Here is a 66,611-nt window from a genome sequence, read left to right as displayed (position 1 = left end):
TTGCGAAACTCTATATTCCGCGTTATAGTCAACCGAGAATTGGTATTCCGCAAAATGGTATTCGGCTAAATGGTTTGCAATGATGGCGAATATCTAAATGCTATCCGCTTTATTTTATCAGGCTAAGCAATGGGGGAAGTTTGTCGGGTCAGATAGTTTGTTATATACTACAAAGTTTTAAATAAACATGTGTTTTGTTCTACCAGCTCAATAGGGGCAAGATGGGTTAGACTGAAAAAGACTTGTGTGGCACTCTATGTTTGTCCATATATCTATATTTTTGAGTTTATTTATTGTTGTTATTAAATAAGTTTTTAGTTGGCACTGCATATATTTTATCCACAAAACAGTTAATGCGGCAAAAGGGTAGTTTTCCGACATTTCACTTTTTGTCTGATATAACTTTTATTTTGTTTCGTTTTATTTATTTTGGTTATTTTTGGATTTATATTATTAGTGATTTATCTAAATAAATGATAAGCTGCTTAAAATTGAATTCGTAGAAAAACGCATCGGGTACTTTCCTTAGGTGACCCGTCTTGCTCCACCTGACCCTATATTCTATTATAGCTGTTATCGCTGCCTGGACGACTGTGGGCCAGTCTCCCATAGCTACAGATATTCTTGTTCTGAGACCGTACACTCCAGCACCCATTTTGACTTCCATTTTTGACCTGTCGGTATAGAACTTGATTGAACCACTGTGGAAGCTAGGTCCCTCCCCAACTCATACCGAACGTGAGGGTTCGTTTAATGTGTATGGGATGTCATAGTTGGTTCTAGCTTCCATCCAATCACTATTCATTTCCGCAGCTGGACCGACAAACAGGTAGAAGATTCAGGATACTCAAGTGACCGGTTTTATCTCCGTCGAGTATTGTCTTCAATCGTTTAAGTGTTAGGACACTTTTCTTAGCCTCTAACTGAACATGTTGTTTCAGGGGTAGTAAGTGGAGGATAGCTTCTAGAACCTTTGAAAGTGTGCTTTTCATTGCTCCAGTTACGGCCATGCATGATAATCGTTGAAGTTTGTTCAAATTTTCAATAGCTGTGGCTTTTATTAGTTTTTGGCCACCATACCTACGAGGCATAAGCTATCTTAGGTCTCACAACGGCGGTATAGACCCACATCACCATTTTTGGTTTGAGGACCCATTTTTTTCCTACCAGTCTAGAACATACCCATAAGGCAGTCTGCCTTGCTAATTATTAAATCTAAGTGTGCGTGCCAAGATAGTTTAGCGTATAGGATTACTCCTGAGACGAGACTCTACATTTAATTTCTTCCTTAAGGTGTAGAGATTGTAATTTCAGTTTCTTCTTCCTAGTGAAACAACACAAACAATTGTTGTTATAGAGGGATTGATGCCCAGGCCTTCTTTACTACACCAAGGCCCTCTGCATTCTATCCGATATCACGTCGTCGAATTTTCAAAGAACCATGATGACCAAATCATCAGCAAAACCCACAAATTCGAAACCTTTTGCCTCTTAGCTTCTCACAAGATCAGGTCCAAGACTTCCTGCCTCATAGCATTCATGAATGTAGGTTCATTGTTTTTATTAGCAATGTCGATATTGTTTGACGAGAGAAATTCTAAAAGGCACTCATCTCGATTGTTGATGTCGGTGCCAGCGAGGTGGTGTGGCTGTCAAATCACATACATTGTCCATGTCCCACTCATTGGTTTTAATACCTTTGGTGCTGGGACCTACTTAAAGGTTGATTCGTTTTAAAACAACTGAAATTAATTAGAAAGCAGTTAAACGTAGCCTTTTAGTTATAATTTAACTATTATTAGCTGTTATTTTCGATACGCTGGCTGGTTCCAAATTGTCGCCATTCATGGATGTTTAGTCCGCAAAATTTTGACAATTTCACACCCCTGGTCGGTGCTTCCCCACAAAATGCGATAGCGTTGGCATCGCAGCCGATAATACAGTCTTTGTTGACTTCTATGCAGAATTTGACGAACGCCGCAACCTCTTGAGTTGCAACCTTAGGAACGTCTCCAGGAAAATGGGGCGATGCTACGATAATATCGGATTTCCCTTGGCGATTGATACCTCAACTCTGATCGCCACTATGTCTCGTTTGATGAACTCTGTAATGGGCAAACAATTAATGTTTGCGTTGGCCAAGACAGCAGCTCTCGGAGGATCATATTTGTCATCATAGCAGAACTTACATGTTCTTGTTTGAATACCTTGTATTCTTCCTTTGTAGACCCAGGGCTCTTGAATCAGGGGTGGTATTGCGATTTTCGTTTCGAGTGATTTTAGTTCGTTTCGCCCATTCATTTAACGTCGTCGAAACGAACCAAAATCACTCGAAACGAGAATCGCAATGTCACCCCAGGGCCAGGTCCACACCGTGTTCGATAAACCTCCTGAAAATTACGCCCGAAACAGCTTTCGCAAGTGGAAGGTTTATCTGCACTGTATTTTTGTGATTTTTCCGCTCACTGGCATTTAGGAGAGACGGAATTACCGGAGGTTTGGCCTCATGGAGGCCGTAGTTTTCTTACTACCAGTAGCCGAACACACTTTGGATCGAGGGGGAGCTGGCTTCGTGTGGTCTCGCCTTTCTCACGTATATTACCGGAGTTTCCTAGAGACCACTTTTTTGGTTCCGCTCGAGGTTTCCACTCCTAGCGCCGAGGTTGCGACCCCGTTGACGGCCGAGCGTATCATACTCCACCCGTTTTCGAGGGTCGAAGCATCTAGCTTTAAGCGCACGTGTACTGCTATTAGGTAATTGTCCGAGTCGGTATCCGTACCCCGTAGGGAGTGTACGTTGGTGATATTCGAGAAAAACCGGCCCTCGATGTGAATATGGTCGATTTGGTTCGAAGTTCATTGGTCAGGTGATCTCCAGGTGGCTTTTTGGATATCTTTGTGGGAAAAGAAAGTGCTTCTGATCACCATCGCTGGTGATCATGCATCGCTGGCCGTTGTCGTTCGTATCGGTGTGCAGGCTATGGGACCCGATCACCGGTCTATACATTGCTTCCCTGCCGACCTGGGCGTTCATATCGCCGATGACGATCTTGATGTCCTGTCGTGTGCAGCTGTCGTACGTTGCCTGCAGCTGCACATAGAACGCTTCCTTCTCGTCGTCGGGTCTACCTTCGTATGGACAATGCTCGTTTATGATGGTGTAGTTGAAGAAACGGCCTTTTATCCTCAACACACACATCCTCTCGTTGATCGCTTTCCAGTCCATTACGTGATCCTGCATTTTTCCCAATACTACGAAGCCCGTTCCCAGCTCGTCGATCGCTCCACCGCTCTGGAAAAATTTGGCTTTACCGCCACGGATCCTCCACACCTTCTCGCCTTTGCGACAGATCTCTTGCAGTGCCGCGATAAAAATGTGAGCCAAAATATTTCGGGGGATGGGCCAAGGCCGCCAGGCCCCCCTGGCTACGTGGCTGCTCCCACCATTATTATTACGGCAGATAAAATAAAGCTAATAGTATTTAAATATTCACCGTGATTATATAACATTTCGCCGAATTTTCACGGAAAACCAATTCTCAGTTGACCATAATGCGGAATATAGTGTTAGCGGAATACCATTTCGCGAAAACCCTTTTAGCGAAAAGTACTATTTCGCGGGTGCGATCCTCACTTACCCGCCGTCGCTCGTTCGGACCCAACTGAAGGAAAGTAATAGAGGGCAGTAAACCTAGGAAAACAAATAAACCTAGACAGAGGTGTTTTCTCTGTGGACTGCCCCCCCTCGTAGTGGTCAGCGCTTCCGCCGGCAGTACTCGCGACCTGCGGCCGTCTCGCCCTGAATCATCTAGTGTATATAAGCAGTTTTTAGTGATCTTGATATTGACTAATGTTTATGGAAGAATTTTTCTCGAGTTCAATTAGTTTTTGAGTTTTGCAAAAATATCCGCTTTATTTGTGTGAGTACAACCCCTTCCAGAGAAGGGAAAACCCCACCTCATCCAAAATTTGGTTCAATTTGCTTGATTGGTTCTCGAGATATGTAAAATTTGGGTTTTATTTGTATGGGAGCCACCCTGTGTAGTATAGTAAAATATTTATAAACTCTATTATCCGTTGATCTAGTAAACATAGATTCTTGGATATGCTATTTAATATACATACTGGGAAGTACAAACTTTACAACTGGGCGGCACAGACGTATTTTCATTAGCAGCACTAGCTAGTACAATTAAAACCTTCCCTGGCCCTAAAAACCGCATACAAATTTTCACTCCGATCGGTTTAGTAGTTTCCTAGTCTATAAGGCACATGCAGAACAGACAAAATTCATTTTTCTGTATACCCAACAAACATTTTTGTTTAATAGTATACCTTATTAAAACCATTGTATAGCTAATACCGAGTAGCAAACGCCTGATAAGTTGTTATATAACAAAAATATTTGTTGGGTACAATATTTTCTTTTTCTTTATATTTTCCGCAACATATTTTTAAGAAAATTTGCATCTGTTACTTGCTTCCGAAATATCGAACATAACCGGATTGCAGCTCTTTACAAAAACTAGGAATGAGCCAACACCATCCAGCAATCACAACATTTAGCCTCTATTGTGCGAACGGTATTGTTGCCGGGTCCAAGATCCACGTCATAGATCTTCTTAATTCGTCGTAAATACAATACAATGATCACGGTTTGCTCACCAACAGATGTTTTATATCGGAATCCACAGGCCAGTGAAACTTTTTATTTTATTAGGCCAGTGAAAAAAAAAGAATCAATCCAAAGTTTTAACTCCATACCGTACGGACTACAGGAAGCACCATTTGTGCTTTAGGTAAAGAAATAGAAAAATCATCTTTTATTATCTTCAAATACACCATAATAACTCTTTTTAGGACCAGCAATGAACTCGATTAGGACTGTTTCAAACGGTTGAGGCTAATATGTTGTTTTCCAGGTACAGTGTTTTACTGGATATTTCAGCAAAAAAAAACAGAAGTAAATACGTTTCGACAGAGGAAAGCGGCAATATAGTAGACCGACAGGAATCAAAAGTTAGTACATATTTTTCCTGACCGGTAGAGTGGCAGGTGCGGAACAAGCGTAGCATCCAGATGATCAGACAAACCAGTTCGAACATCCTGCCACACGTACAAACAAAAAGCAGGTTCTGGAACTGCCAACGATGGCTGATTCGTGTCGGGAATTGAGGATTACACTTTCGGTACCTTCAGTCGAATCATTCAAAATGACATCCTATGTAACACCAGCTAGACCAGTGATGGCCAAACTGCGGCTCTTGAATTTGGCCTTTGCGGCCCGCGAACTGGTTTGATAGATGGCGGACGGACACTATAGGTTGAATTTATTAATGTCAGAAGTCATTTAGGGCCGCGGATCTATTGGGGAGATCTGATTTAGCCCGCAATATGCTTGTACCGTGGCCACCACTGAGCTAGACCATCGTCAAACTATTTCCGTCAGCAGACACTGGAGCACAATAGACTTCTAAAACCGATCAGAGTCACAATTAGCAACTCCGAGACTTTGAAATATTTCAATCGTAAAATCTACTTCTACCAGCAGTTATGACGTCCTACTTGATCGGAAGATTTCGGCCGGCCTTTAAACTACCCCGAAACTACGGCATATCCAACGAACGAACGAAGTGAGTATTTAATTTTTGTCGTATTTCAATGTTTATTCAATTTTGTTCATTTCAGTCGTCTGTTATTCAAGTTGCTGACACACTACGAACGGACATAACGAAAACATCGCTCACAGTCGATGGTATTTATTATGTGGTTAATCCAGGATTTGTTGAGCAAAAAGTCTTCATTTCAAAAACTAGAATGGAACGTAAAACGCTTCCGATGCTGGTTCCAAAAATTTAGCGTACCGATTTGACCACAATGATATTTCAGCTGGGAATTAACGATTTCCTGCAGTTTGATTTTATGGATGCTCCGCTAGTTGAATTACTGTTGCCTGCTTCAGACCTATTGCACTCTTTATCTGCATTAGACAACGAAAGACAGCCGGCATGATTAGATTGCCGTATGACAGACTTTCCCTTAGAACCGAACATATATAAAATGCTAATTATGTCGGTTGTACCAACCTGTTCTGATGAAATTGATCAGAAACCAATTGTTAAATCACTTGACGGAGATCACCTTTGCTTGCCGTTTATAACAGTTGAAATAACAATATTTTCAATGCATGGTGCACGGTGGAGAATCTTATCCTGTAGTTAATTGGCATCATGGATAGGCTTAAGTTAGACGTGTTGTCTGCAGTCAAGAATACGACATATGTCCAGAAAACTATTTCCAGGATTATCGATTTTCCCATCCGTACAGGATTCTGCTGCATAATGCCCCCGGGAGATGTTTCCAATTTATTCGAAGTCCCAATAACCGATGATCGTCATTGGATGTGCCATCATGATAAGGATTTTTAGAGTAGTAGCTACACGGGCTCGACAACTTTGAGGTAAATATTGGTATGTGTTAGTTTAGCACACGTCTAAAACCGCTTCTCATCCCAAATAGGATAACGTGAAGTCTATGCCACATTCGATTAATGTTCAGGCAGTTCAAACTAATAGGTAGCCAGTGGTTTCACTTCAATATATTCCAGCTAAATATGCCAGATCTGACCGGCTCTGCTGCAGGCTGAACATCGCAAATTGTGGTTTTAGCCGCGGATGAATCTATACTCGGAATGCAGGTAACCACAGTCAGCAAACCTACACTGCAGAGCCACACCAAAAACGTACGTAAAATTCCTGTTAAAATTATAGTAATCTACGATATATATGTATAGACATAACCGATTGTTTGTTATTTGGATTGTGAAATAATGAGAAATCCGTCTAATTTATTTATATATTACCGTTCACATTATGCTTACTTCGAAAGAATCATATGAATCTTTTGCAATAATTGAATGTGGTGCATCTGCAAGTATACTTGAAAGTTTCTCTGCAAGTATACCTGCAGGTCCACCACATTCATTTATTGCAAAAGATTCGTTTGATTCATTCGGAGTAAGTATAACGTGAATGATCATAAAAACTATAAAATTTATAGTTGAGATGACTACGTTCATGGTTATTTCAACAATAGTTAATAACGTCATTTTTACCACGAAATTGTCACGACAACCAACTCGTCCCGTTCATTGCGTGTTTAAGATGACTATTTTCTTGTCAGCAATATCATACAAAACCTGGTCATGATAACAAAACCATTGTCATGATGACAATTGTATAGTTTTAAATTATAGTTGTCCCAACCATACATGGTCATTTTTACCATAAAATTGTCACTGCAACCAGCTAGTTCCGTTTATTTTTTTGTCCAAGATGACTATTTTCTTGTCAGTAAAACTATACAAAAAGTGGTTAAGATAACTAAAGCATTGTAATGATGACAATTTTATGGTATACAGATTATAGTTATGCCTACTATGCGTGGTCAACCGTACCATGCGTCCATTGTTCAAGCTTATTGTCGAAATAACCATGAAAATGTTGTCTAGACCAGTTTTTCCAGTCGGTTGAAAACCACCATACTTTTCTGGTCAAGCTTACCCCTAAAATGGTAGAATTTACCATGAAATTTTTCTGTGTGTAGAAGAATAGGGCGAGATTGACGTCACCCTTGCTGTTTACATTATTTGCGCTGCTAACACAATCAAACGGTACGTTGTTCCACACCTCTACTACTTCACATAGGATGCATCCTCCCATCCAGAGGCAATGTGATATATACAGGTGTGGCAATGTTAGTTAAGTGGTGTTAGTGCAATGAAGAAATTTCATCATGGTGTGGGTGGAATCGTAAATCGACCAATCACGATGAAGCGTGACGTCAAACTCCAAAAACAAACCCCATCGTCCGACGCGGTTTGTTTTAAGGTGCGTTTAAACTGGGCAATTTTTCGGTAACATGTGGAATGCAACATTTGGTATCCGTCATGCTGCTAGTGGTTACTCAATGCTGCTTCTGTTGTCACCTGAACATTTGTTATATGTTGCTATGTTGCTTGGAAACATTTGGGAACAGTTTGGAAAAAGTTGCATGCCACATGTTGCCAGTCTAAACGCACCTTTAGTAGTTTGACGTTGTTTTCTGATTTTTCGCTACTAATACCATCAAATGTCTTAAGTTGCCACACCTTTTTAAACCTCATTGATCCAGAGGATCAGAGGTCACAGGTCATAGACAAAACATCAAGCAAACAAACAGTGCAGTTCCAGGCAGATTCCAGTGCAGAACTACAGTACCTAATAGTGCTACGTAGTATAGGTAACTTTAGGTAAAATTTTGTTTTTATTTATACCTAGTTGATATAAATTAAAAGGACGAGAGAAATTTTCTAAGAAGACTTCAACTTTAGCCCTGCCATGTCATTATTTCCGGCTTATTCAGCTGCAGTTACCGATAGCTCTGATGGTAATTATTTTCTACTGCATAAAATATTTTATTTCATATTGAGAATATCTTACAAAACCCTGTTTTCAGCATCTGTTCCAGCGAAACCGGATGATCTGCACTGGTTAACCAATCAGAGTTTTATCGCTTTCCCAATCGACCAACCTGCTCCCGCTTCTGGTGCGGATCGCTCCTGTTCTGCCGAATCCAGTAGTCAGCAGCAGCAGCAGCCTGCCACTGCTACTCGCAAGCGTAAACAGAAAAAGAAACGAAAAAAGCACAAAACACATCACAGCGGTTCAGAGGATGAAGCAGATAAAAAGAAGGGAGTTGCTCAGAAGCCAGTTCGTGTTTCAGAAGAGGAATTCTACACGGATTTAGAAGGTTTGCGAATCTACCTCACCGTGGATACGTTGCACAAACCAGCTTGTCCTCGTTACAAATTAGGACCGTATCGTTTTAATTCTCAATCGCCCAATCGTAAAAACGGAAGAAAACTGCGATATTTTAAATATCTTAAACCCTTTAATAGCTTAGACGTGCGCAGGAAAGCCATATCTTTAGAAAAGGAATCAGAGCTTGAAAAGGCAGCAAGAGATGACAATTCCGTAGCAAAATGGATAGAATACTTTCACTATAAAGTAGACAACCCAGTTCATATGGATAGCTATCAGAATCATAAAGCAGAGCTGAGTATCGTTGAAAAAGCTATGCGACAGCACCCGGACAACAACGAACTTCTCACATTGTGGCTAGACCAAATTGTGAAAGTATTTCCAACGGACGAAGTGCTAGAAATGATCGAACGGTTGATTTCTAAAGACAACACAAATGTCCTACTGTGGGATGCACTGATTGCAAATAAGCAAGGAGCGATGGCTCAATGCATAGCTCCCAATGTGCTTCGTCTATATGAGAAGAGCATACGATCGCTATTCTTAGCAAAACGCAGCGATGAAGTTATGCTAAAATTTTTCAAAAAATGCTCGCTGTTCTGTAGACAGTCAGGTTTGTGGGAAAAATTCTTTGGATTAGTTCAACTGACAGTTAGCTTGAACATGAGTACGGAGTTCGCTAACAAAAAACAGCTATTTGCGTCACCAGAGCACTACACTCAACTGATTGAATATGAAGAACTGATTCTGAAGTCTGGATTACCCATGAATGAAATATGGTTGAGAATCGAGAAGCTACGCGGCGCTTTTCATTTTCTGCCGTTTGAGGGAGCAAAAATGTGCGGTGACCCACAGAGAATGATTCTACAAGAGGACATTGTAGGGTTTGTTTACCCTCTCATCAATCGTGAGTATACATTTGATCTGGCCATTTTGATACTGAAGCTGATGAAGTATCCATTCGAAAGTAACGCATTCGAAAGGTGCAGTTTTTTCAAACCAGAAGCATATGAAGCAGACCATTCGGAGCAGCTGTTGCCCTTGTTTCTTGAAATTAATAGAAACACAAAATATGATATCACCGTTTTAAGTCTAATCAAAGAGTTAAACACGCCTCCATCGTATATAAACACTAATCTGGCCTTTGAATCATACCTCGATCTAATGCGCGAACTGATTGTCGCATTATCGGTGCACTTCACTGATGAAAAGCATGCCATATTATTGCTACTGTATCTTAAACTAGAGCGAATTTTGATTGTTTTCGATAAAATATCCGATTCTCTCAGCGAATCACGCAAGAAATCCTGTAGAAGCCGTGTTAAGAATTTGCTGAAAAAGAGCAATAATCCAAACAATCTCCGTTTCTATATTGAGTACGGGCTTATCGAATACGAAATGGAAGGCTGGGCTGAAAGCTGCATAAAAATTTTCAACATTTCAGCTCAAGTTTTCTTTCAAAATGATGCTTCATCAGAAGATGACCTGTTTGCTCTGATACTCAGTGTCACGGATATCTTAATAAAAGAAAAGAGGAAGGAGCAGGCAGTTTACCTGCTAACGACACTGGCCTTAAATCCCAGTAAGATACGGTTTGATGAAACGTTCGAAACGCCAAGTGATCCGGTAAAACTTCTCGCATTACAGAAGTTCAACGAACGTGCAGCTCGTCTATTAATGGAAGAAGATCAGATAGAATGCATCCCACTGGAATATTACTTCACGGCCAATCCTTTAATCAACGCCATAAAGGCATACCTCTACTGTCTTGCTCTAGTTAAATCCACAACAGAAACCATAAAGAAGCTTGAAGGTTTTCTATTCCAATTCAACAATACAGCCGATCAGAGACACCTTTTCGTCCGTGAACACTTATACGAAATCTATTTGAAAATTCTAACTTTTCGTATCGAAGAGTTCACGAATAATTCTTTGCTACAAGCGGTAGATCGCGTGTTACATGAATTCCCGGAAAATATGACCGCAATTCGATTCTGTGCATTCTTGGACACAATCTCCTGGTTTCAGATTCGAACCACTTTAGGCAAATATCTGACCGTTCGTTCAGTGCTTCTATTGACAGTGACCGGTCGTACCCGCAGTTCGTACGACATAAACGACCCAGACGGTGAACAGTTACCTCGACAGACTTATAAGCGTCGACTGTTAAATTTGCTTAAGCATAGCGTCCGACGGGAGTCCACATTGCGACAGAATGCCCTCCTGTGGAGGCTCTACCTAAGAGAACTTTTTGATCAACCCAGCAGTGTGAATCCAGCCGCTACCACGAACGGTCAGGACAATGTGCTGGAACAGTGTCGTAAAACGTTGTACATGGCTCTGGAGGCATGTCCGTGGAATAAGGCACTCTATTTGGATGGAGCGTTTTTTGCACCGCAGGAGCTTTCCCACCTGCTGGATTTGCTGATGGAAAAACAGCTCCGGATACACGCGATACCGGAAGAACTGGAGATACTGCGGAACGAGTGATTGAAAAATAGGCACCCTATTTTTGCAGGGGTGTAAACTAACAATACGATACGATACAATATTTTAAACTTTATAAAAAAATTATCTGACAATTAGATATAAGTAGGTTTAATTTTGGCTCGCGTTAGCTGTTAAATAAATTTGTATAAAATTTTAGATTTAGTTTGAAATAGGAATTATTCAAATATATGTTTTCTATACAACTTTTCTAGCTTAAATTTTTATACACCTCCAATCTTATCAAGTTTCCGTTTCGCGTGCTGCGGGCAGGGTTGGTGAGCTGTCGCGTTAACATTTCGCCCGCCTCTACGTTCCCTCCTCCTACACACTGGAGTCCACTGGTCCACGTACAGCACCAGTACAGATGTGCCTCACTTCAAATAACAAATTGCGAGCATTTCTTTGGTTGAAGTTTGCCCTGGTTTTATCACTGCTAGTTTTTCTTCACCGATTGGACTAGCCTTTCCCAGGCTCCTCATATATGAGGTCTAATTTTTGGCGGATTGTAGCGCCAAGATATTGTGCTTTTATAATAATAATAATTTATAATAGGGTAGAGTGACTTTGATAATGATAGCGCTCATGCTAGTGCCGTAATATCAGCCATGTGGCACGATTGAATTTCATAGACACGTTCTCGCATAGACACTGATACTAAGATACATCCGATGCACTTCTTGTTCATCCAGCAAAGGATTAAATTTCCACAACGTCGCCAGTTAGAATGCCGATCTTTTCGAGAAATGCCTCCAGCTGAGACATCCAGTTCTCGAACCAGGCCATCGAGTAATATATGCGAAGAACCATCCTTTTTGTAGATTTCCTTATCACGAAATAACTTGGTTGGTTGCCTTACAAGAATCGCTTACGAAGGAAAGTATTTTGCGCGACTGCATTGAAGCTTGGACTGGTCAACTATAAGTGCTTACTTAATTACTTAGTTGAGCTGACGTCTTATATTAAGGTCGGCATAAAATAATTCATCCATCAAACATGGAATTGCCATTATCTCATGTATTCCAAAACTAGTTGAATAAATTGTCAATAATAAAATTTTTTGGCAAGCAAACGACGACATTACAGCTAGGCAGTATGACTTTTGTAAAGGCCGCTCAACTACCTCCAATCTTTTGGAATTTATAACATTCACTCTGAAAGCGATGAAAAATAGCAACCAAGTGGAAGCTCTTTACACTGATTTCAGTAAAGCGTTTGACAAAATTGACATACCTTTACTTATTTATTTTCAGGTTCTGTTTTCGGCTATGTAGTCAGTATTTAGCAGCTTAAACGATGTTTTGCTTCGAATTTAGGAGCCGCGTCCATGTTTGTTGCTCTTTGGCTATCGCTCTCCAGTCGCACTCTAATACCCGCTGTTGTTCCCAATGTCTGGCCACCGCCGATCTTTAGGTAATTAGGTTCTTTTCCTTGTCGTTTTACATAGCAGAAGTTGGCACGGTCCAGCTTCTGATTAAAGTTATCGTTTCAAAAAAGCTTCTCATACCCAATGCTGCTCCAATGCTCCCAATGCTGGAGTTGTCGATTTGAAATAATCGCCGACCCATCAATGTTTGTTCGATTTTATTAAAGTTTTTCGGCGAAATAATTATGGAATATAATAATAAACTTATTATGATTGGTTTGACGAGGAATGCCAACAAGCGATAGAGAGGAAAAAAAAGAGCTAAAAATTATCTAAGCATATCCACGAGAGAGAATTTGGCCAAAAGCGCCAGAAGAAGAACAGAGATCGCGAGAAGCTGGAACAACTATTCCGGGCTAATGACACGCACAAGTTTTACAAGAAGGTAAACCAATCAGCATCAGCATCTTTGGCTCGAGCAGCAAGGTGAACCAAACTCCATAGGGCTACACACCTAAACCTGACATGTGTAGGGACGAGGGAGGGGATCTAATCACGAACGAGCGCCAGGTGGTCGACAGGTGGAAGCAGTATTTCGATGAGCACCTCAACGGCGATATAACAGCAGGAGACGCAACGGAAGGTAATCTCGGAGTGCCTGCAAACGACAACAGCTTGCCGGCTCCCGATCTCGAAGAGAACGGCGAGAAATTCATCAACTGAAGAATAATAGAGCCGCCGAAAAGAACCGACTCCCGGCAGAGCTGTACAAAAATGGCTAAGAACCGCTAGCAACGGCACTTCATTGAATAATTTCCAGGATTTAAGAGAAGGAGAAACTATCGGAGGAGTGGATGGAAGGTGTAGTCTGTCCCATCTACAAAAAGGGTGATTGGCTAGATTACTGTAATTACCACCGCATCACGTTAATTAACGCCGTCTACAAGGTGCTCTTCCAGATTTTGTTACGTCGTCTATCCCCAATAGCAAGAGAATTCGGATGACCGTATCAGGCGGGTTTGATGGGGGCTCGTGCTACTACGGATCAAATTTTTACTCCGACAAATCCTCCAGAAATGTCGGGAGTACATCGTGCCCACGCATCATATTTTCGTGGATTTCAGAGCAGCATACGATACAGTTGAACGAGAACTGCTATGGCAGATAATTCACGAGTACGGTTTTACGGATAAACTGACGCGGCTGATCAAAGCTACTCTGGAGCGAAAGATGTGCTACGTACGCGCTTCGGGGACACTCTCGAGTCCTTTGGAATCGCGCAGAGGGTTGCGGCAAGGAGATGGACTGTCCTGTATATTATTAAATATCGCTATTGATGGTGTGATCCGGCGAGCGGACATCAAAACGAGAGGTACGATCTTCAGCAAGAGTAGCCAACTTCTAGCCTTCGCAAACGACCTCGACATCATTACTAGAAACCTTGGAACGGGCGAGGCAAACCACGCCAGACTAAAAACGGAGGCTAGGAGGATAGGGTTACAAATAAATGCGTCGAAAACCAAATATACGATAGGAAGAGACTCCAGAGAAAGCAACGTTTGCCTCCCACGAACAGTGACTATTGACGGCGATGAACTGGAAGTGGTTGATGAGTTCCCTTATTTGGAATTTCTGGTCACCGCCGACAATAATACGAGTAAGGAGAGCGAACGACGCAAAGCAAAGCAAAGCCATGGGTATAAACGTACTTAAGAACTTGACCCTTTTTTATCGACAGACTTCGCAGCCGGTAATTAGAGTACAGGAAAACTACGGGGCTAGTGTAAAGATCATATTGACTCAATAGCGGCACCGTCCAGTTGAGATTCGAACCTACGACTACTGGCTTGTTACACCAGCATCGTACCCCGGAACTAACTGGGCTGGAACTGATCGAACGACGCACTCGAGCTAGAAATCGAGCCTACATTTCGCTCCGCAAGACGCTTCGATCTAGGAGCATACGCCGCCGCACAAAGCTGACGATGTACAAAATCAGTCTAATCAGTCCGGTAGTCCTCTACGGACTTGAGATAGTAACTTTGATTACGGAAGACATACGTGCACTAGCTGTATTTGAACGAAAGGTTTTGCGGACTATTTTTGGCGGAGTACAAACGGGAAACGGAGAGCGTTGGAGGCGTATGAATCACGAGCTACAGGTACTACTTGGAGAGATTCCCTTCGTACACCTGGCGAAAGTTGGGAAACTACGGAAGGCCGACCACGTCGCAAGGATGCCGGACGACTGTGCAGTAAAATCCGTTATCTTCAAGAACCCCACCGGCACCAGGAATAGAGGGGCCCAACGTGCTAGATGGCTCGACCAGGTTGAAGCGACGCGCAATGAATTGGCGCGACGAGTAGCCAGGGCCGAGTACCATGGAGAGGAATTCTTTACTTTACTGTTTACTATTTTTTACTGTCAGGTTTGGTGAGTCAATTAGCATTGTGTGATTATCTACATCTTCATGAAAATCGTCAATAATTTTGAACTGTTTCGCAGTGTGTTCGTCAATGCTCTCAATTTATTTTGTTCTAATCATTCATGAAACAAAATATTATTCTCAGTTTTCGTTATTGGTGCTGAGGTGTTCAGGTTCTGAGTATTTTATTGCAAGGGAAGCATCGCTTGCTTTCGTACCTCGTTCGTTACAAAAAATTTTGACATCAAAATTTTTCCGAAGCCGTAACGATTACGCTGGCTTATATTTAGTTTTAATAGTTTGATATAGGTGAAGAGCCGAATATAGCAGTTCCTGGTCGTTACTTGCCTGATTTTTGTAATGAAGCGGTAAATTCGCGGAGCCGTAAAGTTTTTAATGTAACGGTTCGTAAACGAATTAGGACGCGTGATTTAGATGACCTCTTCGATAGCGTTATCTTGAATTTGCTAGAAAAGGTTTAATCAAATCAAAACTTTCTCGATAAATCGTCAACCTCATCTAACAAGACGGATATAATATTTTCCGTCCATATAGTGGATTCACGCGGGACTTAGTAGTCTGTTTTACTTGCAGAAATATATGTTCAATTATGCTTTGATTATTCATATCATCGAATCGAAGGACCAAATACGCCGCATGCGCTTTCTAAACGACAATCTATAATGGTGATCGCGGAAACGTTTTTGTAATGGATGAAATGTAATCACTGACGCGCGCGTTGTTTCGTTGAATCATATCATCTACCAAGATGAATCATGATCTGTACCTTCCCCTACTAACACAAATCCTATCCTGTGATACTTGTGGTGTGGTACCCGCGAGTCTAGCAACAACTAATCGGACAGTACGGATCGGACGAACGGTATCGGACTAATATTCCTTCCTTCCATGTAGTACAGCCTTTTGGTCGTGACCGGTGTCGTTATTGGTCAATCTTCAAAGTATTGAATTAGTAGAAGTTGCACAATGAGAATGTCATGCTACTCCCAAGCATCATTCAGTTGGTTCTTTGTGCTATCTTACTGATTCGGCCAATCACGGAGTGCAACTACGGGCAGTCTACCCAAGCTAAACTAAGCTAAAAGCTTTACTATATCTTACTTTCTATTTCTCTCTCTCTCTCTCTCTCTCTCTCTCTCTCTCTCTCTCTCTCTCTCTCTCTCTCTCTCTCTCTCTCTTTCTCTCTCTCTCTCAAGTTTTTAATTACATTGCAGCATTAAATGTTGCGGAATCTACTTGTCTATTCACAACATTGTCCTCACCTCTAATTTGAATGTAAATTGTTTCCGCTATCGCATCGGTCGACCATGAAAACGATCAGCATACTCGCATTGAACAGGGTAGTTTTATGGAAATGCTGAAAATCGTGTTGGGTTCAACATATTTCCAGTATAATGGCGAATTTTTCCGGCAAAAATTCGGAATGCCAATGGACTCCACTCTCTCCCCCGCAGTTGAAAACAGTGTGCTGGAGCATATATGCTTATTGAGCGTATTGAATCGACAAACGTCGATAAAATCGAATAATGTTGGTGTTTTTTGCCACCACAAAGTGTCTTTTGGCAGCTTTAGCTTCTTAGTACCTCACTCTGCTCCTCTGGCGAGTCAGTTGCAGCCAACATGTGACATGTGAGTACTGGCTCGATTCTTCTCGTCAGTCACTCGATGGAACCACTCACTGGAAGTGGCAACGAGATACTACGCTACTACGAGACAGTGGTCCGAGTCGACGTTTGCTAGACTTTGCGACTCTACCCAACAAACATTTTGGTAGTTTAATAGCTGATCAAGCGCTTGTTTACTGGAAATTAGGCGTAGAATGGTTGAACAAACTGCTTTTCAAATAAAATGTTTGTTGGGTATGCTGAACTGCAAGAGGAATAGGACAAAGTGCACTTTGTACAGAGGCTTCAAACTATTCGACCGCAAACGCTTGTATCAGTACTTTAGCTCGCCTTATAACACCACTTTTTCTTTCCACACACTTATTTGGATTTACAGGCATTTTTTCTAAAACAGTTTCTACGTTTACAATTGTGCCACTTGCGTTATACGAAAGGTCGTTGAATCCCTGACACTTTTCAATGTTCGACATTCTACCTTACAATTATACTTCAAAAATATTAATGGTTTGTTTGTTTGTTTGTCTTTTTATTGTCTAGTAGCGCGTAAGGTTTAACCTTTTAAAAAAGCTAAATGCTTTTGCGACTTTTAGATTTCTGATGAGATATTTTTTTCGATTCTACATTTTGATCAAACTCATTCTGATCAGAAAACATATTCTGAATTTTGAACCAAGTATATTTGATCAAAACTTAAAAAAAGAACCTGATCAGAATGGATTTATGAATTTTCATTTACGTGAAAAGCGCAAAATTAAAAAAGGTTTGTTTTAACCATAAAGCCAAGCAAAGCCTAGGTGCTACATTCCGTTATCGAAACTTGACCTTCTGTTTTTATACGACAGACTTTGCAGCCAGCTGTTTTAACCATACTGTACCTATTATATCCAAAAACTAGAATATCACCGACAACTAGAGTTGCCAGCGTGAAATCACACCAACGCGACAATCATTAATGGCAAATTCTCTGCATTTCTATAGCAATCTTCATAACAGAGTTTGTAAACCTAAATAAATTTATTCATCAATATCAGCTCAGGTTGTTGTACAAAGTGACTCAAAAAGTCAAACGCTAGTTCGTGCCTGTACGCGTGTGTGTTGTGTATGTGTGATCTGTGGGTGTGTGTGACAAATCTGAAAAATAATCACCTCGGAAAAAATCCTAGCACACTACAACTTAATAGGTACGAAATGCTCGTAGTTTTCACTCCGCTGCAGTCATGTGCTACTGCAGAACACGACGTTAGTTTAAAAACTTTATGAAATTAAACTAAAGCTTGCATATTTTTGCTTCTCAGGTTGCAATGAAGCTTGCAAGTTAAAACAAATGACTTACTTTTATAAGGTAGCAATTATAAAACAGCGTCTTCTGTACATCATATTTTATCAAGATTAGTTTGGAAAGTTTAGTGTAACATACAGCGACTCAACGATCCGTCGCGTGATGGGAAACAGAAAAAAGGATATGCATGTATAATATATGTACTATAAATGCATTCGAATCGGCGAAAGAAGTAGCCATTAAACCTGTTAACTAGCAAAACCTCTACTTACTCTACACTACGCAAATGTAAAGAATTAGATATCGTCATAGTCTTCATCCATTCCGGGAATCGCAGAAAACGCTGCAGCGTACAGCGGTACTACACCGGAACCCGCCGCAGAAGTCGAAGATGAGGCCTGTTGTGTGGCCGAGGAGCAGCCAGCTGTAGTTTGTTGAAAAATATATGGGCTTTTATTACTCGACGCGGTAGACGAAGAAGCTGTTGAAGAGGCACTGCTCAGGGCAGACAGTGGTGTCGAGGGTGTGCTGGCAGTGGGCGTTGAAGGCACTTGCTTAATGCTCATAGCACTTCCTGGCTGTACCGTCTTGGAACTAAAGTTGGTAATATTGCTGAGGTCAATCTTGATTGTTGGCTGCAGTTGATGCGACCGGACGTGAACAGCAGGTTTTGGTTGCTGCACTATTTCGCTAGTAGCCAACGTCATTGGCAGTTGCAGATTGGAATAGTCCAGCTTGATTACTGATTGATCGAGTTTTGCAGATTTAGTCGCAGCCGTTCCCGAAGAGCCTGCGGTTATTTCTCCGATTTTGTAGGTAATCTAAAACAATATATGCATATGTTAGTATGGCTAACTAGGAATGTTTTGTTTTAAACTAACCTTGAAGCTACTACTACCAGATGCATTACCACTACTTACAATAGTCTGTTTCTGTAGATTAGTTTGGTTCACGCCTGTCGTTGCAGGCGTAGTATCTGCCTTGGGCAATATATCAATTTTAAAAGGAGGCGAATTCGTTGTTGTTATTGTGGTCCCAGCTGGTGCTGAATGTAACCTGCTCAGTTTCAGTGGGGGTTCTCTCACACTACTAGCAGTGGCACTGCCACTCCCTACCGAATCCTCCATCGAGATTTCTTTATAGAAATTCAAACTATTAGTGTGATTTAGTGTTCGCTTCATCGTATTAGTTTCCAGCGGTTGTTGTTGCTGAACTAGGATCGACTGCTTTGTTTGACTCATCAAAACGCTTGCATAGTTATTTCCTGCTGCTGCATAAGACTCCGATCTTTGCAGTACCGAACCACTGGATGTAGCGCTGCTTGCCGCTTCATTTGCACATGCATTAGCATTCACATTACTACCGCCATTCGATGAAGACGTTGATGTAGAAGCAGGAGAAACTGCTGTTTCGTTTCCAAAGCCGGTCTCAGAACCAGAATGTTGCTCTTCGTTAACTCCGATATCGGGGATGTTTTTCACTAAATCACGCAAAAAGTCAAACCGGTTCTCAGAAATGATGCACTGCTTCATGTGCGATGGTGATAAAGTTTTAGCATTTCGTGCATTAGTGATGCGAAGAGTTTTGGTTAGCAATGATTCCACGAAAAGCTCCAACGTCCGAGGTATTTTATGATCTACGTTAAGAAAAAATTACTGGCAATGCTTAGAAAATCTGAAAATAAATATATATCTGATCTTTTGAAAAGGATATAGATTATAACAGGAACTGCTTGAGCCACTTTTCCGACTTCTTCATCTGTCTGCATAATCTTCTTGATTCTTCCCTAAAAAACAAAACAAACACCTCATTACACTGCTCATGGAATGCATTCTACATAATCAATTTGTAAGAAAGTTAAGTAACCGTAGCCACTCTACTATCTACACCGGATAATCAAGCCCCCACAAAGGCTGGCATGACCAGATTATTTTACTTACCGCCGGAAATCGTGCATTGTACTTTTTCTTCTTGGACGGCATCCCTATAGGTAGAGGGAACAAGGTTTCTGTACCAACTATGAAGAATTTTGTTCAACCTGCACTGACTTCGGAATCACCGCTTAAGGTCGGTATTCTGGATTATTGTTTTCTCTGCTAAATAGTATGATACGACAATTATTTTTCAATTTTCACCAAACAATCACTTAAATCTCGCGCAGTTCGCTTCTTCTTTTTTCTGCTCGCAAGTCCGCACTTCAAACTTCAAATTGTGTGAAGGGAAGGGAATTGCGTTTTTGACGTTTTTATACGAACAAGGTAACTATTACAAAAGGTATGAGCAACGGTAGCCTCCCAGGGGTTTCCAACAGTAGAATGACTATAGTCACTCTATCCAACAGCAGTAATTACACAATTACACTAAACGGCTTAAAAAATCATTCTCGGGTAACTTTTCAAATAGACCTATCCAGCTTTCTTTTATTTATACACTATCACTGTAAGGTACACTCAAAATATATTGCACGTCGAAGTTACCTGAAAAGTTATGTGAATATTTTCCACCCAGCTTTTCCTGTACTATTTACGTGATTTTTAGGTAGTTCGCACGCATACTAATGCGTTAACGTGAAAATCAGATAGATGTTATTATTTTTTTCAATAACAATCACCTGAAAATCACGTAAATCCCTGTAGAGAAATTTACGTGTGGATTATTTTGAGTGTAGGACTTTCGGCGTGAGAAAACACAAGTGCACAGATTCGTTACCAGAAATCTTCTGATCGCTGAGGCCCGCTCAACGACTATTTATTCAGTTGTCTTTCGTTTAGTATTGGTATGCAGAGTTGCCATTTTGAAATCTGCGTTTCTTGTTTAAAAACCAGTGAAAATCTGTAAAACTATCGAAAAAAATCTGTTACTAAATCTGTGTTACATAATTATGCTACACTCAAAATATATTTCACGTCGAAGTTACCTGAAAAGTTAGGTGAATATTTTCCACCCAGGTAGTCCCCAGGTTTTCAGGTATAGTACGCACGCATGCTAATGCGTTAACGTGAAAATCAGATAGATGTTATTGTTTTTTCCAATAACAATCACCTGGAAGTCTCGTAAATCCATGTAGAGAAATTTACGTGATTTTTCACGTGGAAACGACATGTGAATTATTTTGAGTGTACCATGAAGAAAAATTAGCATTTTAATGTTTTTGAACAATGAATGAATGAACCATTTCAATATCATACATACATACGCTTCGTAAATTTTGTTTTTGATGTGCAGTAATTTCGGTTTTGTAACTTTGCCTCCCGATTTTTTGTGCCATTTCGCTTCCAGTGATAAAATTGATAAACTTTTCTTCAACATGTAGCATATCTGTGAAAATCTGTGAGTTTCAAAAATATCTGTCATCTGTGATCACAGATTCTGTGCTTTAAAATGACGAAAAAAACTGTGATTTTACAGAAAAATCTGCAAACTCTGTTGTGTAGCGCAGTACATAAGAAACTTCAGAGAGAAAATGAGAGAAAGAATATGGTATAATGATCGATGATTATTGGGTTTGGCATTTACTGAGCCATTTCTAATACGCTACAATTCTTCCCCTTTACAAAAGTTTATAACAATTCGACACGTCTCTTAACGTAAGCTAATTCACTATGATTTAACCAACACACTTAACTTTTTTCGCCGAAATTGGCAAAAAAAATGCTGAGAATTCAACAGCTTAGCTCTCGGTAACCTTCTCGGCAAAAGTTACGTTTACAGATCACTCGGTAAACGCAAATGATATCGAATTGTCAAAATATACTGAGAACTTCGGCAAAATATGCTGACTCATTCGGCAGTTTTTCAACGAGATCTGGCAAACTTTACCTACGCGTTCGGTAGTTTTTTGACGAGATCTGGTAAAACATGCCGACACACTCGGTAGCTTTTTACCGAGATCCGTTGTATTTTTAAATTGAGTTTGCCGATTTTGTCAGATAATTTTGCTGAATGATCAGTATTATTTACTGCCGATATTCGGAAAAAACTAAAACAACTTTTTCAAAAATAGCAAAAATTATTACCAAACAGGGAAAACAAAACTTTGAACAAAGTAATATTGTGCTTTGCAGCTGTACCTGGATTAATCCAGATTATTTTCTCTAATGCCAATGTATATATGACAAAATAAAACAGCAACATTGCAATTGTCAGCCTTTCTCTTTCTTACTCACAGCATTCGCATTGTCGCACTTTTTGTGCCAGTCGCACTTTTAGACTGCGGTGTCCAGTGAGGTGCAAAATGTGGGATAAATAAACAATATGATTAACCGAATAGTAAACACCGAATGCCATGGACTGAACTCGACATTCAAAATCGTGTGACCGACGCTTTCTTTTGTGACCTACGACGAACACCATCTAGTGCTTTTTCTATCAGTTCGACCTCAAGCTCCGTAACATCGTGCACAAACTTGTTGGGGCTGCCAAACTCTCGAACCATTTTACTTTGCATCGTCCTAAAAAAGAACAATAAAATGTCATAAAACTCCTACTAAATAGATTCCACAGCCTCACGGGGGCAAATATCGTTTATTTTGTTAAGTAAATCAATAGTTTACGTGCTAGACAAGCATAATATATACTAATAACTTACATACAGCCAAGCAAATTCTCTCTGCGACGATTTCAAGCTATCAAAAAAGTGAGCAGCGCGTTTTGTTATCAAAGAAACGGACAATACCAACTGAAAAACTATCGCAAAAGCTCCTGGACACTTACAGCAAAATCAAATGGAAGTGTCCAAATTATGTACAGCTGTTGATGGGATCCAAAATAGGTTGGTTACCCTACAAAGTTTCAACACAGAGAACAGACTACCAGGTAATTTACGAAGTGTGTAAAAGGTTTTTATGTAATCAACTAGTGAGCACCCCTCGAGCTGTAAGTGGCAAACTAAGGCCCCGTACAGAGTAAACGCGACAGCGACGCGACACGACTTCGCTCTCATGTTGCTAAATGCACAGTCCTGCTTCGGGCAAAAAAGGGCTGGGCGTATAACTACAGCAAGAAATGTCGCGTCGCGTCGCATGTCGCTTGCACTCTGGCGGTACCCTAAAACTTGATGTCGCTACCTGAGAGAGTCGCGAAGGCGGTCTTCTTTTTACTCATGCTTTTGCTGTTCTTCTTTCCATTCCGTTTGCTTACATTTTGGGGTAAATAAGTCAAACTTGTGCGTGGACTCCTCGTTGGACGTGTAAAATATGCGTTATATAAGGATATATTTTAGTGCTAATTGGTCCACGGGTATTTCAGTTTTTGAAAAAAAAAATTAATTTACAATAAAGAAAAATAATACTAATTCAAAACAGGGATGGAAGATTAGTGATTTTGATAAAATCTGTGAGTTATCACACCACGCACAGATCACGATCCGTACAGATCATGGCAAACAGTGAATCTTTAGCGTTGATCACAAGATTTTGTTCTCTAAACAGTCTCAGCAGTCGATCGCAGTGTTACATCTTACCTAGCTGCGAGAAAAAAGGTCACACATGTATGTATTTGTACACATGTTTGTATTGTGATTCATACGATGCACACAACCAATCGTTTGCATCTGTTATATAGAGTGACTATATACAGAGTGGCGACAATGTCAAAATTGGAATGATAATTATCTGTCAGTGTCATTCCAATCGAGCAGACGGCCTATCCAACGCGTATGCAGGAAAGAGAAAGAAAAACCTTGGAAAAACCGCATTGCATACATTTGGGATGACTTGTCGCCACTCTGTATATAGTCACTCTACTGTTATATTTCTCAACGCAATCATGCAATGAACATGATCTGACATGAGGTTTGTCATTATCTGTACGGACCGCGACAAAGTGTTTGTTGCTTACAAGTAGTGATGTCAGAAAACTTTTGTGAATTATTATTACTTTTCCATTTGCGACCAACAATAGCAACTGGCTGCATTTGACAGATCGTTTTGGCTGCAATTGAGGTTAGATTTTTTCCTCTTTGCGATTCTCTCTCAGGGCGCTACTATCCCTACCATCGCTACAATGTTGTAACTCCAGCACAAAGTAATGTTGGTAAAGGTGCATGCATATGTTTGTATGCGTTTGGCAAACTATTTCTGGAGGGCGCCTCCGGCAGATTTTACACACAAAAAATCGATTACTTTCTTCGACCCTGTTACTCTGTTCTCTGTGGGTTTAATGCAGAATCTTCTAATATTGGCGAATAAATCGCCGGAATTGTTGCTACCGCCCTGCCAACAAATGTCCTTGCCAAGTTGATCAGCGTACAACCAATTTAAGCAACAGGTTCGTTTTTCACGTCGATACATTCGCTATAACATAAAGATTCAAAATATAGGAAATCGAAAAAAAATTCTTTAATTGTAGGCAAAATTTAAAAAGTATGTGCAAATCTCCATATAAGTATCAGGAAACTTGAACTTTCATACGTCACAATGGACACCAATACTAATGCAGGGTCGAGTCGATAGTACCTTTCTAATAAATATTTCTTGATCAGTAGCCGAGGGGCAAGACACTGTTGAAAATATATTACTTTTCCTAGAGTGACTATATACAGAGTGGCGACGATGTCAAAATTGGAATGATAATTATCTGTCAGTGTCATTCCAATCGAGCAGACAACCTATCCAACGCGTATGCAGGAAAGAGAAAGAAAAACCTAGGATAAACCGCATTGCATACATTTGGGATGACTTGGCGCCACTCTGTATATAGTCACTCTAACTTTTCCCTATGGAAATATTTTTTCTACCTTAATACACAGACAAACAGACGAGACACTCGCGATAATTCCATCGTCCAACCAAAAACCACTCATTTTTCAAAAAAGCATATTTCGCAACATGGCCACACCGTGGCGTGCAAGTGTTGCTTTGAGTTTTCAGTATAAAACCATTCAAATGTACAAAACCCTACAGCATAAAACCCTGCAAATGCAAGCTATTCAGCAACATGCATAACAGAGGGTGCTAGTGTGCAAGCAAAATGTGCAGGACGATGGTTTTTAAAGGATTTTCTTCTAAGTGTCATGTCAGTTCGTCAGTGCTTAATATATTGACCTTTCCCACCCATAATATAACCTAAAGCCCTATAAAGTTATACATTTATAGGGCTTTAATAGGGCCTAATATATTAATCACCCCATTGGCAGGCAACCATATTTTCGCTGCCAACATCTCGTGTGTGCGAAAATGAGATAGCATGTCAGTATTACATTTCACTCAACTGCCAGCAGTCTGACTTGGGCCCGCTGTCAAATTTTGAGCCCAGGACATGCTGTCGCTGACGTTCACTGCAGCTCGTTATCCAGCTTTCCACGAGCGATAATGGCGGTGATTGAGCACAAGTGGGCTCAATCTTTTGACATTCATTGGAGGAGCGTCGAGTTCACCCTGACGGAGTTACTATGGAGCATCCATGATTGTTTGTTGTTCGACTGTAAAAATGTAAACATCGTTAAGTTTTGCAGATCAGCGGAAGAGGAACATAATTGAACGGAAGCAAACTTTTGTGGTTTGTATAATTTCCTGAAAGCACCGGCTCAAAAAATCCCATTTAGTAGTGTGCGAATTGAATACTCGCGTGCACTCAGACAAACATTAACTTTATATTGGTCGAGCCGTAGCCAAGTTGGCCAGCGTCTCGGTCTGATAAGAAACTTTCCGTTGCGCATTTGGACGTTATTCCCGAAGTATGCGCAAACTACGAAGCCACAATCCATAAAACTTCTTTTCTGTTCAATTATTCATCGTACACGAAAAGGTAGAAAATTAGCAATATGTTTCGCTTCATGTGCGAAAACTAAACAATGTTTATATTTTTACACTTAAACAACAAACAATCATGGATGTTTCCATAGTAACTCCTTCAGGGCGAACCTGATGCTCCTCCAATGAATGTCGAAAGATTGTGCCCGCTTGTGCTCAATATCCGCCATTATCGTTCGTGGAAAGCTGGATAGAAATGTCGATGGGGTGATATTATAATATATGATAATATTATAAAGTGTCTTGCCCCTCGTTAGTAGCACACTTTTCGTCACAGTTTTGATAGTTCTAGATAGAATTAACAAAAGGGCGAATGTCGCAAATGTAAACAAAATAAGTGAGAGTTATTTTTTGCTGGGCCAATATAGGAAAATCAACTCACTCGGCTTGTTTACGCTTGCGACATTCGCCCTTTTGTTAATTCTATCTTCAGTTGCACTTTATAACTGTGCAGTCGTCCAATTGAAAGCGAAGAACGCAATAAATAATTAAAAGTAATTTTTACAATGCTCCTTTGTAAAACACAGCTGCTAGAAACCCCTTGCTTTTCTCAATGGTGCGTAAGTAATCATAGCTGAAGGACACCCCTTTTTCTCGATATTATCGATAACTTTCCCGTCTCTGTAGCAGAGATGCCAGAAGTGAAGACATGTCTTCATTTTGAAGACATTTTTGTTACAAAAAAGTGAAATGTCTTCACTTGAAGACATGTGAAGACATGTCTTCACCATGCAGTTTAAATGGGCGGAAAGCCGAAGGAAGACAAATGAAGACATTTTTCCTTGGTTCGTGAAGACTTTTCAAAAAATCACCTGGCATCCCTGCTCTGTAGCCTGTACGCTGTACAAGCCAAACTGTCAAACTTTCAGTCGGTCGGTATTCATGCGTGTTTGCTGTTTCGTAAGAGATATTTTAAAATAAAATAAAAACCAAGCAAAACGTGATTTAATTGATATCTTTTTTTATAGATTCTTGTATGATTATGCAAATAGGAAAGCTTGGAAAAATTGGAATTGGCTGGTAAGCAATATTTTCATTGTAGGATTGTGAGGATCGTTTTACAACATTACCATCCGTTCATTTCTTTTACCTTACAAAGTGTGTAGGCTATTATCGCAAATTACTACAATTCATAGTTTGATAATTGTTTGTTGGTTTGTTGTCCTCAGGGGTATTATAACTGCACTGGGCATTGCTGGATTCGTACTTTCAAAGCGCTCTATTGACAAGAATCGATATGAGAATATGAAAATTCGGGAACGAATGAGGAAATCTAACGTTGGCGAATACACCGTAGAATCTCCTCGGCGATTTGACGCATAGAAATAATACAAGGCTCTGCACCATTTTGCTGTTACCCAAATTAAAATTTTCATACAGTAAACGAAAATAAAAGGCTTAGGAATGAATACCGCACAACTAGATGCTGCCCAGCAGGCGAAGCTACAGCTGATGCAAGAGATGGAAATTGAGATGATGTCCGATCTGTACACCCGGATGACTCAGGCGTGCCACAAAAAGTGCATTCCTCCTAAGTACGCTGACGCAGAGCTTGGTAATATTTTTTTTTAAATTTTTATTCCTTTGGAGTCATAATTGGTTATTTTTATTTTAGGGAAAGGCGAATCCGTCTGTCTTGATCGCTGTGTGGCCAAGTATCTTGAGATCCACGAACGGATAGGAAAGAAATTGACTGCTATGTCTGCCCAAGATGAGGATCTTAAGAAGAAGATGGGTGTTTAGAAACAAGTTCGGATAGTATAGTTTAAAGCGCAGCCAGGAGTCAAAGTTGTCTCGGTATGCTCGTTAGCTTAGAATAACCAGAATCGTAAAACTAATTTTCCTTGGTGTAGAAGGCATTACTTGAATTATTTTGCAGAAAAGTTAAATTACTCATGCGCCATGGCGGGTACCATAAGTTTTATTATGTATGTGGATCGCTTGGCGGAGGATATTTAATGTTGAAAAATATTGAAAATAAATTAGCCTTGTACATGTTTGTGTAAAAACACTATACCTAGTTCATTTTCATTCATATTATTTCTCATTAGCATTTTCCATCCCATCCATCCCGTTTTTCAGTTCGAATTTGAAAGTTGAAAGCAGCACTACGATAATTCGTCCTGAAGTCACAGAACAGAAGTGGAAGTCCGAACGACCCGGCGATCAAAACTGGTAACAGAGACTTTTTTGTTTTTCTTTTTCTTTGGGAAGGTTTACGCTTAGAAGCGAATAACAGCAATATAAGCAGAACGCTCGCTGCCAATCGCATAGCAGATTTCACATGCTTTCGTGTGCATTCGTATGCGTTCGTGTGTTTTCGTGGGAAAAAGTGACTCGCTACCGCCAGGTTCGCTAGTATCTGTAGAAAGTAGCATGTACGTGTTTGGATTTCTACTTCCACTTCTGTTCTGTGCTGAAGTGGTTGCAAATATGTCCCACAGGGTATTAATCTTGAATCCCGTTTTTTTTTGCTATTTATAAATGAGCTTTCTATTTTAGAACATAAGTAGACTTATTTTTACGAGAGAATAGCAGCGACAGGGACCGACCAAGCGTTCTACTCATATTATTTCTACCTTTCGAAACCCTTTCAAAAGAAAAACAAAACTGAAAATGACTGTTACCATTTTTGATCGTATGAAGTAAACTATCGTAACAACGGGCATCTAATTCCAATCTTATCAAATGTTCAAGGTATACGAACTCGTCGACTACCTCGAACTCATCCCCGTCGATTACCACCATACTGCCTAAGTGGGCCCTGTGTCGCTCGGTCCCGCCTGCCAGCGTTTACTTCGTTTTAGACATTATTTATCTTCAATCCAATCTTCTCAGCTTCGCGTTTTAGTCTGGTGTACTGATATTCCACCGCCTCAAATGTTCTGCCGACAGCATCCACGTCGTCAGCAAAGCAGATAAATTGCCCGAATTTATTGAAAATCGTGCCCCGCATTTCGATCGCCGGTCGCCTTGTGCCAAGCGCAATGTGGAATAGCAGGCAGGAAAGACCATCTCCTTGTCGAAGTCCCCTGCGAGATTTGAATGGGTCCGACAATCCACCCGAGATTCTCACACAGCCAAAATTTTCCATAGCTCTTGTCGGTTAACGCTATCATATGCGGCTTTGAAATCGACGAACAGGTGGTGAGTGGGGACTCGGAATTCGCCGCACTTCTGGAGGATCTGCCGCAGAGTGAAGATTTGGTCCATTGTAGACCGACCCTCCATGAAGCCGGCCTGGTAACTTCCCACAAATTTATTGGCTAGTCGGTCGAAGATGACTTGGGACAGCACTTTGTAGGCGGCATTCAGGATAGCAATCGCTCCATAGTTCCCACAATCCAGCTTATCGCCTTTTTTGTAGATAGGCAGATAACCCCGTCTTTCCACTCCTCCGGTAGTCGTTCCGTATCCCAAATCTTGACAATCAGTTGTTGCAAACAGCCGGCTAACTTGTCCGGACCCATTTTAATAAGTTTCGCTCCAATGCCATCCTTTCCCGCTGCTTTGTTGTTCTTCAGCCGCTGGATGGCTTTTTTAACTTCCCTTATCGATGGGGGTGGCACATCTTCGTTGCTTGCTTCACCAATGTGGTCACTTCCTCCGCTATCATGGTCTTCCGCCTGCACACCACTCAGGTGTTCATCATAATACTGCTTCCGTTGAAAGCACGTTTCATAGCGAGAATCAAAACTGCCCCGGATATACAATGCGTGTTAACTACTCGATTGTTTAGGATAAGCTGCTCTGACTAATCGATCTCATATCACTTTCGGTGGTGGCCTATAATGCGGGCTCGGGTGTGCATTCGAATCCCGATTCGGGATCGAACTCATTAAAGTGAGTGGTCTTCTGCATCTGCCGCCTTCGATGTCTCGCCGCCTTAACCTAGAGTGTGTACATTGGAATGATAGTTTTTGCTGGGGCCACAAGCGTGGCTACGATCATGTGGCTTCTTTCGAAGCCGATCATTTCGAGTACCCGCAATCATTGGAACTTTGCCTCTTTTCGTTTTTATTTTATTTTTTTGTATTAAACTCTCATTCCAGTGTATCACACTCATCATCTCGGCACAATTATCCCCCCAACCCGTCGACGTCCTGAAACCTTGTGCCCCGCTGAAATGAAGTGTTAGTTCCAGTCGCGTCAAACACGTTAGCAAACTATGCGACTACTTATTGCCTATGTACCCGCAATAGTATCCAGGACCGGGGCGACTGATGATGTCAACTGCGACGGGCGGGTTGGGGGCTTCCATAACACTGGTTTAAGTGCATTCCGGTATTGCCTGCATTTCGGAGGCTTTTTCTGTTGCAGGAGTTTGCACTAGACCTAGAGTCAAAACCTGTCGTGGGGACAAGTAAAAGCCATGACGGCTAATCGTTGGCAATAGAAATCTCTTTCACCCCATTGTTCTGCCGTACAAGCGGACATGAACACATAAGTAAGTGGAGTAAGGATTTCTAAAGAAGCTGGAAAGGCGAGCGCCATCAGAGCGGCAGATAAAGTGCCAGGAGGTCCGACAGACAGGTGACAGGGGGAACGGAGCCGTTGGCGGACTGTTATACCGCTGAGTTCGGGGTTTGTATGTGTGTGGTTACCCTTTAGCTGTCAAAATGGCATCCAAACAAATAGGAGACGCTTCAACATATTCCTCGCGCTTCGCACAAATCCAAACTACTCGTAGCGAGTCGAGTTGGTGAAATCGTTAAAAATGCCCAAATCAATTCTGGCCTTGGTTTTCAAAAGGTCGCATAATCCATGCAAAAGGGATGATTATGCGACCTTTTGAATACTAAAGCGAGAATTATTGTAGGTTCCTTGTACCTGTGGCTTGAAAAGCGAAATTTTCCTTGCAACCGGGACCGTCAACCATCGACTGCCGTTCCTAAAGTAACACGATTGTTCCGTGTTGTTTTGGCTGGATTTGGCATCCTGCCGCGTTACGGAAGAAATATCATGGAAAGGGGGCTCTGAAGCCGCAAGGTCTGCTAGAATAGCTAGAGTTTTGTCAATATATAAGAAAAATTGGCAACTGTTCAGAATTAGGCACTGTTTTGAATATGGTGCTTGCACGGTACCGCTTTGAGGCGAACAAAGTGGATGAGACGACTGTACAGAATCAGACAGCAGCTGTCATACGAAAGGTCCGGCAATTCGGACTCGTTCAACCGGAAACATAACTGATCTTTTTCTGTATTTTATAGTATGTAGTTAAACTTTGAAAAGCAAAATAATTTAGTGGTTTTTCAACATTTTGTTGTCTTTTTACTTCGATGTGTATTTTTAAAATATGAATCAAAAACATGTTAATACTAGAAAAACTCGCAAAAAAAAATTGAAGACAATTTGTCTCACTGAAAAAAATGTACGCATGTTTGTCTCACTGCATATATCATTTCATATAAAATGTTCTATACAAAATTGTTGCAGCATTTCAACAATCAGTTTTTCAACTTTGAGTGCGATTTTCTCATTCTCGTGTTTTGTAACATGGGACGGTACTATAATAATGATCCATTTTCTCAACCTCACCAATGGGGAAATTTCTCCTTTTTTTACATTAACAAAAAAAGCATCCGACATCCGGAAACTATTTTGATTTACTATATTGCTTCGTGTACGGATTTTATTTGAAATACTACAGAATATACAGTTTCACATAATAACTATATTTGTTTAAATTTATTGTATACTTTACAAACTTTATTTAACAGTAACAATACGCTGAATGCTAATAATTACACTATTCTATAATATATTCAGACACTTGATTTTTCTCATATTTCACCAAAAAATTACAGTACAGTAGCATGTATTAAGTACCAAGAAAGCAAAAAGTGCAATAGTGGCGGCCAAGTAGGTACTTATTTTTCTGTAAAAATATACTAAGAGAAGAAGCAATAGAATATACTTGCAGCGGGAAACAACACGCGGAAATGTTCTTGGAGTTTTGATTATTAATATTGACTAAATGGAGGCACTTCACTAACGTTACGTGTTGTCTATCATCGGGTTCTATAAAATCAGCGATCAGCCTAAGCTCGGTTTGTTAAGTATTTTCTTAGGGTAAAAAAACTACTAACTAGATAATACTTCTAATGCCTAGTTGTTAATTATCGATTTGACCATCCAGATGATGGTTTTAAGGGAGTAACAGAAAAAAAACTATCGATAATTTTCTACTATGCCTAAAAGAGCTACTTTCATATCATGGAATAAATCCTCTGAATAAGATTCAGTTTAGTTCGCTTCATCTTTTGCTTCTCTATGTATATAAATATAAAGGTAAGGCAAGATTATTCACAGTGATTTGCTTGTTGCTGAGGGTGGTTTGTGTCGCCAATCAGGTTATGATTTAATATATTTATTACTATCACCGGTCCGGAAGACTCTATACCTAATGTGTGCCGTTTTAAAAATATTTGAGAACGTTGTCGGTTGATGAAAAGGTTTACAATGATATGTACTAAATATATCTGTCCATGATGTACCGTTTATAAAATTTGTTACATTCAGTCATTTCGGTGTTTGTTTTCAGTTTACTTCATAAATGCTGTTGATGATTGTATTTCCGCGGGGTGGCTTGAAGCTTAAGGCAATTGCAGGCGATAGCTTTTTTTAGATTTGCTTCATTTCATTCGTCAGATTTGATACCACTTAAAAAGAACGTTTTTTTAAGCCGCAATAATAGCTTGTCGTGGCTTGTTCTAGTATTTGATGCATATAATTTGCGGTTGTTCAGCATACTACCCATGGACGTGGTGCCACTAATCGCCCGGTACAAACCCACTATTGTTGTGTGTGATCATTATTCGCGCGATATGTATATTTTCTATTTATAACTGGATTATGCCCGCATTTCCCACGCCCCCATCGCGGCCGGTGCCGAAGCGAAGGTACAGAAAAGGAATACTGAAAAACAGCGCTCAACCGTGTGATGAGGTTGCGATTTGTTTTCCACCTTCTATCGTGCAGCATAACATTCATCAGCCCTATGCAATTTATATAACTATGAGGTCGGAAGGGAAAATCCGATAGAAAACTATAACAATATCGTAGATTTTTGTTGCATAAAAAATAACCGTATGATCGTTATAGCTTCAGTGTCATCAGTACACAATGTTTGCCGCTACTTTGAAGCAACTGTGGTTTCAAGAATGTATCGTGACTGATTGCCTTGGAGCATTGATGTATAAAATTGATATAATGGCACATAAAAAAGTCATAGATGGTCAATGTAATCGTGTTTTTCGAGAAAACATCCAAAAATAAGGGAACAATTAATTAAAAAAGAAATTCTGGTATTAAATTGCAGTAGTAAATAAAATCGTTTCAAAAATGCTGTTTCGTCTATACTCTGAAGTTAAATAATTAAATCTTTTTAAACTTTATATCTATTGAAAAGGAAATATAAAATATGTTATTGCTTGCATCATTTAATTATAGTACGAATCATTATTGCAACTATTTTTCGTTATGATCATTTTCTTCAGACAAAAGTAAATTTTTAGCTGATACCCCGACTGTTTAAGGGTAATCGTACCTAATAATAAAAACATGCAGAAATTAAGTACACATTTCAGTGCGAATCTCGAAGATTTTTTGAGCAATTGATGTTATTTTTTCGAGCTGCGCAATACAGGTGGAGACGGTTATGATAACCGTTCATAGTTTTGTGTATCGTTACTAATTCAAAATAGGTTTTTCCTATGAAGTCAAAAATAGGGAGCAGCATGCAAACAGTCGAACCGCTTTGCTTACTATACTATTGAGCATCTGCTTTCGGTCCGCTTCGAGCCGACACAATAGTTGCCAGAAAATTACACAATACGGACTACTATAAATGAAACTTACCAGATCCTAGAAGTAAATAAAAAATGCTTTGGTTACATCAGAAAAAATGAGCGAGTTTGCTAACTTCGATCATTCATCTTCCTCCTCCTCTATCGAAACCGATTGGCGCCGAAGGCTTACTTTCGTTCTCAATCAAGACATTATGGTTGGATACCGGTTTATCGACGGTACATTACTGCCCGTGCTGCTACTTACATACATTTCGTTACCGCTTCCACTTGACACGTTAGAAGCGGGAACGGCGGTAGAAGTTAGCCCACTACTCGTTTGCATTAATGAGGACCCGGTAGGATTATCCAACGGACGTGGACATCCGATAGTGAGCTGTACCTGCAACCCGGACTCCTTTATAAGATTAACCACATCTCCGTGGTTCATATCGGATATGTCGATCGAATTAACCGCTACTATTCGGTCACCGATTTTCAGCTCTCCACAGCGTTCTGCCGGGCTGCCCGGAATGAGATCACCGATTGACGAACCGTGATATTGACCTGCCGAGGAAATAATCACGAATCCGAATCCTTCATTTTCGTTGCGTGTCACCAAAACATTGTACGGGTACCGAGGATTGGGTGCCGGTGGTGGTGGTTTCAGTGGCTTCCTCCGTCGCAGAATCATAGTGACCTGACCACGCAAACCAGCTTCACCCATCAACTGCACGGCCCGATGATGGGATGCATTCTCCTAGAAAATTCATCTAATAAAGCACGAAAGTTCTTGATTTAGCATTATATCACCACTTACCACATTCACCCCGTTAATACTTAGGATCTCATCGCCGGAAGCAATCCTCGTATCCTTGTCGGCGGCTCCGCCGGGTACTATGTGTCCAACCGTTACTTGAGATCCTTCTTCCGTTCCACCGACGATACGAAACCCGAACCCAAGCGCTTGTCGATCCAGAATAACTTCGGACAGCGCATAATCATCCATGGGAACCGGAGCGGGAAACATGGCCGCTCCAGCGTACAACTGCGGAGAATGTTGATTTCCGCCGTGATTCGCTCGCCAACTATTAGCTGGGGGATAGAAATGCGGATCAAATGGCACAGGTGCTTGTGGCTGGTGCTGCGGCGGTAGCGGAATGGGTGCCTTATGATGATGGTACAGATTGTCAAACTGGTGGTGTTGGGGAGGCAGAGGATGCTGTTGCTGATGAAGCAATCTTTTTCTATCCATCAAATACTCATTCAATCGTTTACCAATGTTATCACTCATTTGGGGCGGTAATTGGTACGGTAGTTGCTGTTGCTGTGGATGCTGTATATGGCTTGGATTGTTCCCGTAGGATCTGTTGAGAGTTTGTTGTTGATATATTTGCTGATAATGAAGTTGCTGTTGACGCTGATAGTCCTGGCAGTCGTAACAGAAACAACTCTCATGATGGTAAGTCGGTTGAAGGGGAGTCGGATTAGGTCCATAGCCGACATGATTTGCCGACATAGGTGGCACCGGTGGAGGAGGAACTATCGGAGGTGAATACAGATGATTGTAATTATTGTGATTGAAATTCGACTGACGTTGAAAGTGCCCTCCTGGGCCTCCGTATTGAGGTTGATGGTTATGGTAGATCGAGTCTGTAGTGCTGTTGTTTGAGCCACCAATTGTTAGCTCTCCCAATCTGTCAGCGAGGTTTGCATGTTTGGCCGACTGATACTGTTCATCATTGTTGAATGAGCCTATATCGTTTGCTATGGAATCATTATCATGCACGCTGCTGTTCGATTTCAGATTCAAATTTAAATCCATCTTTGCATCTGCTGTGTTTTTGTTAACGTCAAGCTCAATCTCTTCTGTACTCAAATCGGATAATGGCAGAGAAGGAGTTTTCGCTCTAGCTCTCGTATCGACCAAAGGTGTCTTCGGTCTTGTAGGGAGAATTTCCTTGGTCTGCGTGCTGTACAAATCAGCTGTCGGAGTTTTACTTCGGAATAAACTGTTAGCGCCAATACCGTAGCCATCTTTTTTTAGCAAACCGCCACCGAATTTTGCCATTTCGATGCTTTTTCTTAATTTGTTCGTCATTTTACTACTACCCACCAACAGAGCTGACGGTCCACGTTGAACTTTCAGAGTAGTTTCGATATTCTTGGGACAATCTTTCAACACTTGCACAACCTCATTGTGGGACATATCTTTCACAGGAATAGAATTAATGCTTAGCAAAACATCACCTTCCTGGAGATTCTTACAACACTGGCGATCGAGAATTTTTTTCACCTTTTGCCCGTACGAGCTATCCGTAATTGTGAAACCAAACCCATTATCACTTTTCACTATATTGATGTGAAGAATTTCCGGTATTTCAAAACTACTCTCCTTGCTTTTGTAGTGCTGCTGGTAAGAATGAGTATCACTGAAATAGATATCTCCGCCGTTCGCCGTGGCAACACCTGATTGAATTTTCGCTAGCGGATTCTTGTGCTGCACATCGCCCGGATCCATAAAACCACCAGTTTCCAGAAACTTTAAATCCGACTCGGTCATTGCCCCATTGTTGAGGCCATCCACAGCAATGGTTGTCACCACTTCCGTGTTTGGATCGTTCGGATCAAACGGCAGTGAATAACCACGGCAAACATCCAGATGAACTTCCTCGCCCGGGAGGATAGACTGAAAGATATTCACCATCTCGTGATGCGTAAATCCTAGGACGCAAATATCATTAACGTAAACCAACACATCTCCCGTCTTTAGTTTCCCATCAATCCAAGCAGGTCCATTAGGAACGATCGATTTAATCTGCAAAAACTCTTCTACATTGTCATCTCCTCCAACAATCGTAAATCCCAGACCACGAGTCGATTTAACCAGCGTAGTCATCAGCCGTTCACCTCTTAGATTCGCAGGATTCTTCGTAAAATGGTTTGGTCTTACGTCTCCTGCAGTATCTTCGTGAGTGCTACTTCCTTCACCATTTTGTCCACTGTAGTTGCTCATGGCAGAGCCGGAAGGACCCATTCCTGTGCTTCCAGCACGTTCACTTAATCGTTTCGCTTGCAAAACCGGATTTTCATACTGCGTTTTGCGATTTACGTGATCAATATAGTAGGTACCATAATGTGGATCACAGATTTTCTCCCAGCCATACGGTAGTTCATCATCTTGGCAGTCTTCGAGAGATTTTTTCTGGAACTTGGACAACCTTGGATCAAGCCAGTGTGATGTACCAGTATTATGGCTAGAAAAAAGGAGGATAGAAGAAACCGAGAGTTACGAAATTGATTTTCAATTGTTCTCCTATCATCTATTTTTAAAGACACGCCTTCAGTAAACATGTAGTCTTGTTTAAAACATGAATTGAAAAATGTCTAGTCGTCATTTTTTGCGACTGACTTAGAGGCAGATAATTAAAATTAAAACCAATTATTGCGGTACAGACGCTACGCATTCTGCAACAAGTTATAACTTATAGAACAACCCAAGCAATATTTGCCACATTTTGTCATTGTTGTGTGTTTGTTGTATAAAGGTTTAAAGACTCTGCTGATCGAACTAATAAAATTCTGAATAAGTTCGGGTTTGTTTTTTAACACCTTGTCATTTTTGAACACTTATTGTTGGATAAAAGTTGCATTTAAATGGATGTTTATTTACATAATACTAATAAACGTTGCATTCTGCAATCGCTTCACAGTCACGCAAGTTAACACCTTTTTTTCTAAAGTAATATTCCTAAACAAATAACTTCAATTTAAATGGATTATATATCAATGATAATACGAAATAGCTTCCTGTTCAGGCCAATAAACAATTTTTAAATTGAAGAATGTGTTCGACAAAAATAGCACACGAAATTTCGTGAAATTAATTATGGATTGCATAATTTAGTTTATTCCCTTGGTTAACGGTAACAGTTTGGAGCACATCGTGGTGCGTATCATTGCCAATGCAGTTTCTATATATTTGCTGTGTCTATATTAGCCCAACAAAGGCCCACTTATTTACTCTTACCATGCATCTTGTGTGCAAAACTATGCGATATCGCTTAATCGATTGTTGCAGTCATCGGATTGGGTGACTACAATTTGCTTATGCTCTTGTGACGCCGATATGCATTGTAACATTCCTATTAACACTTCGTCTGAACAAGAAATAGTCCTGACTCAATCCATTCTAGCACGGGGATTACAACAGATTCAGATTATTCGTAATGTGAATAACAGACTATTTGACTTGGCTTTTGTTAGCGACATTGACAAAATTGAACTCTTCGAATCGCCCAGTGGAATTTTAAACCTTTACGCTCATCATAGACCTTTTATTACTAAAATTGACTACATTCGGGCTACTGGAGACTTCGCAACAGTTCGCCATGACTCTTGCGATGAAGTTGCAGTTCATACACGCCTTCAATCCTTAGACTGGGCAACAGTTTTAGCTGATTGTGATGTCTCCGGTTTTATGATGTGATCTTCGATATCATCCAGGACCGTATTTCATTAGACAAAGAGTGCCCCGAATGCAATTCAGCCAACCTTGGTGGACCACCGAGTTGCAAAATCTTAGAAACAGATTAAGAAAACCCAGAAAACGTTTAATTAAGCTACGGTCAGAGGAAAACGAGCGGCTACTTCGCGATATGGAAGAGCTCTACTCTAACCGGCTGAAGTATAAAGGTATACCACAATAGATCAAAATAATGGCCGCAGTGGTCAAATCTTCACAAAAAAAGTATAAAGGTAAAGGAGTATAAAGGTAACCCTTTTTAAATTCACAACTTCCGAATATAACTTCGTTTAAGCGCCCAAACTTTATACATTAATCCTAAACTATTCTCTCAATGACGGTTCCAGAATCGCAAGCAATCTCTCCTAAATATTGCTTCCGATGTAGCCCGTTTTACTGTTGTGGGCAGGGATGCCACATATAATGTTTTTTGTTGAAAAAATCTGACAATCTGTACGACGAGGAAAAATATCTGTGCAAAAATCTGTCCAATGCAAAACAATGAGAGTGAAAGAGATAGAGAGTCATTTTGCTAACTATTTCCGTCTCTTTCACCCACATGTAAAAGCTTAAAAATCTGTTTAATCTGTGTAATTTGGCGAAAATCTGTATTCTGTGCACACAGATTCTGTGCAGGCGATTTCTTTCAAATATCTGTTAAACACAGAATAATCTGTGCATGTGGCAACCCTTGTGGGTACCATAATCCAGTTCACGATTCTCTCTAACAAAGAATTCCTGTAGAGAGCTGTACTATTTCTAGCAATCACGAAATTCTGTATGCGACGTCTCCGGAATAATACTAATTTCTGATGCAGAGTCGACGGAGTGCGGGTTGTCATTAACTTCCTGATTAATACACATGAGCGATGTGCTTAAAAACGTTGCAGTGGGCAGCCAATAAGATTTTTTGCTAGTGGGTTACTCGTGAATAACGATTTAATCCGTTTACGAATCTCACGCAGCAGTTCAAAGCAACTCGCAGTTTATCAGGTGCGCCGACACTGGGATTGGCATGAACTACATCAGCGAATAGAAAATGTGGAAGACTCCAGGCTTTTAAACAACTTTAAGATTTAGGATTTTTTTTTGCTAAGTTCTTTAAGGCGGTGTTATCGGACATTCATCCTTCTCATACGCCGGATGAACATCGGGATTGGCTGACCGGCATAGCGCATTACGACATGTATCGGCCACACTTGATTGTGTCCATCCCTCGCTACACCCGTGTGAATCATTTTCAATCGTTCACTAGATAGTGATATTTTTCCAACGATGTAAACGGTCACTGATAAACGGCTGGGTAATACGTACCAGCGGTGCCTTGCCCACTGGGCATAAAATAGACTCCACAGTGGTCCATAGCCTCTTACCGAGCAACTCCTACCCCTACCTTCTTGTGGTACCAGCCGGGATACGAGCAACCTCGGTGAAGATCGGGTAACCGACCCCGGTGGAAACCAAGGCCATATGCTGACAGGGGAGGAGGGCTCCTTCGACCTACGTGTTCTTTTGCTCATATTAGTTTTAGAACGACGTAATTTACATGTTTCTAAAAAAAATTGTCCAGGGAATCCGAAAAAAATATTAGTTTTCAGCGGCAGCGTTGTCAAATAAAAATATTTGATTTTGAAACTAAATTTGCATTTTTTTCTAAATCAGTACAATTTGATTTTAAAAATACTTTATCGTAATCCTCACATTTTTTTTACATTAGAATCACTCTGCATAATATTTTGCAAATGTTTATCACGCAAATTTTCAATTTAATGTATTGTAATAAACGCTTTGAAACATTCCTGTAGAGTTGATACAAGAAGATAATTTTAAATTTCCTAAATGCCCGTGCTCTGTATATCAGTTTTAACCGTTTCGTAGAGTTTGTAGTTCCACCAGGCCTCCAGGTCATCAGGCCACAATCACACTAACGGTTAAAAAGAAAAAATAAATAAAAAATCTGGGTCACATTCGTCAATTTTCTTGAAAATAAATATACACTCTGTTTATCAGTTACTAGCTGACCCGACAAACTTCGTATTGCCACAAATTACTGTGTTGTACTTAAATCGTGAATCTCGTATGACCTTTGTCACAATCTCGAGTTTTGCAAGTTTCTGGGGAGTTCATGGGTGTTTTAATATACAAATTTTCCTCACAGTAAAGTAGAAAACAACTCCACCCATTGTTTAGCCTGATAAAATAAAGCGGATAGCATTTAAATATTCGCCATCATTACAAACCATTCCGCCGAATACCATTTTGCGGAACACCAATTTTCGGTTGACCATAACGCGGAATATAGAGTTTCGCAAAAAAAACCTTACGCGGAATGTACCATTTCATGGAAAATCTTTTCGTGGAAAGTACCATTTCGTAGGGGTGACCTAACTGGAGAAAAGTAATAGAGGTCAGTAGATCTAGGAAAATAAAAAAAACCTAGATAGAGGTAATCCCTACGGGGGGCTGCCTTCACATGCCAAATTTGGTTCCATTTACTTGATTAGTTCTCGAGTTATGAGGAAATTTGTATTTCATTTGTATGGATGCCCCCCCCCCTCTCTTAAAGGAGAGAGGAGTCATAATTCCCCTTCTAAAGAGGGGTGGGGTCAAAATTCACCATAGAAAAAATTCTTGTCTCCAAAAACACCCACATGCCAAATTTTGTTCCATTTGCTTGATTAGTTCTCGAGTTATGCATAAATTTGTGTTTCGTTTGTATGGGAGCTCCCCCTCTTAGTGGGGGTGGGGTCTCTAACCATCATAAGAACCTTCCCTGGCCCCAAAAACCTCTACATGCAAATTTTCACGCCGATTGGTTCAGTAGTTTTTGATTCTATAAGACAGACAGACAGACAGGCAGGCAGGCAGACAGACAGACGGGCAGACAGGCAGACATACAGACAGACAGACAGACAAACAGACAGACAGACAGGTAGACTGGCAGGCAGACAGGCAGACAGACAGACAGGCAGGCAGGCAGACAGACAGACAAACAGACAGACAAACAGACAGACAAACAGACAGGCAGACAGGCAGGCAGACAGACAGACAGGCAGGCAGACAGGCAGACAGATAGACAGACACAGACAGACAGGCAGACAGACTGGCAGGCAGACAGACAGACAGACAGACTGGCAGGCAGACAGACAGACAGACAGGCAGACAGACAGACAGACAAACAGACAAACAGACAGACAGACAGACACAGACAGACAGACAGGCAGACAGACACAGCCAGACACAGACAGACAGACAGACAGGCAGAAATCCATTTTTATAGGTATAGATTTCGCATGTGACAGCAATACAACCGAAAGTACATAAACAATTGCATGCAACCAATTATAAAGCAACAAATTAAATGCCCAAAACCTATTTTAGGATCAGACGGTCGCTAATTCTTCCTCACTTTGAAAATTGCGCATCACGTCACAGGCATGAATATTTTAATTCTTGCAGTATGTGGATACAATCGGACGAAAGATAGGCTTGGTCGCTCACTTTTTTATTATTGTTCACTTTCAGGACATCAAATTGGACTAGGTTTATCGCGGTCCTAGGAAATCTTGTTACGATGAGGAGATTTATCACAATTTCTGACGCACTTCCCTAACGCAGACATCAAATTGATCTAGGTTTATAGCAACCCCAAGAAATTTTGTTAGGACGAGCGAACTTTATCACTTTTTCTGGCATAGCACAACTTCGTTACTTGGGACACATCATGGATAATCGAGGCATCCATCCAGATCATGAGAAAGTGAAGAGTATTGCTACAATTCCACCTTCAATCAACATCACCGAACTGTGTTCGTATCTAGGCGCCATCAACTTTTACGGAAGATTCGTACTTAACTTACATGAACTGCGTCATCCGATGGACCAATTACAGAAGAAAGAAACAAAGTAGCGGTGGACTCCTGAGTGCCAGAAAGCGTTTGATCAATTCAAGGAAACGCTTCAATTAAAGTTACTACTAACGCACTACGACCCGAAGTTACCCATTGTTGAGGCTGCAGATTCATCAAACACCGGAACTGGGGCAGTCATCTATCACCAGTTTCTCGATGGCAAAATGAAAGCTGTGCAACATGCTTCAAGAACGCTTGCACCGGCAGAACGTAACTATGGACAACCTGAAAAGGAGCAATGGCACTTGCGTTGGTTTACAAAGTAACAAAGTTCCATAAATATTTGCTTGGACGTCATTTCATATTGCTGACTGATTACAAGCCGTTACTGTCCATTTTTAGTTCCAAGAAGGGCATTCCACTACACACTGCAAACAGGTTGCAACGCAGGGCACTCACAATGCTGAACTACGACTTTGAAATCCACCATGTTTCAACGAACGAGTTCGGATGTGCAGACCTGTTATCCAGATTGATTGATCAAACTAAACAACCAGAGGAAGAATATGTGATTGCGCCACTTACCCTAGAAGAGGACCTCTCAAGCATTCTAGCTGATGCAGCAGAAAAAGTTCCTGTCTCTTTTGCAGCACTCCGGAAGGCTACATCAACAAATGCTGTACTACAAACCGTTGCTAAACACATCCGCGACGGTCTTTCAACTGAAGTTCAACCTTACTACAACAGACGTGAAGCACTTAGTTTGATCGACGGTTGTGTAACGTTCCATGACAGAGTGATAGTTCCAGACAAGTTTCGACGGCAAATTCTACGACAATTTCATCGTGATCATCCCGGAATGATACGAATGAAAGCAATTCCACGCAGTTTTGTCTACTGGCCTGGAATTGATGGCGATATTGAGGAATTCGTTAAACACTGCACTACTTGTTGCATCGAAGGCAAAGCACCTTCGAAGGCGACTCTAGAATCATGGGCTTCACCAAGTCAACCATGGTCCAGAATCCACATCGATTACGCTGGTTCTGTAGATGGTATTTATTTTTTCATTATTGTCAACCCGTTCAGCGAATGGCCTGAGGTATACACAACGCGATCGATAACGGCAAAAACCACAATCAAATTTCTAAATCAAGCTTTCGCTACATTTGGAATTCCTGAAGTGATCGTTTCAGACAATGCACAGTGGTCCAGAAACGAAAGTTAAGTGGAAACTTACTTTTGCGGCTAAGCGATATATAATAGCTCCTTGCAATGTTTAGCAAAGTTGTTCAACTCTAAAAGACAATTGATGCGAAATCAACGACTAAGTTCCAGTTTGGCTTGCAAACACATAATCCATAATAACTTTTTATAAGAAAGAGATAGAAGGATAATTTCTTCGACAAGACTATTTTACGTGGCAATCAGAAGAAATTGTGTCATGGTACGACAAGTTTCTTTTTTATTATTGACATGTTGACTTTAATCGTCTTCAAGTAGATATTAGAAAAAACTGCATAGTAGAAAATGGTCAAACATGAAATAATTAAACTGAAATTACTCGAGTTAGAGAAAAAACCAGTTTTTTATTTTCACATATGTTTGAGATAAAACTCCAAGCTTTCAGAAACGGCCAAGTTTAATTTTTTTCGTTTGCCCCTTTTTGAGATATTCTATTCCAAAAAAGACTAAAAAAACACAGGAAAGACGTTAGCACTCGTTATACGTATGAGTTTTCAACATACAATGTTCTGTTTCTGTTTCTGTTTCTGTTTGCAGCACAAGGTGGGGCAGTTAGAGCCAAGTCTGTCCAGGGCTGAGATAAGGTGGTTGTGATAATGTTAAAAGAATCCGTGCGGATTACGCTAGCTCCATAATGTGTTGGTGATTATGGATTAATGGGCGGAAGAAGAGTGACAGAACTTGGCTTGATATAATTGTGTGCTTGGTCAATATAGCATAAGATGGCTTGTACTTATCTTGTTTTCTCCTTCCTTTGTTTGTTTCCTCGTCTTGCTCGAACCTTTCTTACAACTTGTTCATTCATGGCATCACGGCGTCCTCATCCATCGTTGTCACCAGTGTGGTCATCTGTGGCTGGTCTCTTGCCCCCCCTCACGACAACATTGTTGTTGCCGTGAGAAAAAGCGATAGAGATCAGGCAGAAAAGGGAGAAAAGAAAAGAAAAGAAAAGAGAGTTTTTAGTCGCATGCTAATTGTAATTTTCAAGTTAGTAATATCACGAGAATTCTATGTCTGTCCATCACCTATGCTACTACCGACTAACTACTCGCTAGGCTGGACGCTACTCATCTCCCAAATACCCATGTCATCACGATTGACCCAGCGCTGTTCAACAACCTATGCTCATTAAAAGCCACAGCCGCCTCTTTATCTACCATCTTTGCAGTATTGTAGCTGATGGCGTAAATTTTCGAATATTTTGTGCGGAATATTATTCAAGAGCAATATTATCGCTCAGAACTATCGAAAAACTACTTGAACTTCCGAAAAATAGAGCAGATGCGATATAATGGGGACTGGTACTCGCTCGTATTATTCCCGGTGGCATTAATTGCATATTTGTAGCGGTAGTCAACCGATTTGTCGGTATGCTCTTCAGACCGTGGTCAATTGAAATGATTCTGTAACTAAGAAGGGATGAGGTGGATCAAAAAGAACTTCACTTGGAGATATGTATATATGCCGTGTTAGGTCTTAAGTGCAAGCTGTCACTTAAGCAAGACTTAATAAGATGTTAACGACGTTGATAATTCTGTGAGGATGGTATTGAATCGAAAAAAAAAATCCTCATACCACGGCCATATATTATGTACTATGACCCCATTTTAGGAAGTGGAAATGATTGAGGACAGCCCTTCGCTATCGCTTGAATCAGCCAAAGAATCGAATACCTGTTTTTACTTGAAGAAGTTTTAACTCTAATAAGATTTAGTTAGAAATGGAATTTCAGTTGAAGTCTGCCAGCATTGGGCAATGGACAGAACAAAATATATATCGAGGCTATAAAGCTTTTCGAGAGATCCACTAAGTCCGACCGCGACGACAGCCGCAAGAATGGAGAGGAGCAGGCCGCCGGTGAGTTGCCACCGTTCGACTTGATGGAATCTCCGACAGAGGCTCATCAGCATTAGGAGGGCCCTTGGGAGACAAACAGCGTCATTCGTGATCATTTTATGTTGTTAGTTGAATACCGTTAACGCGGTTAGTCACAAGACATGCAAATCATTCTAATAAAGGAGGGAAATAAGAAAAAAAAAATTATAATTACATCCAAAACAATACAATAGAGGTGACAGTAACAGCAACGATAGCAATATTAGTAATAATAGTAATAGCATAGGAAACTGACAAAGGAAACACAGCTACTGACTATAACTTCCTGCCCATTAATAATTGTAATTTGGCAGCATAGGTATAAGAAGAATTTCCGACTCATCATAGAACACTCAAACATATATTCATTCGTACCTATGCACCCATGCACACTCATACATGCATACACATGTATACATGTACGTGTGTGTATATTTTTCAGTGCTGTGCTGTCCATAATCGCATAACAGCCACAAATTCTATGGCAATCTCATAGAAAATGTCTCGATTACGCAAATAAAGACATCACATCATTTTTGAACACTCGTTCGTTCTAACTAGCGATAAATTTTAATTTTCATGAGTAAGTCAAAATCTCATGAATGGTGGGTAGGATTTGGTTTCAGTTTTCTAGAGAAATTTCTGTGCATACCAGCAATTCATCTAGGGAACTGAGTAAGCCCTCCCGGTGCTTCGGCCCAAACGGATTGAATTTAAAATCAAATCCGTTCGATTTCGCTCCATTCCGCTTTACGAGACACATGCTACACATAAAGCTAAATTATGCAATACTACATACTACACATATATCCAACTTAAACTATAAACATTCTACATGCGGAACTAAGAATTTTTAGGTCGTTTAGCCGAAGTACGCGTCAAACCACCTACCCATGGGAGGGGAGTTTTCAACATACAATGTTCTACAAAAATATGTCATTTGATAAGATAACCAACTTTGTAAGACATTATGATGCGATAAAACCATTGCATTTGAAGTAATCAGCGAAAAAGTGATTTTTGAGAGGTCTTTTTATAAAACACCCTGTAAGTCAGAAACGCTTAAAAATACGCCTACTATGTCTTTGGCAAAGTTACTTATATAATCTTTAGCTACAACTTTGTTAAAGAAATTATCCTTCTATCTCTTTCTTATAAAAAGTTATTATGGATTATGTGTTTACAAGTCAAGCTGGAACTTAGTCGTTGATTTCGCATTAATTGTCTTTTAGAGTTGTACAACTTTGCTGAACATTGTGGGGAGTTATCTTGAACCACAAAAAACTTTCCACTTAATTTTCGCTGCTGGACCACTGTGCAATGGTACACAATTTTCTGGGTACGAGTTTCAACAGTTTTGCATACGCCTGGGTATACATTCACATTCGCACCGCACCTTATCACCCACAATCAAATGGTTTGGCAGAAGGATTCATGGACACCTTGAAACGCAGCCTTCGGAAAATTCGTTCGAAGGAAAAATCAGTGGAACTAGCATTGCAAACCTTTCTACAAGTATACCGCACAACACCTACCCAGGATAAGAAATCTCCGGCGGAAATTATGTTCGGCAGAAAAATACTAACCATCTCCAGCCGAGTGAACAGCCAGTTTCAGCCTACAATCCAAAGGTGGAAAAGCAAAATGTAGCCTTCAACAGAAAGCATGGAGCAGTTCGTCGCAGTTTCAAAGTTGGTGAATTAGTGTTCGCGCAGGTTCATCGAACTAATTGTTGGCAGTGGGAAGCAGCTAAAGTAATTGAAAGAATGGGCAAGGTGAACTATAACGTTCTTCTCGCAGATTCTTGTCGATTAATTCGCTCACATGCGAACCAATTGAAGATCCCGCTTCCAGTTAAAGCTAATCATCCTACGGACTCGACACCGCTATCGATATTTTTTGATAACTTCGGCCTATCGGATCGTTTAGTACCAAATGCTACCGTTGAACGCGAATGTTCCTGATCCCGTTCAAGTGGAACCAGTTTTGGAATCGGAACCAGAAGAGACGGTAAACCCTTTCGATGCTGAACTCGACGAGTTATTAGGAAACACCGAAGCTCATGATACTATTGCTGTTAGGAAACAAACACTAGCTCAGAAAAATTCCGACGCAAGGTCTCAAGCTTCTGGACGTGAACGACGATTTATCCAGTTACCTACCCGGTTTAAATCCTACTGGATGAATTAAAGAGGGGAGATGTTAGATCATAGCAATCTAGGCTAGCAAACAAGTAACAGCTATTCGTTCTTGGTTTGTAGACATTATAGTTTGAACAGTCTTTCATTCAATCAAGACACAACACAATGTATGGGGATATTGGGCGTTGAAACTTTTCGTTAATTTTCACTCATTCGTGAATGAAAGAAAAAGATCTAATACAAATCACATAATTGCTACATCTATTACGAGTCGATCGTTATTTAAACCATGAAAATCCATTCATAATTGGCAGAACAGAGCGTTCAACATTTTTCATATTTTCGTGACGCTCCCATTTTTTGATTTTTTGGAATTATACCCTATCTCAAACCATGCCGTAAGACGTAGTTTTGTCGAAAAAAATTATAAAAGCATTTTTAACCTTTACAGTATAAACTTTACTTTTTTTTTTCCTTTTTTTCGGGTTATCCAACTGGTCGCTTAATAGCGTATAAAACTATGCGCTGGGCCCTTTTGTGTTGTCAACAAAGTGTCAGGGAGACCTCAAACATCAGTTCTACCTGACGAGACAGGCACTGGCGCCCACTAAAACACAGGTAGAGCCCCAAGCATAGCCGTCACGCCTATACCCGCAGGCGGAGGCGTTTCGGCCCTGCGCGGACTCCACGAACTGACTCTAAGATCTCTCTGCCAAAGGCCGGAATGTCATATTTTAAATATAATGATGATGATGACGATGATGATGATAATGATGATGATGATGATGATGATGATGATAATGATGATGATGAGAAGAAAAATAATAGATCGAATTTGTAAATGTGCTTTGGACTTTTTGTACCACTCGAGTTGCAATACGCGGTATAGTGAAGAAGTGGAGAATTCGTCAGCCCCGCCTGACACTGGTCTTCCCGCGCGCCCGCTTTTAGTTTTCCAACACAAACAACCACAAATGAACCAATAGATAAGACAAATTTCGGAGCAACTCGGATCAACTTATCAGGGCAAATTTAATCTTTCATCCCCTTCACAATGCATTCCCACGATACAAAGTAAATTGAGCGCAGCACAAGCTGGACGTTCGCGGTAGTCGACAGAAGCTTCAAAATATAGAGACTCGCCCGCCGAGACCAAAGTGCTGTAAAGCTCTGGGCTTAAACGTCTCTTTAAGACTCGACCCCTTCCCATAGACAGAGCCCGCGGGCAGCCATCAGAGCTCAGGACAGCCACGGGGCCAGTGCAAAAATCCTACTCTATCTAGCAGCACCGCCTAGCCGAAACTTGAACACGCGACACGAATTGACCTAATTTTCCCATCTGCTACCTAAGAAGTGCTATTACCCGTAATCATTACAGAGTGGTCCCTCGGCATCCAATCGGATCTGGTATCCCGCTTACATCCCCTTACTAACCCTAAGCCCCCGACCAACTGAATCAATCCGACATTTTTCGGAGATATTTGTGACAGTTGCTATAAATAGGGATGAATCCCAGAAAACTTCATCTATTGTCAGAGATCCCCATACTGGCCTTATTCTTAAACGGAATAAAAGCACTTTCTGAACAACGCAACAATCACATTTGGTAAATTTTTACCCCGAGTCCCACTTGAAATCACAAAAGTATTTTGATATATACCCACATTCAGAAGTAAACGTGACCGCTGTTCATTTACTGATTAGTTAAAAAGCCCTACACCACGACAAGGTTCAGTTTTATCGTAGGGTTTTTAACCTTTACAGTATAAACTATATAAAAAGCTGCAATACGTACTCAATGAAGTAGACCTCTCCGCTATCGGTGTACGCCTTTTCCCACTTCGGAGGCAATGGTCCGAGCCCGTCGTCCTCCTCGGTAGGGACAACGGGAGAAAGCTCCGATTTCTGATCATAGAACCCGGCAGACCCATTGCTTATCACTCCAGATTGTGGCTGAAGTTGCTGTTGCTGTTGAAATTGCTGTGCAAGGTGTTGTTGTTGCTGATGTTGATGAGAGTGGCTGTGATGATGATGATGGTGATGGTGATGGTGCGGATGACCATCATTGTTCACCCCAGTAGAACTCATCATTATGTCCGGCCCTACATCGGTACCGTTATCATTCGGTACGGATGCCGCTTTAGGTGCAGATATTATATTTCCACTGCCGCCATTCATGTTACTATTTACGCCCACTTTCGTTAACTGATCTTTATTGGGTTCGGATTTCGCATTGGCACTACCATTGGCACTAGAAGTAGCAGCTCCTGACTCATTCATTATTGATGTTAACTTGATTTCACTTTTTTCTGTTATTGAATGTGGTAATGGTCTTCTGCCTTTTTTTCTTGCAACTCCTCACTCAACTTGTTCGATCACTTCTTGTGCGACATAGCAAACTCCTGGCCTTCCTCGCCTGATTGAAACGGTGTGCGTGCCGATCCGCGCAAAGTTTGGTATGCTAAAAACGTGTTTCAATGACACAGATGCAATGTTGCTGCTACCGTACACAAATACCACTGAATTGAAATTCTTTAGTAAAAACACGACTTTTGAATGCACTTTCGTGTACCGTAAACTACGACGTGAGCGACGAAGTTATATTTTTAGCTTCAACGCTTTTTGATCCCAATTTCGTATTACACTCGTGTTGCATCGAGCACTGCACTTCCCCTCGTTGGAGGTAGATATGGGGCACTTGTCTTCGCATACTCACTAAACTGAACGCATTATTTACGAGCGGTTTTTCTACTATATTCAATCCGCCTATGGATCACATCACCTGTCGTTGCACAGTTTTTCTTTGAACTTTGGGCTTACGAAAGATCGTCGGTTGTTGCATTTTTCCTCACGTAAACACAGTATCACTTTAAGTCGGCGCTTCTAAAGGTAGATTATTTCTTCGGTACGTGCACTAAACATCTACAACCAGAAACTAAGACGGTGCAAATCGTTGCATTCAACAAAGATGCAACGGCTAGTCTACGATGGTGATGAAGATGATGATGATGAAAGTACATATCACTGGCTGGAGACATCCACGCGTTGGCAAGAGCTCACATCACTAAAACATGAATCATTCGCACAACATTCCATGCAAAAATACCTAATCTCTTCCTCGTTCCAAAGGTGGTGGTCCCAAACCTACCAATCGTTCGTTGACTTCGATATCTCTTTTTCGTGTACACACAATATACCTCCTAATTTTAAAAGGCACGCTCACATGTTACTCAACCAAAAAATGGCTGGCTTTTATTTCACCCCGTAATAATAAAAACGAACTTGGTATATAATCCGGATCCAATACGATTGTACAACCTGTTGGGCGAGAAAATAAAAACACAATAATTAGCCATCGCCGTTTTTGCTACGTACACTTGAGGTTTATTTCTAACAGAAGCGATTAAATTTCGAATCCGCACCGAGGTGAAAAGGGTGTTGTGGCTCGTAACCGAGATAAATTCGTAATAAGCGCTCTTTACTTTATGATACACCGTCAAGTCAAACTCTTCCAGCCTATGTAACTCTGTCGAGTCAGAGTGAACCTCGCTGGGAACTTTTAAGCACCAACACTGACTCACATTCTGGTTGGATGACGAGGGGTGGAAGCTGCTCAGCGGTCGCCGTTGTCGTGCAGAAACTCTCCATTGAACTTTCGTTCCATTCATACCGCCGGGCTTATCCCCATACCCCCGCTTACGACGGGAACCCTATAGGTATGTCGTTGCGAAAGCATAAAAGGATTGTGTGTCTTTTGATGCTGATAGAGATATGCTTTCTTTTCATACATTAAAAAATCGATGAGAAACCACACTACCGGCCGAATCTGGTCCACTATGGGCTCTCGGCTCGCAGAACGACATTTTAGATCACGGGAAGATTCGGTCGGCTCGCATTAATTGCCAAACTCGGATGCGCCGAAGTGCTATTTGAGCCACGATTAGTTCGTTATTAAGTACCAGGGTCCAATTGACAGTGAATACTTGTGTATGCAAATAGAGCAACTCGATTCCAGGTTAAAATTATGAAAGATTTTGAATTTCAAATAATATCGGCAATGCTGAATAGACATTCTCTATAATATATCACAAAAATAATTATTTTTTTAATTAAAAAATCAAGAAGCAGTTTTTGTTGACTTCACTTTCAAGTCATTAAAAATAAAGATTTTTTAACAGTTTTTTAAATTTATTTCTTCACCACATTGCCCTTAGATTTACCTTGCCGTACTAAGCCGACTAATCAACTCGCTATATTTAATAATCACTGTAGTCAGGTGTTTCTCACGACCATGTTTGTATGCATACACAGGAGTACAGAACCATGAACTGTATCGATGAGATCACTGGCGAAAAATGCGCACATCTTCATCCTTCTCCAAATAACATAAACTTTACTTGGTTCGCAAATTTTAATGACTGAGGAATAAATTTATCGTCTCGATGAATCATTAGCAGTGAAACCGCACTGATGCATCGTGAGTCAACTATAAAAGTATAGTTATCAAGTCAGCGCTACCCATCTTAACGACCCTTAGTGTCTCCCAGCCTAGCCGATGAAAATGCGGACTTGTTAGACTAATATGATACTGTACAATATGACAATAAAAATTATGCTGAACTCAAACAATTAGCCTGATGCTATCTTATACGTTTATTGGGTTTGGCGATTAAAATTGTATTCTATTGAGGATTCTATTCTACACAAACAAACATGCCGTTGCTTGATAGTCCACATGCTGTACTTTTGAGAAATACCTCTCGATATCTGAACATTTTTTAACCCACAGTAGCAGGCCTACTGTAGGTATACCTCACTGAACACTCACCAAAAAAAAAAAGAAACCGCCAACTGAAAACAACTCGTTCAAACAATGTTCTTCTCTGCGTGAACATGAGAACCAACTCTTGAAAAAACAAAAGAGTAGCATAAAATTGCATAATAAACATATTTTCCTCTCCTCGTTTTTCGTACCACTTTTATCGGGACGCTGTGAATATTCTACTGACAGTTCAAAGCGCTATGCTTACGGATGTATGTGTGGCTCAGCGTGTCGCGCCCTTCCGCTTCCTTTCCTTCCTTTTTGGTGTTTATCTTCATCATTGAGAACGATATGGAGGCACTCACACATTGTAGCAAATCGCTCATTGGATGCTTAACTAGCTTTTTTCACCTGTCCTGTCCGGTTTTCTGCTCTTTCGCCTTCGTTCCTGGCGATATTGATTCGAAAGAGGAAGGTTATGCTGATGATGATGACGATGATAATGATCAGAGTGATGATGGAATTCAGCCTCGGGGTAGAAAATTAATAACCCGTAACTGGACGGATTTCGTCGCATCTTTTTCAACTGTTGGTGCTACTGTTGCAGAGATATCATCTCATTGCGCCATTTAGAGCAAAAATTAGCCAATGAGAAATTAATCACAAATGGATTGAACCTATTTGCAACACAGACCACTGTTAACCAGACCCAAGTAAGTAAAGACTGGTGAGACGATACTTGGGATTGGGACGAAGAAAGACTTAAAAAAGACACAGAAGTACCACTTGCGTATTCTGTGGATGTGTGCGAGGGTAGTGTTCATCTACAAGTTGCTGCAACGGCTCAGCTCGCGGTTGTAACACGAGAAGCGCGGTTTGTTTTGTCAGCATTGTGTGTGTTGGATAAATACTGTTGTATTGTGCGTGCTTTGCGACTCGCTTGGACCTTCACCGGATACATGAGGACACGGAGAGATAAACATACATTCTCTTATGTTGGAAGAAATCAGTGACGTTCGTAGCGCTTCCAATCACGAATATGTTGCCTGTTCTGTGAAACCGCTGAGCTTTCTGCTTACATTTGGCTTATCCAATTGCATTTCTCCTTTTTCGAAGATTCTTGTAGCATCTCTTTAGCACCATATGGAGCCTTTAACAAATCATCTCTTGACTAGTCACTATTATACCAGCGTTTCTTTTTCAACATCCGGGCTTAGACAGGCTTGGGTTTCTGTGCCATTTTATTAGCATTTAATAAAACATAGTAGAATACCGGTGTGATCTGACTATATAATATATTATTATTTTTGCACTATCAACAATAGTGCAAACTGCAGTACCAATTCAATAAATATATATTAAATTTGCGCTTTCTGCTATAAAGATAATTCTGTTAGCCTGACAGCGACTATTAGGCAGCAAATATATATATGGGTTTAAAGCAAGGGCCAGATAATTATGCCAATTATAGCATGATATGCGTAAAAATGTTGGTCAATGCACATTAGCGAATACTGGAGAAAGCAAAGTGATTGTTGCAGGTGACTAAATTAAGTGATACAGGATGCAAGGACTCTCAGGCACAAACGAGGGCCGTGGCTTGTTTCGAATGAAGCATAAAGAGCTTTTCGTAAAACTTACGTTTTCATGTTCGCAACTGCACAAAACACTATATTGTTAGATCAAATGCACTAAAAAATACAAATTTAAACGGTGTTTTTTAAAAAACACTGAGTTTTATTACCACAAAACTGTAAAAAACTGAGCTAAAAATATACTTTCATCCATCTTCAAACAAAAATCAAAACTGACAGACGAAAACGAAACGCGAACGAGCAAAGTCGACCGAGTCGACCTCTTGACCAGAGATGCCAGAAGTTATAAAATATGTTCGTTATTATTATTGAATATTATTAGAATGTTAAAACTTACAAAAACAAATCTACAAGTTTTAGAAGATTTTTTTACTTGTTTGATAGTGTGTCAAAAAAGTAAAGAACCGCAAACAGCACATGCATGTACACAAACGTTCCAAACCTGAGAGAGAGGAGCCAGCTCAGTACAGATTGATTGTTTTCGTTTTCTTCTTTTTCTTATATTTGACGCAGAAAATTCAAATAGCACCATTTAAATCAAGTCAGCATGTTCGGGTTTGCGAGGGGTTTAAAATTTCATCACAACTAAATACTTCCCCTGTTTTATTTAATCAAGTTAGCCCAGTTCACAGTGACAGTTCGTACCCGGTTTCATTACAGACGGTAGATAATCTACAGACGCGCAAAGAGAAAAATTACCAATTCGGCAACACTTTTTTTTGTTTATTGTATTTAAACAGTTTTGGCAACCAGTCAGAATTGGATCAATCTCCCTATATGGTATATTGCTTAGGGCCTTAACGGCAAGTCAGAAAAGCACAAAAACTGCCATTCCGAGTAGTTTGGAGGGCGACACTGCTGGATAATACGCTTTTAAAACGTTTAACTCCATTTTATGCATATCGCGTTCGCCTAACAAATAGTAAACAAACCACGAGTGGATGTCAAATGGGTGAATTGCGTTCATTCCGGTTCATTCGTGACGTCACCTTGCAAAACCTTATAATCAGCAGTAAGTTGCGTGAATCGCGAGGTATGTTCCATGGAACTTCGCGAATTGCGACGCATATTTTGCAAATTGAACAAGCCAATTGAATTTTTCAAAGCAATATATGATATATCGAGTGTAACTAATCCATATGTTGTTAGTAGATCAATAGTTAAAGTTTTAATATTTCAGGTAGATTACAAAACTTATAGTCTTCCCTGCCTATAGGAAACACAAGTTTGTTTACTTTGCTCATTTGGTGTCTCGATTTGACGGTTCGATTGGTGTTTTATGCCACGCTCTTTGCGCGTCTGTAGATTATCGACCGTCTGTAGGTTTCACCCGACAGTTATTCGATGCACAAAAACTTCCCAGCTGGTTCCTCTCTCTCAGGTCCAAAGGGTCCAAACGATACAAACCATACAAACATGACCTGAAGTTCAAAATACAATTTGCGCACAAATAAGAAAATTTGGCATGCCTGCGGCTTTTGGTTTGTCCGGTTTGTCGGGTTTGTCGGATTTCTGTCCTACACTCTAAAAATGTATTATCTTTTGCCAGGTGAAAAATATTGAAACTCAACGCTTTCAATCACCCCATCGACATCTCTACACTGAGAAAACTTTTCGTATAGTTTCTATGTGCCCCACACATAGATTTTTGCAATGTGCCCAGTTAATGAACTTTATATGCCAAACAGTTATAATTTATGGGTACGCGAAACTTTTGCACATACTATTCATATGCGTATATTTTTTATGTGTATAATTGCACATACTATTCATACCCGTATAATTTTTATGTGTATTTCTAGGCGGATTGTGCTTATATGTGGCACATGATAATTATCTGGAATTTTATATGGAAATTTACCATTAGTTATGTGCAGAATATTTTGAGTGTATATCGAACTGCAGTAAACGTCAGCGACAGCATGTCCTGATGGGCTCAAAATTTGACAGCGGGTCCAAATCAGACTGCTGGCAGTTGAGTGAAACGCAGTGCTGACATGCTATCTCATTTTCGCACACACGAGATGTTGGCAGCGAAAACATGGTTGCCTGCCAATGGGGTGCTTTCAATGGTTCAAATGTCATTCTCAATACGACATCATTTGCTTATGCCGACAATGCACATAAACACGATTTGTTTATACTGAGCTTGCGTGTTCAAACTGCTTCACTTTGCGTTTTCCCAACGATTATGGTATAGAAATCCGATCGGAGAATGAAATTCGCTTTGTGCGCGAAACGGTGCTGCCACCTTCCCAAGTTTGTTCTATTTGTGAAGTTTGTGCACAGGTTTGTTAAAGAGTGAAAAGGATAAACAAAACTTTGCAGCAAATCTTTACAAACTTTCCATATGGCAGTTCCATGAGAGTACAAGAGATCGATTTGTGCTTACATAGCGAATATTTACTTGCAACTGCCAACTGAATCAAACCATCAAAACAATAACAAAGTGCAGGGCAGCCAGTTCACACAAGTTCCAGCATATTTAGGGTTACCAGTTGTTCAAATTAAAAACTAACCCCGTTAGTTTGCATGAATAATCGTTCAAACGAACGGGGGTCCACTGTAGTACAAACAAAAGAAGTTGTACAAGGGTTAGACAAAATGTTCGGGACAGGCAAAATTTTGATGAAATTGAAACGGCCATAACTTTCATAATATTAGACATTTTCAGATAAAACCAATTGCATTCGACGGGGAAATCTTTCTAGTTTTTCTAAAATATTTCAAGATTCGCAATAGTCAGCGGACAACGGAGATATACCGAGTTATCTGGGGGTATGTCAAAAGCTGATTTTTTTCATCACTTGTATCTTTTTCTGTCATGAAAATTTATTCATATTCATATTTTATCCCAAAACTAGATTTCATTTTCAGTCGATTGGTCGAAAAAGAACGGAAATCCGACGAGAAACAGCCAAGTTACGGCCATTTTTGTAAAATCACCACTAGTAACATCTATTGCTCTGGCCAGTTTAGGACATGACGCAAACCATGTCAATATGAGCATCAAATGTTAAGGTTTTATGAGCCATTGACACTGGAAGCATTTGCAGGTCCGCCGCGTGCCATGGCAACCCTGTAGCAGGTTCTAGGTACCCCGGCGGAAGTGGTCGTTTCAGGGAATATTCGAAATCATGTCAATATGGGTGTCAAACATCAGGATTTTCAACCCTCGTAAATTTTTGAAGTTTGACATCCATATTGGAATGATTTTGGTCATGTTTTAAAATGGTCATAAAGGTAAGACATTACTGGCAACATTTCCAGAACTGATTTCACTAAAATGGTTGTTTCTCGTCGGATTTCCGTTCTTTTTCGGCCAATCGACTGGATATGAAATCTAGTTTTGGGATAAAATATGAAAATAAATTTCCATGACAGAAAAAGATGCAGGTGATTAAAAAAATCAGTTTTTGACATACGGGGGTAGACAACCTAGAACATCTCCAATGTCCGCTAACTATTGCAAATTTTGAAATATTTTTGGAAAACTAGAAAAATTTCCCCGTCAAATGCAATTCGTTTCATCTTAAAATGTCCAATTTTGTAAAAGTTGTGGCCGTTTGAATTTCATCAAAATTTTGCCTGTCCCGATCATTTTGTCTAACCCCTGTATATGAAAATATTAATCAGCTGTTTAGATTTCGGTAAAATTCTACCGAATTCAGTGCTTTTTAGTGTGAAGACTACCAATCTTATATGACTCTCACGTACTACGTGATAAATAGCTTCAATAACATTGATCATTGATCTGCATATTGATTATGTTTTTTGACATTAGGTACAATGCGTAGAATTAATGCATTTACAGTATCTCAAAATAAATCGAGTTACAAAATATTGAAATTAAAAATGAACTTGCTCAATCTGAACGAGGTGTCATTTGTATTATGGGTGGTTCACGGTAACGGTAACCCTCTCCAACTGCCAAGCTTACCAACGCTGTACACTCTTAAATGATTCTACCTGTAAATTGGTCGGATTTGGTTAAAGTTAGGTTGAAACTACTCAAAATGCCCTTAAAGTGTACAAACTCAGATTTTGAGTAGTTTTTCAACCAAAAAATTGGTAGTAGGAACTTAAAATTGCGTTATTTGTCATAGAGAATAATTCAATTATCGGTAGCAAGTAGCCAAAATTGGTTGAAATTTTTACCCAAAGTTTGAGTTTGTACACTTTAAGGGTATTTTGAGTAGTTTCAACCTAGCTTTAACTAAATCCGACCTATTTACAGGTAGAATCATTTAAGAGTGTAGACTCATCGATCTGAATCCCTGGCATATTCGTCATGATGTGAAAGTTGTCTCCGATTTGTTTACCTCGCGAGGTGATTGGTCATTGTTTGTCTATACTGAAAAGCCTTGACACACATCTGAACTGAATTGGTACCTTACTTATTAGCCCCTTTCTGCACGTCTACAACGCCATTTTAACCGTTTTCGTTCCAGTTTTTGACTTTGACATTAGCCGAAAAGTACTGCAAAGCCGAAAAAACTCAAGGATTTGACATTTATCTTACGCTAAATTATTGTTGCCTTTTGCTAGGGTAACCAACGTATTTTGGACCCCCTCAGCAGCTGTACAAAATTTGGACACAAACAGCAAAATCAAATGCGTGTGTCCAAATTATGTACAGCTGCTGATGGGGTCCAAAATAGGTTGGTTACCCTATTTGTTGTCCCATCAGTTCTGCTTATAAATCGATTTCACGGCAGGCTGTCGGACAAAAACAAAATTTCGTAATTCTGAAAATCTCTCAACAACATTCATTGGAATAAATATAATTTGGCAACGCTGCATACATGTTACATCGTATCTGTCTATCTGTCATTTCATTCCGCTGCTTGTTTTTCACCTTCATTCAACCAAAGCGTTATCTTTTTGTGCAAAAGTGCTTCGTCCTGCAAATTGATAGGAGGAAAATCTTTATTTTTATAATCAGTTTAATTAACACCTCCGTGTTTGATTTCCGAACCATTTCTCACATGCGAGTTTACACTTGCTTGTGGTGCTAGAACAACTCGAGTGAAGCATTTTGGGTTACCCCGAAAGCATTTATAATTAATTTATAACTATATCCCGTGCGCTCATTGATCCAAAGGCTAGTGAAAAGTGCAGTGTACGGTTTTGTCTGTTTGAAAGATGATAACGATTGATAAGATTAAAGAAAAATATCCGATCCATTGGTTCGTCTGGAACAACGATTTTTGCGAGCTGCAGCAAGCGATCGAGTCAAATGGGGTAGGTTTTTTTTAAGTTTACGACTAATTGCAAAACGGACCAATACTGCAGGCTCCAAACTGCTCTGGTTTGCAATTTATTAATTTAATTAGGTTACTTGAAATATAATTCGATTACCGTTTAGCAGTAAACGCGATATAGACTCAATTTTAACCGAAGTAATCTCGCCAAATGCTCTTGGGCATTGTCCGTTTCAAGGAAAGAATTTGCTGGAAAAGACTATTGATTATTAATGTTACGAATATTGTTAATTAATTATGGTGTTTTCTTTGTGTGCGCTTTTATAGCATAACTTGGAACAGCTGGATTCACGAGGCCGAACACCGCTTATGCTGGCGGTCAAACTGTGTCACTTAGAGTGCGTGAAAGCACTTCTAGCCGCCAGATGTGACGCTAATTTTGAATGCGATGGATGGTCTGGTAAGTTTTATCTCAGCTTAAATAAATATGAAATGTCCTTTGTGGAATGATGCTTATCAAAGGGGCTTACTCACTGCGCAAGTTCAACATATTATCTTGGGCTGTCTAATTATCGCTTATTTCTTACCGTGAAATGACGGTATCTAGTTGTGAACCAAATTACCTAAACACAAATAAAATAATTATAAAATTTGTTTTTGGTATTCAAATGACAATTGAATTAATTTGTTGACTTTAGCTGAACTAAACAACTTCAATAAAACTATGTTTAACTATGGTAATTTAAACATCCTTATGAGTAAAGCATCACTCTTCCACGGTGGTAATTAAACATGATGGATCGGCTGTCCGTTGTGGAGTTTGATTCGTTACTATTTCGTGCTACTTAACAGGTATTAGTTTTGCTATCGTAATGACAGAGAGAAAACTGTTCAATATTTATGTTGTGGACTTTACCGCTCACACACCGAGGACCGCATTGGTTACAGTTTGTTAATAATGATCGTCACCTCAATAATAAAATAGCAGCTTTGATGCGACAGAGAAATGGATAGCTTACCCTGACCGTGGCGGTAGAATGTATTATTTGCTCGGTGTCATTCACAAAAAGAGCTATTCATTGTGATAAACGAAAGCCCAAAGTCATAAGTTTGTATAGTTAGTTTATTGTGTCTTTGATTTTGTAGTTATTTGCATTGATGTAGGATGTAAGTCAGAATGGCCACGATTTTTGATCTGAATTCTTGGGTTTTCTGCAGTATTTCTTAGATATAGATTTGTTCTAAAAAGCAGCAAAAAAATTATTTTATTTTTATTCCTTAATCGTAGTTGTGCAAGAGGCAGTCTGCTCTGGGGATGCTAGCATTCTCACTGCGATCTTGGAGGTACGCGACTTGCAACGTCACATCAAACGGGTTTCCCATGTTCCGCAGCTTCTGCAGCACCTGCAGGACACTCCGGATTTTTATGTTGAGATGAAGTGGGAATTCACCAGCTGGGTTCCACTGATGTCACGGGTGTGTCCTAGCGATACGTATAAAGTCTTCAAGAGGGGTTCGAATGTGCGGATCGACACTACCCTACTCGGATTCGATAACAATAGTTGGCAAAGGGGTAATCGAAGCTATATTTTTAAGGGACAGGCCGAAACGGCGACTATGATCGAAATAGATCACGATACTGGCGAAGTCTCAGTGGAACACATGCGCAATATAGAGGCGGAGGAAATCGTGGGCATTGCGCCTTCAAAAGAATCCGTATCCTTGCGGCTACAAGCGCCGGTCATTTGTAACCACATCGATATGGACAAGATTAGTTTTGAACGGAACAAGTCCGGATTCTGGGGATGGCGCAGCGAGAAAGTAGAGAACGTTAATGGCTACGAGTGCAAAGTTTACGGTGCTAGTAACGTAGAATTCATAACTCGCACTCGTAATGAGCATTTGAGTGAAGAACAAGCAAGAATTCGGAGCTCGCGGACTCCGTTGCAACATTTCCTAGGCATGGCAGAGGAGGATTACGATCATGGTGGTTCAAATGCGACTAACAACCCTCAAAGTGCACTTAAAGATACTAGTTCCTCACCATTGTTGGGTCAGGTGGAAGATAGCAGTCCACTGGAAGGTGCTACCTCATCAAATTTAACATCGGAAGTTCTTACCAGCGCTCCCAGCGCAGAGGAATATTTTTCCGACATTGATCTTCAGGGAAGAGATGTTGGTAAACCAAAGAGAGTTTCTGCCAAAGTGCAACGCTTCAAAGCAAACCTGTGGCTAAGCGAAGAATTTCCAATTAAACTACAGGAACAGGTTTTACCAATTTTAGATCTCATGTCTACTATGGCTAGTCCACACGTGTCCAAATTGAAAGATTTCATCACTATGCAACTTCCCTCCGGGTTTCCCGTCAGAATAGGTAAATTTTTAGGGACCCATATGAACGTTGAAGTAGAATATTAATTTCTGTTAACTTTACAGAAATCCCACTCTTCCATGTGCTGAACGCAGTAGTTACGTTTGGGAATGTGTTCGCCATTGATACATCGGTGACCAATGTTAGTCACATCAAAGAGTCAGACGACCGGACGACCTGCATTATCGACGACTGCTGTTTCGACGTTCCTGCTGAGTATGTTCGACGAGGCAGCGACTATCGGCGGCAGATTACTTTTGAAGACGAAGATGAACTTATGCAGTTTGCCATCCAGCAGAGCCTGATCGAGTCTGGCAGCGAAAACGACGAAGTCGACATCTGGGAGGCTCTTAAAGCACAGCGTCCACTGACACCGAATTTCTACGAGGATGAGCAATTGCAAAGGTTAGTGTGGTATGGTTTATTTAATATTTCAACAAAAAATCTTCGAAACATAACAACAGATGAACGAATGTACATTTTGTATTCTCTTCCCGTTTTTTTCTACTTTCGTAATAAACTATGGCTTCGCACTTGCCTAATGCTTCCTTTATGATGGCTCAATCTGTTTAATTCAATGCAAAATGGTACACCGCTTGTTGACAGCACTAACAAACCTGTAGATGCTCGGAAAAATCTCTCGATAGCACCCACATTGTCCAATTCACTTGCTAAAAGTCCGCTAAAAAAGTTGTTCAACAAAAGTTAAAAGCTCGTGAGCATGTTTTATGTGCTCTTTTTGAAAATCATAATAAGAAATTGATAATTTGCATACCTATACCTGCGTTTTTGTTATTCGCATTACGTACCAAACTTGTAAATTTGTGCTAAGCTCTAATTTATTGTTTGATTTCTATTTTTCGTTTTCTCGATGATTTCCGTCTTTTTATCATTACCAATATGTTCGTCTTTTTGTGAAAAATTCACCATTGAATGAGGTCTTGTGACAATGTTTGAAACTAGCAACCGGATCAATTATGAACCTTACATTCGAAACCCATGCACATATGTTTTAAAAGAGAAAGTTCTTGTGGCTATTTTGTGCCAGTCCATCACAATTCAAGCTACTAAGGCTCTAATTAATAATGTTTAATTAAATAACAGTTATGTTTATGTAAGGTTACTTATACTCTTCTAGTAAGCTATGATGTTTCCAACAATTTTATACTAGACTGGTAATTACTATCGTCCAATCTTTTTCATTCTCACTATACCTACACCTTTGAAACAAACATTGCATAAAAAGATTTCCGCAATGGGGCATACAAACTAACCGGATGTCCGCGCATATATTTGACTGGAACATAGAAACCCAATACCTCCATCACTTGAACACTATCGCTAGTCGAACCAAATCGCTTTTATGTGTTGTAATCCACAGAGCTTTGCAAGAATCACTGATCACTGGATTTCAAAGTGGAAATGCAGCTGCTACTACGGTCAGCGGAGAGCGGGAGCAGCAGGACGTCAACGGTACCGTCGCCGCTCCTGGCAGGATGCTCGGCAGCGACGAAGTGGACAGTATTCCCGACTATCTGGATCCAAATTTGGAGCTGGCCATCAAGCTCAGCCAGGAGGAAGAAAAACGGCGCGAAGAGGAACGTAAACGGGAAGAGGAAATGCTGGCCGAGGTACTGCGGCTCAGCTTAGAAGATAAGTAGTTAAGATCTAGCTTTCGTTTGCACAGGTTGTTCCAATCTGTACACATGCACACACACACACAGTGAAATCAAAAAGATTTTGTGTTTGACAGAAATCGCGAATATAGAATATTCGAAGACTAATATTTGTGGGTGAATTAAAAAAAGAAGTACGAAACATATTTATTAGCACTAGCCACTTTTCGTAATATTTATACAGCAGTGATCTAACTAATTTTTATATGTACTGTGCTTAGACTTAGTCGTATAGTAAGAGCTTTATCTTGCTTATTGACGACATTAAATTTGTATAAATTATTTGCCTTTATTTTTTTCAAAGCATTTTATTCCACATACCTACCACATTGCATGACTTCTCACAATTTATAAGCGTTTCTTTTCCCTATAAACTTTATAAGTTATCAAACAAATATATATAAATTATAACTGCAATATTCTAATTTGTATGAATTTATACTAAAATAGTGTCTGTGCATTGTGACATTAGTTTGAAGAAACCGGTTTTGTTACGATACACGATCTCTTGAATACCCACTATGTGTGACTTAACTTAATATGTAAATTATTGTGTAGCTTAATTATCCTTTTTGTGATAAGTTAATATCTATTGCATATTTCAATCATAAACCTTTCCGAACCAATTTGCTTTACTAATTTTCAAAACGGTGTTCTGCATTAGCCAAGATTCCAAGCAGCCCTTAAAAATCAAATCAAATTTGAAAAAAGTTTGGACCAGAACGCATAATATCATCCTTAAGCGAAGCTACATTTTCAAGTCCGTAACGGACTACCAATCTGATTAGCGTCAGTTTTATGCGGCGGTGTATGCTCCTTGATCGAATTGTCTTCTGAAGAAAAATAGGCTCGACTTCCAGCTTGAATGCGTCGTTGAATCTCTTTACTCGTATTGTTGTCGAGATCATAACTATATGAACTCATCAACCACTTCTAGTTCATCGCCATCAACAGTTACTGTCCGTGGGATGCAAAAGTTGTTTTCTCTGGTGCCTCTCTTTATCATATATTTGAGTTATGACCCATTGATTGGTAACCCAAGCAATCCTCCTAACCTCTGTTTTTTTCTGGTGTAGTTTGCCTTTGTCCTAAGGTTTGTAAGGTCGTTGCCGTCTTAAGGTTTATAGTAATAATATCTAGGTCATCTGCGAAGGCTGGCAGTCGGCTACTTTTGCTAAAGATCGTTTCTCACGTTTCGATGACCACCTGCCGGATTACAACTTGTTCGCGCTCAACTATATCGTGTGCTGTCCTGAAAACCATCCAAGTATGATGCCCGGGCACGTTGTACTCCCATTATTACTGGGGGATTGTTCGAGCATGACACAACTGATCCTTAGTAACGCAGCCCCTTAGAGTAGGGCGGGCATAAGTGCGACGTTTGAAATTGTCATCAATTTTCATGAGACATAAAGAAGCACAACAGTAAAATATATTTTAAACTGATGCAATAACTCAATATCTTCACATTCAATTATAAAGTATCTGGGGTAATAGTGTTATGCAAAATAAATTCGTCATTTTTCTGATCAAATGCCGAATCGCACTTTTACCCCACTAGCGGGGCAAAAGTGCGAAGCTATGAAATTGGCACAGCAGTAGCTAACAAAACCATACTATCTTTAATCTGCGATAAGTTGCAAAAAGGAATATTCTCAATTTGCACCTTTTTTATATTTCGCTGGTGTACTGCAGCCTCCGCCAGATCGAAACTTTACCAAACGTTAATTTTTTGTATCACCAGCGGATGACACTGTGGCTAGGCCTATGATATAATTGGCCCGCTCATTTGTACTCGAGAGACGCGTGTAGCTGAGAATACAATCTTTTTTCGTGAGAAGGGTACTACAGAGCACTTTGAGGACTTGACAACCATTATATTCAGGGCACACAAATTGCCGAAGGTATCGAGCTTGTTTTTTGGAGTGCGAGGCAGTCTTCAGGAGCCTATACGGGGGATTTTTTAGATCAAAGTTCACGCCGTTGAAATAGAGCAGGAATTTGAGCGGTTCAAGATGACTGCCCTGTGGAAGCAGTTGGATTACTGATGTCCTGCAACCAGGGGTATCCTGCACTCAGTGCACCTATTTTGATTATTTAACTGTAACACCTCTGCCAAGAAAAATTCGAAAATGTTATCTATGGGGCATTTATATAGAGTAAATTACAGGGTTGACAATTGGTGCGTTTGTTTGTAAGGGATAAACTCAAGAACGGCTGAACAGAATTGCATGATTCTTTTTTCAATTGTTGTGTTTTAGGCTGCGTCAGGTTTATACATAAAAAAACCAATGAAAATCCACGCGAAAAGTTGGAAAATGCAAAAAAAACCGTTGTTTTACTTTTTCCGTCATTTATCGTACAGACAATGTTTTAGGTTTTTTTTCCTGTATGGACTCATCACTGCGACCAGTATGGTTTAATCTATTGTGATATCGCCCGGGTGTTTGCTGTATAACCCGCACTGCATTTATTTTGGCTATAAATCGCTATTGAGAGAGCGATTTGCTTATTGAATTTTAAGCGTGCTTGTGTGTAATTGAGTACCCTTCCTTCAATGCTTTTCTCTACTTTACCCACCTCGTTCCACATGACCGCGCTGTCCCCAATTATAGCCATCCTATAATAAGGGTCTCATTTTTGCACTGTCAATAGGACATATCGGGATAACATAGAATTCAGCACGAAGGAAGGGTGGTCAGGGGCCTGAGAATAAACCCATGCTAAAGTCACTTTGCCATCGAATGGCCTAATTCTACTAAGATTCGAACCCATGCCCATGACCATTCGCTTGTCAAAGCAGACTCGGTAACCTTACGGCTACAGAGCCCCTCTGTTTTAGGTTGCTACGATTACTATCGGTGCAAATCAGCCTACACCACCAATATCAAGCAGCGTCGTTGCTGGGTAAACAAACACGTTGTTGAAGGTAACTTTGATGGAATGGTTGATTGCGCCGGATTTTCTCAGAACGTCTGTTCGTTACAACTGTGCTAAACTGGTAATCTTTTTGGAATCCCAAAACTTATTGCCAACATTTCATTGGAAAAGGTTTATTTTTCAATTGTCAATACTCATCAGCAGGGATGGCACAATCACTTTGACTTAATTCACATTCATTTGATAGTACGTCTCAGTCGAGCAGAAATTGAAAAAGTTATATTGTTGTTGCAGTTGAAAACCGTAATAATCGTGTGTGTATCGCAACTACGTCGCACATGGTGCGCTGTGATTGCACATTGATGCGCTATACAGCGCACCACGTGCGACACACAGAACAAGAATAAAACCGAATGTCGTGAGTCGATTAATACGGTTTTCAACTGGAGCAGCAATATATGGGACGATTGAAGAACTATCCAGCTTTTTACGAGCCATAATGGCGGACGTGTTCGTAATATTTGAACGGCATTTTTGACATTTCCCTAATACATCGCACGTTTTCTTTCCGCGCGTTCACGATAAAACTAAAGGAATGTGCGGAAAGAAAACGTGCAATGTATTAGGGAAATGTCAAAAATGCCGTTCAAATATTATGAACACGTCCACCATTATGGCTCGTAAAAAGCTGGATATAGTTATTATCTACAACTTTTCTGAATAAAGTTAGGCTAATTCTACAAATGTCCCATATAAAGCTTTGTCAAATTTTATTCGGTTGAGACAGTACTGTCAAATGAATGTGAATTGAGTCAAAGTGATCGTGAAACGTTACTCATCAGTTAGGCTGACTGTCAAATAATTTTTTTGTAAAAGAAAACTCGATAACTTTAGATAACGTCTAATCCAGTCTGCTACAATTGACCGTCAAAATGATAAGCAA

General features: G+C 40.3%; 5 protein-coding genes across 5 annotated transcripts; 3 read left to right on the top strand and 2 right to left on the bottom strand.

Annotated features, from left to right (window-relative positions):
• The first annotated feature begins 8,250 nt into the window (after positions 1–8,250).
• On the top strand, positions 8,251–11,340 carry LOC128733756 (nuclear exosome regulator NRDE2). The gene is made up of 3 exons (XM_053827533.1): positions 8,251–8,290; positions 8,372–8,427; positions 8,497–11,340. Exons 2-3 carry the CDS (start codon positions 8,379–8,381, stop codon positions 11,289–11,291), a joined length of 2,844 nt encoding a protein of 947 aa, XP_053683508.1. The 5' UTR covers positions 8,251–8,290; positions 8,372–8,378; the 3' UTR covers positions 11,292–11,340.
• A 6,421-nt stretch (positions 11,341–17,761) lies between these two features.
• Positions 17,762–20,165, bottom strand: LOC128733761 (dr1-associated corepressor homolog). Its single transcript, XM_053827538.1, has 4 exons — positions 19,946–20,165; positions 19,719–19,791; positions 18,887–19,629; positions 17,762–18,826 (listed from the first exon to the last, which is right to left on the bottom strand). Exons 1-4 carry the CDS (start codon positions 19,985–19,987, stop codon positions 18,302–18,304), a joined length of 1,383 nt encoding a protein of 460 aa, XP_053683513.1. The 5' UTR covers positions 19,988–20,165; the 3' UTR covers positions 17,762–18,301.
• A 6,881-nt stretch (positions 20,166–27,046) lies between these two features.
• Positions 27,047–27,764, top strand: LOC128733764 (mitochondrial import inner membrane translocase subunit Tim10). Its single transcript, XM_053827542.1, has 2 exons — positions 27,047–27,311; positions 27,372–27,764. Exons 1-2 carry the CDS (start codon positions 27,161–27,163, stop codon positions 27,497–27,499), a joined length of 279 nt encoding a protein of 92 aa, XP_053683517.1. The 5' UTR covers positions 27,047–27,160; the 3' UTR covers positions 27,500–27,764.
• Positions 27,765–31,490: 3,726 nt separating this feature from the next.
• LOC128733754 (membrane-associated guanylate kinase, WW and PDZ domain-containing protein 1) lies at positions 31,491–53,684 on the bottom strand. The gene is made up of 5 exons (XM_053827530.1): positions 53,584–53,684; positions 50,287–50,498; positions 48,976–50,063; positions 34,364–36,800; positions 31,491–34,303 (listed from the first exon to the last, which is right to left on the bottom strand). The coding sequence occupies exons 3-5, from the start codon at positions 49,458–49,460 to the stop codon at positions 33,749–33,751; spliced, it is 3,477 nt and encodes a 1,158-aa protein (XP_053683505.1). The 5' UTR covers positions 49,461–50,063; positions 50,287–50,498; positions 53,584–53,684; the 3' UTR covers positions 31,491–33,748.
• Positions 53,685–58,444: 4,760 nt separating this feature from the next.
• LOC128733758 (ankyrin repeat domain-containing protein 13D) lies at positions 58,445–63,152 on the top strand. The gene is made up of 5 exons (XM_053827535.1): positions 58,445–58,781; positions 59,069–59,201; positions 60,030–61,115; positions 61,178–61,517; positions 62,494–63,152. The coding sequence occupies exons 1-5, from the start codon at positions 58,683–58,685 to the stop codon at positions 62,771–62,773; spliced, it is 1,938 nt and encodes a 645-aa protein (XP_053683510.1). The 5' UTR covers positions 58,445–58,682; the 3' UTR covers positions 62,774–63,152.
• The last annotated feature ends 3,459 nt before the right edge of the window (positions 63,153–66,611 follow it).

Source organism: Sabethes cyaneus, chromosome 2, assembly GCF_943734655.1.
Source record: "Sabethes cyaneus chromosome 2, idSabCyanKW18_F2, whole genome shotgun sequence".
Lineage (NCBI taxonomy): Eukaryota > Metazoa > Arthropoda > Insecta > Diptera > Culicidae > Sabethes > Sabethes cyaneus.
This window is presented reverse-complemented; position numbering and strand designations above follow the sequence as displayed.

Excerpts from the sequence above, each read along its gene's own strand:
- LOC128733756 (XM_053827533.1), top strand. The coding sequence starts at position 8,379 with ATGTCATTATTTCCGGCTTATTCAGCTGCAGTTACCGATAGCTCTGAT. Across the intron at positions 8,428-8,496 it reads AGTTACCGATAGCTCTGATG|CATCTGTTCCAGCGAAACCG; the intron begins GTAATTATTTTC and ends CCCTGTTTTCAG.
- LOC128733761 (XM_053827538.1), bottom strand. The coding sequence starts at position 19,987 with ATGCCGTCCAAGAAGAAAAAGTACAATGCACGATTTCCGGCG. Across the intron at positions 19,630-19,718 it reads AGCAGTTCCTGTTATAATCT|CTCGGACGTTGGAGCTTTTC; the intron begins ATATCCTTTTCA and ends ATCATAAAATAC. Across the intron at positions 18,827-18,886 it reads CTGGTAGTAGTAGCTTCAAG|ATTACCTACAAAATCGGAGA; the intron begins GTTAGTTTAAAA and ends ATATTGTTTTAG.
- LOC128733764 (XM_053827542.1), top strand. The coding sequence starts at position 27,161 with ATGAATACCGCACAACTAGATGCTGCCCAGCAGGCGAAGCTACAGCTG. Across the intron at positions 27,312-27,371 it reads GTACGCTGACGCAGAGCTTG|GGAAAGGCGAATCCGTCTGT; the intron begins GTAATATTTTTT and ends TTTTTATTTTAG.
- LOC128733754 (XM_053827530.1), bottom strand. The coding sequence starts at position 49,460 with ATGAATGAGTCAGGAGCTGCTACTTCTAGTGCCAATGGTAGTGCCAAT. Across the intron at positions 36,801-48,975 it reads GGAGAGGTCTACTTCATTGA|CCATAATACTGGTACATCAC; the intron begins GTACGTATTGCA and ends CCTTTTTTCTAG. Across the intron at positions 34,304-34,363 it reads GTATTAACGGGGTGAATGTG|GAGAATGCATCCCATCATCG; the intron begins GTAAGTGGTGAT and ends TGAATTTTCTAG.
- LOC128733758 (XM_053827535.1), top strand. The coding sequence starts at position 58,683 with ATGATAACGATTGATAAGATTAAAGAAAAATATCCGATCCATTGGTTC. Across the intron at positions 58,782-59,068 it reads AAGCGATCGAGTCAAATGGG|CATAACTTGGAACAGCTGGA; the intron begins GTAGGTTTTTTT and ends GCGCTTTTATAG. Across the intron at positions 59,202-60,029 it reads TGAATGCGATGGATGGTCTG|TTGTGCAAGAGGCAGTCTGC; the intron begins GTAAGTTTTATC and ends CCTTAATCGTAG.